This window comes from Budorcas taxicolor, chromosome 21 (genome assembly GCF_023091745.1).
Source record: "Budorcas taxicolor isolate Tak-1 chromosome 21, Takin1.1, whole genome shotgun sequence".
In the NCBI taxonomy this organism is placed as follows: domain Eukaryota; kingdom Metazoa; phylum Chordata; class Mammalia; order Artiodactyla; family Bovidae; genus Budorcas; species Budorcas taxicolor.
Genome location: NC_068930.1, coordinates 71,722,754 through 71,783,701, shown reverse-complemented (window position 1 = coordinate 71,783,701; position 60,948 = coordinate 71,722,754). Strand labels below are relative to the sequence as shown.

Genomic DNA, 60,948 nt, shown 5'->3' with positions numbered 1-60,948 from the left:
AAAGAATTGTGATGATTGTGGGACATCTGGGGTCATCATGCCTGGAGGCAGGGACAGGTTTGTTCTCAACTGGGTCACAGGTGCTTAGAGACCACCACCCAGGGAAATACAAAGTCCGTTCCAGACTCCGCCCTCCTCAACATCCATAGGCAGAGGGTAGAGCAGGGGTCAGAGCAGACATGCTACTATCTATTTAATTCACTGCTCTGATGATAAATTCTTTCTTCACCCCCATGAAGATACTGTTGTCCTCTGTGAGGGCCCGCAGACAGCTTAGGGATTCTCGTGAACTGGCCATTGTGCCAGCATGACTTCCAGACTACCTGGATCTTCCCTCTTGTTATGAAGCCCTGTCATGTTACTTCTTGCATGGGACCTTCTCAGACTAGCTCCCAGGGAGCAGAATCCTTGATTTTTGCTGTCCGGGTACATGCTCCTGCTGCTGCTAAGTCACTTCAGTCGTGTCCGACTCTGTGCGACCCCATAGACGGCCTCCTACCAGGCTCCTATGTCCCTGGGATTCTCCAGGCAAGAGTACTGGAGTGGGGTGCCATCGCCTTCTCCGTCCAGGTACATAGTACATTCACTGAGCTCCAGCTGTATTGGCAGTGCACCAGGCACCTATGCTAAGACCACTAACTGCACCAGCCCGCTGAGGGGGGTGACAGCCGGGCTCAGAGAGAGGCTGTAAGTTGTCCAGCGTTGCTACAGTCCAGAGAAGAGCCATGATCGGACTCCGGAGCTGTGATTTGCCCTCCGACTGTCCAGCGGCGATTGGTCTCTTTTGTTCTGAGTAAGCGGAAGGCATTCTCGTCGCTTTTACCTCCGTGGGGGGCTCAGTTAGAAACCCAGCATAGATCTGTCGAGGGTTTTCCTCCTTTCTGTCTTCCACAGTACTGTATCTTTTCACGATCACTGTGGATGGACTGCTTCTGAGATAGATCATTGACTTCGCAGCCTTCCTAAACACACTATTCTGAAAATTTCAGCTTTTATCAAGGACTCATAGTCCCACTGTCAATTCCTGTGAAGCACTGCAATATTGGGGTGATCTTGGGGGATATGAATATAGGGCCACTTTCCCTGTACTTGCTGGCCCCAGGCTGTTGAAATGTTCTAGTCTCTCATCTGCTGGAGATCACAGATCTAAATCCAGTCCAGGGGTGCGTGTGTATGACCTTCTGTTGGGTGTCCTTGCTACATCCCGACAGTGTGGCTCTCTGTCCTCTCAGCTCTGAGCTGGGAAAACCCACTGTTTAGAACTGTATCCAAAGGTCTATGGAGAGGGCTTCCCTGGTGATTCAGCGGTTAAGAATCTGCCTGACAATACAGGGGACAGGGGTTCCATTCCTGGTCCGGGAAGATCCCACATGCTTCAGGGCAACTAATCCCATGCACCACAACTCCACGGCAACTGAACCCACGCACCTAGAGCCTGCATACCTAGCGTGCTCATATTTATTGTCTCTATTTTGCAGACAGGTACATGGAAACTCAGGAAGGGCAGGAGGCTCACTCAAGTTGCTCTAGGCAGAAAGTAATGCCATCATATTCCACTTCGGTGGCCCTGACACCCTGCTGCCTGAAAAAACAGACAGACAACAAAAGGATGAGGGAGATAAAGGATGAGCGGGTAAATAAAACCCGCTCTCTCCTGGAGCTTCCTATCTGCCCATTCCTTTGGGGTTGCTCTATTAAAGCAAGCAACCCCAGGACTTCCCTGGTGGTCCAGTGGATAAGAATCCGCCTTCCAATGCAGGGGATGCAGATTTGATCCCTGATAGGGAAATGAAGATCCCATGTGCCGGGGCAACTAAGCCTGTGTGTCATAACTGGGGAGCCCACGCTGCCGTGGGCTGAATGAAGGGTCCTGCGTGCCCCAACTGGGACTTGATGCAGCCAAATAAATAAACACATGAATAAATAATATTTAAAAAGTAAGCACCCCCCAAGAAATAAAGATCACCCAAACACAAATCATAACTTTTAAGTGTAAGCTGTGTCTGAGCAAAGATTTCTACTAAGTTTCCTACCTAACCTTGGAGCCCCTGAACCCCCACAAACGCCGTGTTAGCCCTTCACGGGGGCCTTCTATCCTTCCCTCTGCTCTTTCCTCTCTTCCTCTCTTCCACAATGTTAGTTGAGCACCTGTTTTGTACGAAGCAGTGGTTTAAGCAATGACCTTGAACAGAAAAATTTAAAGTCCTCAATGTCATTTACAAGATGTGCAAAAGAACTCATGAATAATATAATTTCAGGACATATAATAACTAAAAAACTGAATCGGGGTAAAGTGGTAGAAACTAGCTCTTTTGGGGTTTTGTTTGTTTTGTTTGGGCCATGCCTGTCAAGCAGCATGCGGGACGGAACCTGTGCCCTCTGCAGTGGAAGCATAGAGTCCCAACCACTGGACACCTGGGAAGTCCCTCCCTCTTTTTTGTTTTGGCTGCGCCAGGTCCCACTTCCGTAACATGCAGGATCTTTACTGGGATATGGGGGAATCTAGCTCCCTGACCAGGCTCCCTACATTGGGAGCGCAGTCTTAGCTACTGGACCACCAGGGAAGTCCCTGGGGCCCCTGAATTTAAGCAGCGAGAAAATGAAAATGAATGGCTGACATGTCCATCCACTCAGAGGAAGGAGCCTGAGTTTGCTCGTGTGGTTAATCCCTCAGCGGACCAGGAGGAAGCAGAAGCCAGGGACCCACCAGGGACAGAGGTGCTAGAGAGGTGGCAGCTCTCCTACCTCTGACCTCCCAGGGGATGCTTGGGGCCTGCCAGGCCTGGGCTCCCTCTGGTGCAAGAAGGGGCATCAGCTGGGTCTGGATAAGCCCCAGCAGGCCATGCCCACCGAGCAGGGCAGTGGGCTCCCTGGGGACCAGCATGGCGTGCCTACATCATCTCCGTGCTGCCCTGGGGTCTCCACATGTCAATTCCCTGTGGGCACTGTAACAGCTGACTGTAGATGATGGATTAAAACGACGCACATTTATTCTTCCACAGTTCTCGAGGCCAGAAGACCCGAATCGAGGTGTTGGCGGGCTACACTCTTTCGAGGGCTCTGGGAAGCATCTGTTCCTGGCCTCTCCCAGCTTCTGGTGGCTGTTGGTCTTCCTTGCCCTGTGGCTGTGTCAGTTCAGTCTCAGTAACACTGGCATCTCCTCTGTGCATCTAATGTCCCACGGCCTTGTCCCAGCTGAGGCCATGCTGAACTGGGCAGCTCCCAGTCTGTCCACCGCTGACTGCAGGTACCTGAGCAGATGGACCTGGCTGAGATCAACCAGACCCACCCAGATCAGCAGAGGCACTCAGCTTACCTGAACACTCTTGAGCTAAATTAATACTTACTATTAAAGAAAAAAAAAAAAAAGGATACTGTGATGGCATTTAGGGCCTACTTGAATAAGCCAGGATAATCAATTTCCCCAATCTCCCCATCTCAAACTCCTTAACAGAATCCCATCCGCAAGACCTTTGGCACACGAGGTAACACTCGTAGGCTCCAGATATCAGACCCAGCATTTTGACGGTCATTACTCATTTACTATACTTGAGTTTAGTGGAACTAACTAACTTGCTCAAGGTCACCAATCTGAAGTGACAAAATGACCGAGAGAGTGTTAAAATGTGTGGACAGTTACTTTATGTTGACTATTTTTGTGGTTTTGAAAGTAAGGAAGGCAATTCTTTACTTGCTGCTAATGGATTTAACTTTGTCTTGAAGTCAGTGCACGAGGGTGTCATAAACGGTCGACTGACCTCCTCTCTGTCCCTCACTGTGGATTCGGTGTCAGGAGCGGACAGAGCTCCGCCCACCTTGCACCTGGTTGGCTGAGTAGCCCTGCCTAAGACCCTTCCTCCATCCCTCACTTCTGTTTCCCTAATCTGCTAGTTGCCACGATTCTGATAGTTCATCATGCTGCTGCTGCTGCCAAATCGCTTCAGTCGTGTCCGACTCTGTGCGACCCCATAGACGGCAGCCCACCAGGCTCCCCCGTCCCTGGGATTCTCCAGGCAAGAACACTGGAGTGGGTTGCCATTTCCTTCTCCAATGCATGAAAGTGAAAAGTGAAAGTGAAGACGCTCAGTAGTGTTCGACTCTCAGCGACCCCATGGACTGCAGCCCACCAGGCTCCTCCGTCCATGGGATTTTCCAGGCAAGAGTGCTGGAGTGGGTTGCCCTTGCCTTCTCTGGATGGCTCATCATATTCCCCAGCAAATGTCAGCTGGCAAAGCAGTTGTCACAGCTGCATTTGGAAAATGTTTGCTGTCAGTACGATTTCCAGGTCAATGACAAGGGCAGGACTGGAGGAATGAAACCTTCAGAAGTCTACCATTTTATCTTGATAAATCCCTGACTTCGCATGGACAGCTCAGGAGCTGGGCATGGTGAGGCAGCTTGGAGCCAGTCAAATTGTTAGAACAAAATTCTCTTTCCGGCGGGTGTGACCTCAGACATGAGCTGTCCAGGGCTGGCCTTCTGAGTCAGCCCCGAGTCCTACCTACACGCCCTCTCTGTGGGGCCTTCAGACTCAAAGCCTCCTTTCACAAGGAGGGCAGGAGCTCGGATGGCTCGGAGTGTGTAATGTGTCCAAGCTCAGATGAATAATAGACGTGCTTGGATATTAATAAGTAGGAACTGGCTTCTGTAGTCAGGGAAACCCCCAAGAGATTCTGTTAAACTCTTGAATCTAGACCTACGGCAGGCAAACAAACATAGGGACAGCAGCCAAACACCAAACTCCCCAAAACACCCCTAAAACCAGAAACCGACACAAACTCACATACACAGGGAAAATGTATAGGTCAGAGAAATCAAGAGAAAACAGTAGAATTGAATGATGATGAAAAGTTTACGCATCAAAACTTGTGGGATACAATGCAAGAGGCATTTAGAGAGAAAACTATAGCCTTATATGGTTCAGTAAGAAAATCAGAGCTAAAAATTAATGAGCTATGTGCTGATACTATGTAGTTAGGAAAAGAACCCAGTATACCCAAAGGAAGTAAAAAGATAATGAAAAGCAGCAATTACTAAAATAGGGAACAAAGATAAAATGAGATCAACAAAACCAAGAAATAGTTCTTTAAAAACAACTAGGAAAAAAGGCAAAATTCTACCCTTGCCTTGTTGCTGCTGCTGCTGCTAAGTCACTTCAGTCGTGTCTGACTCTGTACAACTCCATAGACTGCAGCCCACCAATTCCAGGCTCCGCCACCCGTGGCAAGAGCACTGGAATGGGGTGCCATCGCCTTTTCCACTACCCTGGTTAGCCAAGAATAAAGAAGAGAAAGCATAAACAGTGCATATGAAAAGATAAAGGAGGATGGGCCACAGGTGTTGCATACATTAAAAAATTAAGGGACTAGTATCAACAAACTGTGTCAATAATTTTAAAAATTTATTTTAAAAAAGTTTTGGCTGCGCTGGGTCTTCGTTGCTGTGGATGGGCTTTCTCTAGCTGTAGGGGCGCGGGGGCTTCTCTCTAGTTGTGGTGTGGGGCTCCTCATTGTGGTGGCTTCTCCTGTGGCGGAGCACAGGCTCTAGGGTTCGGGTGCTATAGTTGTGGCCCACAGGCTTAGTTGCACCAGGGCATGTGGGATCTTAGTTCTCGGACCAGGGATTGAACCCGTGTCCCCTATATTGGCAGGTGGACTCTTAACCACTGGACCACTAGGGAAGTCCCTGTGTCAATGATTTTAAAGCTTCAGGTCAGGTCAGGTCAGTCGCTCAGTTGTGTCCGATTCTTTGTGACCACATGAACCGCAGCACGCCAGGCCTCCCTGTCCATCACCAACTCCTGGAGTTCACTCAGACTCGCGTCCATCGAGTCAGTGATGCCATCCAGCCATCTCATCCTCGGCCGTCCCCTCCTCCTGCCCCCAATCCCTCCCAGCATCAGAGTCTTTTCCAATGAGTCAGCTCTTCGCATGAGGTGGCCAAAGTACTGGAGTTTCAGCTTTAGCATCATTCCTTCCAAAGAACACCCAGGACTGAACTCCTTTAGAATGGACTGATTGGATCTCCTTGCAGTCCAAGGGACTCTCAAGAGTCTTCTCCAACACCACAGTTCAAAGGCATCAATTATTTGGCGCTCAGCTTTCTTCACAGTCCAACTCTCATATCCATACATGACTACTGGAAAAACCATAGCCTTGACTAGACAGAGCTTTGTTGGCAAAGTAATGTCTCTGCTTTTGAATATGCTATCTAGGTTGGTCATAACTTTCCTTCCAAGGAGTAAGCGTCTTTTAATTTCATGGCTGCAATCACCATCTGCAGTGATTTTGGAGCCCCCCAAAATTAAGTCTGACACTGTTTCCACGTCTATTTCCCATGAAGTGATGGGACCAGATGCCATGATCTTTGTTTTCTGAATGTTGAGCTTTAAGCCAACTTTTTCACTCTCATTAAGAGGCTTTTTAGTTCCTCTTCACTTTCTGCCATAAAGGTGGTGTCATCTGCATATCTGAGGTTATTGATATTTCTCCCAGCAGTCTCGATTCCAGCTTGTACGTCTTCCAGCCCAGAGTTTCTCATGATGTACTCTGCATATAAGTTAAATAAGCCGGGTGACAATATACAGCCTTGATGTACTCCTTTTCCTATTTGGAACCAGTCTGTTCCATGTCCAGTTTTAACTGTTGCTTCCTGACCTGCATATAGGTTTCTCAAGAGGCAGGTCAGGTGGTCTGGTATTCCCATCTCTTGAAGAATTTTCTAGTTTATTGTGATCCACACAGTCAAAGGCTTTGGCATAGTCAATAAAGCAGAAATAGATGTTTTTCTGGAAGTCTCTTGCTTTTTCCATGATCCAGCGGATGTTGGCAATTTGATCTCTGGTTCCTCTGCCTTTTCTAAATCCAGCTTGAACATCAGGAAGTTCACAGTTCACGTATTGCTGAAGCCTGGCTTGGAGAACTTTGAGCATTACTTTACTAGCACATGAGATGAGTGCAATTATGCAGTAGTTTGAGCATTCTTTGGCATTGCCTTTCTTTGGGATTGGAATGAAAACTGACCTTTTCCAGTCCTGCGGCCACTGCTGAGTTTTCCAAACTTGCTGGCATATTGAGTGCATCACTTTCACAGCATCATCTTTCAGGATTTGAAATAGCTCAACTGGAATTCCATCATCTCCACTAGCTTTGTTCGTAGTGATGCTTTCTAAGGCCCACTTGACTTCACATTCCAGGATGTCTGGCTCTAGGTGAATGATCACACCATCGTGATTATCTTGGTCGTGAAGATCTTTTTTGTACAGTTCTTCTGTGTATTCTTGCCACCTCTTCTTAATATCTTCTGCTTCTGTTAGGTCCATACCATTTCTGTCCTTTATCGAGCCCATCTTTGCATGAAATGTTCCCTTGGTATCTCTAATTTTCTTGAAGAGATCTCTAGTCTTTCCCATTCTGTTGTTTTCCTCTATTTCTTTGCATTGATCACTGAGGAAGGCTTTTTTATCTCTTCTTGCTATTCTTTGGAACTCTGCATTCAGATGGGTATATCTTTCCTTTTCTCCTTGGCTTTTCGCTTCTCTTCTTTTCACAGCTATTTGTAAGGCCTCCCCAGACAGCCATATTGCTTTTTTGCATTTCTTTTCCATGGGGATGGTCTTGATCCCTGTCTCCTGTACAATGTCACGAACCTCAGTCCTTAGTTCATCAGGCACTCTATCTATCAGATCTAGTCCCTTAAATCTATTTCTCACTTCCATTGTATAATCATAAGGGATTTGATTGAGGTCATACCTGAATGGTCTAGCGGTTTTCCCCACTTTCTTCAATTTAAGTCTGAATTTGGCAGTAAGGAGTTCATTTTAAAGCTTATACGGAAGCGATTAATTGTTAGAAAACTGATACATAATAACTACTGAAGAAGAAATAGAAAATGAATAGCTCTATAACTATGAAAGAAATCAAAGCAAGCCCAAAATGTTTTACAGGCAAATTGCACCAAATGATCAAAAGAACACATAATTTCAGTTTCATACAAATTCTTTCAGATGAGAAGAAGAAAGAGTAAAGATCCATGATCGAAGCAAGAATCTCAAGAAGCTTTAAAAGGAACAGTGAACTAAACCCAAGGAAAGTAGAGGAAAGGAAATAACAGAGGAGAAAACAAACAAAAGAAAGAATGAACAAAGCTGCAAGTGTCAGCTCTGGTGAGACTGATCACAGTTAAAGAGGGTAGCAGAGATAACAACATCAAGAGTGAAAAAAGGCATTATTAGGCCTTTTGGCTAAGATCAAGTGGTGGCTCGGACGGAAAGCGTCTGTCTACAATGTGGGAGACCTGTGTTCGATCCCTGGGTCAGGAAGTTCCCTGGAGAAGGAAACGGCAACCCACTCCAGTACTCTTGCCTAGAAAATACCATGGACGGAGGAGCCTAGTGTTCATGGGGTCGCAAAGAGTTGGACACGACTGGGCGACTTCAGTTTCTTTTTTTTTCTTAGATCTCCTTCAAACATTAAAATGCCAATAAGAGGGTACTATGAACAATTTTATAGCAATACATTTACAAATTAGACACTATGGACAAATTTATAGAAAAATACACCTTACCAAATTGGCATGAGAATAAGTGGAAAATCTAAATAGCCTCACAACCAGCAAAGAAGTTATGCTTGCAAGTCAAAACCTTCCTTCCCACAAGGAAAATTTCAGGCTCAAATGACTTAACTAGCTGGTCCTGGCAAACTTCTGTTTGGCTGCACTGTGCTGCTTGTGGGGTCTTAGTTCCCCAACCAGGGATTGAACACGGGCCCTCGGCAGCGAGAGTGTGGAGTCCTAACCACTGGACTGCCAGGAACCCCTCTCCGACCTTTTGAAAAGAAGTAACACGAATCTCACGCAAACTCTTCCAGGGAAAAGAGAGGATATGACATAGCAGAAATTAATGCAAATGAACTGTACTTGAATAAAATAAATTTTATTTTAAAAAAAGAGGAGACATCCAAGCTTTGTTTCTGTCCTTCTCTGCGTGTGTCTCTCTCTCAGAACTCCCTGTCTCGGGACGTCCCTGGCAGTCCAGGGGTTAAGACGGCACTTCCATTGCAGGGGTGCAAATCTGATCCATGGTTGGGGAACTAAGGTCCCACATGCCACGGGGCATGGCCAAAACAAACAAGCAAACAGACGACAGCAGCAGCAACAATAAAAACTGCCTGTCTCTTTCTTACAAGATTACACGTGATGGCATTGTACTGTCCACTCAAGTAACGCAGGATAAACTTTCCCTCTCAAGGTCCTTAAGTTAATCACATCTTTCGCCACATAAAGTGGCATTTCCAGGCTCCAGGGGTTTGACATGCCTTTCTTTTGAGATGCCATTTTCCAACCTAGCACACCATCCTAGTGGGAGTGAAGCTGTATCTTATTGTGGTTTTGATTTGAATTTTCTTGATGGCTAATGGTGCTGAGCATCTTTTCATGGGTTTATTAGCCACCTGTACATTTTCTTCGGAGAAGTGTCTATACAGATCCTTTGCCCAATTTTTAAGTGGTGTATTTGTCTTTATAATTAATAAACTGGGTTATTGAAGTTGATTTGAGTTCTTTATATAGCAGTGACATCAAGGGAGACGATGGAGCAGGAAGCGCCAGGGCTCTGCCTCACCGCCGAGACAACAATTGCACTGGCAGAATCTGCCTGATGTGACTATTTTGGAACTCTGGAGTCGGCTGGAAGGCTTTCAGTTTCCAGGGAAAGCTTAGATGACAAACTCTGGTTAATTCCAGGCAATTTATCTCTTAGCATGAGCAGTAGCGGGTACCCATTTCCCAGTCCCCTCAGCCCATGCCCGTGTAATGCTGGAGTGGTTTCCAGGAGCCAGGGTAGGGAAGTGACAAGGACCCTGCTCTCTGAGTGCCAGGCATCTGTGTGCTGACTGGTTGCTTCTTCTGACCACAAATGTGCAGATAGAGAGGTGGGCAGTCGTCATTGCAGCTCACACCCACTGGCCGAGGTGGCTTCCAGAGACTCTAAAGAGACAATCTGCTGTCCCCAATCTCCTCTTATTGTTTCCTTTTCTCTTTTCGGATGATTAAGGATGGGGACATTTTATTTTGGAGTTTTGTTTTGTTTTTTGTCCATGCCCCATGGGTTGTGAAATCTTAGTTCCCTGACCAGGGATTAAACCTGGGCCCTCAGCAGGGAAAGCAGAGTCCTTACCACTTAACCACAAGGGAATTCCTGAGGATGGGGACATTTGAAAGCAACCACATATACAGGGGAATTTAGAAAGTCACTGCACATGCCCAAGAAAAGACAGTCTCAGAGAGGACCTGAGAAGACCTTAAATTTATATCTCAGGCTGATATCCAGCACAGAGATACCCTGCAACAATTATTTTATTTTTATTTTTTATATTTATTTATTATTTGGCTGTGCTGGGTCTTAGTTGTAGCATATGGGATCTAGTTCCCCGACCAGGGACCAAACCCAGGCCTGCTGCATTGGGAGCCCAGAGTCTTAACCACTGGACCACCAGGGAAGTCCCAACAATTATTTTTAAAAAAGAAAGAAAGGAAAGAAGGAAGGAAACACTGGAGAAGACAGTCTGACTTCAAGAGTTACTTTACAAAATTCAAACATCTAGTTTTCAACAACAACAAATCATAAGACATATGAAGATACAGGAAAGTCTGGCCCATTCAAAGGAAAATATAAATCGATAGAAACTTTGTCTAAGAAGCAGCACATGGTGGACTTGCTAGAAAAGACTTTAAAACAACTGTCTTCAAGATATTCAAAGGACTAAAGGAATATAAGGACAGAAACAAGAAAATAATAATCGAACAAAATGAAAATTTCAGTAGATAGAAAGCATAAAAAGGAACCAAAAGGAAATTCTGTATCTGAGAAGTACAATAAGTGAAATGAAGAATACATTAGAGGATTTCAAAAGTGAATTTGAGCAGGGAGAAAAAAGAATCAGCATATTTGAAGATAGGAAAATGAAAATAACATTGAGTCTGAGGAACGAAAAGAAAAAGACTGAAGAAAAGTAAACAGAACCTAAGGGAGCAAAATATGCACTGTGGGAGTCTCAGAAGGAGAAAGAGAGGGAAATGGGCAGAGAGGTTATTGAAGAATGGCTGAAAACTTCTCGACTCTGATGACAGACATGATTGGAAACACTCAAGAAGACGCTCACCAAGGCGTTACATTCAAAATTTCAAAGCACAAAGACAAAGAGAATCTTGAAAGCAGCAAGAGAAGCAAGGCATAGCATACAGGAATGCCCACTAAGATTTCTCATTAAAAACTTTAGAGGCCTGAAGGCAGCTGGTTGATAGATCCAAAGTGTTGGGGTAAAAGACCAAAACAAAACCCACAGTCAATCAAGAATCCCATATTTAGGAAAACTATCCTTCAGAAATGAAGGCAGGGGGCGCCCCTGGTTGTCCAACGGTTCAGACTCCACACTTCCCGTGCAGTGGGTGCAGGGCCACTCCTTGCTTGGGGAATTAGATCCCACAAGCTTTGGGGCCAAAAAAGTGAGAGCAAATTAAGATATTCCTAGATAAAAGCAATGGCAACCTACTCTGGTACTCTTGCCTGGAAAATCCCATGGATGGAGGAGCCAGTAGGCTGCAGTCCATGGGGTCGCTAAGAGTCGGACACGACTGACCGACTTCACTTTCACTTTTCACTCTCGTGCATTGGAGAAGGAAATGGCAACCCACTCCAGTACTCTTCCCTGGAGAATCCCAGGGACAGCAGAGCCTGGTGGGCTGCCATCTATGGGGTCGCACAGAGTCGGACACGACTGAAGCGACTTAGCAGCAGCAGCAGCAGATAAAAGCTGAGAGTGTTCATCACCACTAGATCAGTCCTCCGAGCCCTTCAGGCTGAAATAAAGACCACTAGACAGTATCTCAAAGTGGTATGAAGAAATAAAGGCCTCTGGTAAAGGCAGACACATAGGCAATTATAAAAACACACACTATTGCTGGAATTTTGGTTCAACTCCACTTTTTACCTTTATATGATTTTAAAAGCTAATGAATAAGAAACAATTATCAGCCTGTTTTTGGACACACAATGCATAAAGATGTAATTTCTAGCAGCAATTATGAAAGGTGTGGTAAAAAAATTTGATAGGATGCTATTGAATTTAAAAAGATATAAATTTGAATTAGCGTTTTTAACCTTTGGGATGCAATCCTAAATATCCCTAATTGTTTTGGGTATTATTGACATCTTAACAGTATTAAGTCTTCCAATCCATGAACACTGGCTGGGTTCTCATTTCTGTCTTCTTTAATTACTTTCAGCAGTGTTTTGTAGTTTTTACTGTACAAGTCTTTCATCTCCTCGGTTAATTCCTACACATTTTATTCTTTTTGATAATATTGTAATTGGAATTGTGCTTTATTTCCTTTTCAGACTGTTGTTAGTATATAGAAATGAAACAGATTTTAGTGTGTTGACTTTGTATTCTGCTACTTTGCCGAATTAATTTATAAGTTCTAATAGTTTGTTTAACTATTGTTTGTTTTGGTGGACTTCTTAGCGTTTTTACTTGCTTAATTGCTCTGGCGAGAACTTCCAATACTATGATGAATAGAGGTGTTGAAAGCAGAGCAGCTATCCTTGCCTGGTTTATGATCCTAGAGGAAAAGTTGTCATTCATTCCCATCAACCTTCCCTGTGGGCTTTTCATTTATATCTTTTATTATGTTAAGGTAGTTTCCTTCTTTTTAAAAAAAGAAGGTTTATTTACTTAAGGTTGTGCTGGGTCTTGGTTGCTGCACCAGGGCTTTCTGCAGTTGCAGTGACCAGGGGCTACTCTCCATTGCGATGTAAGGCTTCTCATCGCGGTGGTTTCTCTTGTTGTGGAATATGGGCTCTAGGTACTTGGGCTTCAGTAGTTGCGACTCATAGGCTTAGTTGTCCTAAGGCATGTGTGATCTTCCCAGACCAGGGACTGAACCTGTTCTTTCATTGTCAGGCGGATTCTTTACCACTGAGCCACCAGGAAAGCCCCCGAGGTAGTTCACTTCTATTCCTACATAGTCGCTTGTTTTTATCATGAAAAAGTGAATTTTACCAAATGCTTTTTATGCATTATGCTTATGCATTATATTTATGCATTAGGTATTGTGTCGATGTTTTCCTTCATTCTGTTAATATGGTATACACTCACCAATTTTTTTGTTGAACCATCATTTCGTTCCAGGAAGAAATCTCACTTAGGCCTGATGTATAATCCTTTTAGGGGCTTCCTGGGAAGCTCAGCTGGTAGATAATCTGCTTGCAAAGCAGGAGACCCCAGTTCGATTCCTGGGTCGGGAAGTTTCCCTGGAGAAGGAATAGGCTACCTACTCCAGTATTCTTGGGTTTCCCTGGTGGCTCAGCTGGTAAAGAATCTGCCTGCAATGCGGGAGGCCTGTGTTCGATCCCTGGGTTGGGAAGATCCCCTGGAAGAGAGCATAGCAACCCACTCCAGTATTTTTGCCTGGAGAATCCCATGGACAGAGGAGACTGGTGGGATACAGTCCATGGGGTCCCAAAGAGTCAGACATGACTGAGTGACTAAGCACATAATCACTTTAATATGTTTCTGAATTAGCATGTTAGTATTTTATTGAGGACTCTAGCTCAATGTTCATAAGGATGATTTTGAGAAGAATTATATTAGTTCTTATTTAAACGTTTGGTTGTGTTAACCAGTAAAGCCATCAGGTCTGGAGCTTTTACTGTTTGGAGATTTAGTATTTCTGATTCAATCTCCTTATTAGTTATAGGTCTATGCAGATTTTTTATTTCTTGGCGATTTAGTCTTGGCAGGCTTTGTGTTTCTTTCATTGTTGTTCAGTTGCTAAATCATGTCCGACTCCTTGTGACCCCATGGACTCCAGCACGCCAGGCTTCTCTGTCCTTCACTCTCTCCCAGAGTTTCTTCAAACTCATGCACTGGGGCTTCCCAGGTGGCACTAGTGGTAAAGAACCCACCTGCCATTGCAGGAGATTAAGAGACTAGGGTGTGATTCCTGGGTTGGGAAGATCCTCTGGAGGCAAGCGAGTCAGTTCACTCCAGCATTCTTGCCGGGAGAATCCCATGGACAGAGGAGCCTGGCGGGCTTCAGCCCATAGGGTTGCACAGAGTTGGACATGACTGAAGTGACTGAGCACAGCAAGCATGTCCAATGAGTCAGTGATGCCCTCCAACCATCTCACTCTTTGTTGCCCTCTTCTCCTCCTGCATCAGGGCCTTTTCCAATGAGTCAGCTCTTTGCTCAGGTGGCCAAAGTTTCGGAGCTTTAGCTTCAGTACGAATCCTTCCAGTGAATATTGAGGGTTAATTTTCTTTAAGATTGACTGGTGTGATCTCCCTGCAGTCCAAGAGACTCTCAAGAGTCTTCTCCAACGCCACAGTTCAAAAATATCAATTCTTTGGTGCTCTGCCTTCCTTATGGTTCAACTCTCACAGCCATACATGACTATTGGAAAAACCGTATCTTTGACTAGGCAAACCTTTGTTGGCAAAGTTATATCTCTGGTTTTTAGTATGCTGTCTAGGTTTGTCATAGCTTTTCTTCCAAGGAGCAAGTGTCTTCTAACTTCATGGCTGCAGTCACTGTCTGCAGTGATTTTGGAGCCCAAGAAAATAAAATCTGCCCATTTCCATCTTTTCCCCATTTATTTGTCATGAAAATGATGGGACTGAATGCCATGATCTTTGGTTTTTGAAAGCTGAGTTTTAAGCCAACTTTTTCACCTTCATCAAGAGGCTCTTTAGTTCCTCTTCAATTTGTATCATTATAGTAGTATTATCTGCATATCTGTTGATATTTCTCCCAGGAATCTTGATTCCAGCTTGTGCTTTATCCAGCCTGGCATTTTGCATGATGTACTCTGGATATAAGTTAAATAAGCAGGATGACAGTATACAGCCTCGACATACTCCTTTCCCAATTTGGAACCAGTTCATTGTTCCATGTCTGGTTCTAACTGTTGCTTCTTGACCTGCTTACAGGATTCTCAGGAGGCAGGTAAGGTGGTCTGATGTTCCCATCTCTTTAAGAATTTCCCACAGGACTGTTTCTAGGAACGTACATTTCATCTAGGTTATCTAGTTTGTTTGTACAGTTATGCATACTGCTGTTATGAACCTTTTTATTTCTATGGATGATAATAATTTCCCCATTTCCGTTTCTGATTTTAGTAATTTGAAAATTCTCTTTTTTCTTACTCATTCCAACTAAAAGTCTATCAGTTTTGTTGATCTTTTAAAAATAGGGAACTTTGGTGCTGGGGGGGATAGTTAGGGAATTTGGGAAGGTCATGTACAGTCTGCTATATTTAAAATGGATAACCAACAAAGACCTATAGTATAACACTTGGAACTCTGCTCAATGTGCCAGCCTGGATGGGACCGCAGTTTTTGGGAGAATGGATACATGTACATGTATACTTGAGTCCCTTCACTCTTCACTTATAACTACCACAATATTGTTCATTGACTATACCCCCAAAACAAAATGTTTTTGGTGTTTAAAAAAAAAAAAACAGAAAAACAGGCAACTCTGGGCTTCATTTATTTTTCTGTTATCTTCCTATTCTCTATTTTCTCTCTGCTCTGGTTTTTATTACTTCCTCCCTTCCATTAACTTTATATTTTGTTTGTACTTTTTCCAGTACCTTAAATTCTAAAGTTAGGTTGTTGATTTGAGATCTTTGTTTTTTTAACGTAAGCACATATAGCTGTAAACCTTCTTAGCGCCGCTTCGCTGTGTCTCTGAGGTTCTGGTATGATGTGTGTGGTTTATTTTTATTTAGGCCACATTGCCCGGGATGCAGGACCTCAGTCCCCTGACCAGGGACCGAACCCCTGCCCACTACAGTGGAAGCATGGAGCCCTCACCACTGGACCACCAGGGAATTCCTCTATTTTAAAAATTATTTCTCTCTAGGCATTTCTTAATTTCCCTAGGTTTCTCTGATCCATCAATTGTGTAAGAGCATTTTAATTTCTACAGCCTTTTTCCTCCTTTTTTCTGCTGTTGGTCTCTAACTTCATTACGGTGAGAAAAGATACTTTGTTGATAGACTTAATCCTATGAACAGAGGAGCCTGGAGGGCTACAGTCTGTGAAGAGTCGGACATAACTTAGCACATATGCAAGACAGTGTCCTAACATACGGTCTCTCCTGAGAATATCCCATGTGCACTTGAGAAAAAGGCATATGCTGTTGTTGGGTATGGCGCTACGTGTGTATTCGTTGCGTCGATTTGGGTTGGGTCTCTCTCTCTGCCTGCTCTGCCCATTGCTGACGGTAGGGTATATGGTCTCCAACTACTACTATAGGCCATCTGTTTCTCACTTCGACTCGGTCAGTTTTTCCTTCATACATTTTGCTGGTCTGTTATTAGGTGTGTAATTGTTCATCTTGTATCGAAACTCTTAACATGCAGTCTCTGTCTCAAACTTTTTTGATTTTAACTCCATTTGGTCTACATTAGCATAGCCACCCCTTATTTCTATTATTATCGTGGAATATCTTTTCCTAATCTTTCAATCTTTTTGTGTTCGAATCTCGTGTCTTTTGTAGATAGCTTGTTGTTGGGTCATGTTTTTATTCACTTATCCGTCCTGCCAATCTCCATCTTTTGATCGGGCGGCTTAATTTGTTTAAAGTATTACTGGTGCGTGGGGACTGCGGGGTCGTGCAGGCTCGGGCACGGCGGAAGTGACTTGGCAGCGGCGGCGGGGGCTTAACTCTGTCCTTGTGCTACTTGTTCTCCTCCCGTGTGTCTCACAGCTTTTTGTTCACTTCCCGCCTGCATCACTAGTGTCTTTTGCATTTGAAAAAAAATGTAATTGCAATTAAATGCTTAAATTTCTTTTGCAGTTTTATTTTCTTGGCCACACTTAACAGCATATGAGATCTTAGATCACTAACCAGGTATCAAAACTGAGCCCTACACTGGAATCACGAAGTCTTAACCACTGGATGCCAGGGAGGCCTTCATTGCCATCTATCTAGAGCTGTTTTCTTCTGTGGTTATCATGGGCACTACATTTAACACCCTTAAGTTGTAACACTCTAACTTGAATTTACACAATTTTCACTAACAGAATCTCTTCTTTATAGCTTTACCCTACCCTCTATCCCTAACCGGTATCTGCTGATATCACAAAGTAACATCTTTATATAGTGTGAAGTTGCTCAGTCGTGTCCGACTCTTTGCGACCCCGTGGACTGTTGCCCACCAGGATCCTCTGTCCATGCAATTCTCCAGCCCAGAATACTGGAGTGGATTGCCATTTCCTTCTCCAGGGGATCTTCCCGACCCAGGGATTGAACCCAGGTCTCCCGCATTGCAGGCAGATGCTTTAACCTCTGAGCCACCAGGGAGGCCACAGTGTAGTGCCCTCAAACATAACAGAAACCAGTTATATTACTAGCTTTTAGAATAATTGTTTTTAATGTATCATTTTCTTAAACCACATATAAAATTATTACAAGTTAACAATGCTAGCTTTTGTAATATTTACCTTTATTGGGATTCTTTGCTTGTCTAGCGTCCTTTAGTTTTACCCTGAAGGAATCTTTCAAGCATTTCTTGCAAGGCCCTCAGCTTTTGTTTATCCAGGAATGTCTCAATTCCTCCCTCCTTTTTGAACAGTTTTGACAGTACTGTATTCTTGGTTGACAGGCTTTTTCTTTCTTTCAGCATTTTAAAAGTAGATCAACTCACTGCCTTCTGGTCTCCGAGATTCCTGATGCAAAATCTGTTTTTGGGGCCCTGTAGGACTTGCTTCTCTCTTAATGCCTTCAAGATCTCTGTACCTTTCAGAAATCTGATGGTCTCTGGCAGCTCTGTTTATCTTACTTGGAACTTAAGTCTCTTGGATGTTTGTGGAGCCTCATTCATTTACTTAGGGACCTTCTCACCCATTATGTCTTCAAATATTCTCGCCCTTGTAGCTCTGTCTCTTCCGAGACTCCCACAACGCGTATGTTACTCTTCATGTTTCACAGGTCACTTAGGTTCTATTTAAAAAATTTTCAGTCAGTAATTTCCATTGGCCTATCTTCAAATTTCCTGACTCTCGTGTGTGCCCAAATGCAGCCTTACATCCCTCTAGTGAATTTCTCATTTTAGCTACTGTACTTTTCAATACGACTCCATAATTTTTCTTGACAGTTTGTTAAGACATCATATTCTCGACTTTCTCCACATCTTTAGCTCTTTGATGTCCCTTGTGTTGTTACCTATATCCTGGCCACCAATCTTTTCTTTCACATCAAATATTACTCAAGTCTCTGGCTCAATCATTCAAGTCTCCCTAGTGGCCCAGAGAACGTCACTAAACTCAGGGACTCCTCCACTCTGCATCCTCTCAGGAAACCGTCACTGACAGTCACTCACAGATGCTAACCGCAACTGTGCAAGGCCACCTCGCGAAAGTAACCTCCAGCAGCTTCCCAAAGGCAAATTGTGCCTCCAGCAGACTGCAAGACCGCCTCAGCAGGACCCATGTCCTGTCCCCTTGCCTCCCACACAGGAAAACTGAAGTGCTGGTCACTCAACGGAAGGGCAGAGTCCATCTCCTGTTAAACTGGTGGGATGAGGTGGCTGGTAAGCAAATGTCCTTTACAGATAAATTAGGTTCCAGTGAAAAGTAACCTGTTCTAGGTATCTCCAAGGACTAGGATTTCTCTGGCTCCAATCACAAATTCCCATTGTGAGGTGGCCTTTGGCAGCAGTGTTTAAAATCCACACACCCCCACCCCTTCACTCCCAGGTACATTTGACTGGAGCTGCCAGTGAAGCTCCTAGTACTGGAAATCAACCTGACAAATGCTGAAGACCAGTGGAGCCCATCAGATTTGAACTGGGAAGTCTGGAAAACTAGGCATTAAGCAGCTTCAGCAGAAGCCCGACTGCCATGAAAAAGCCGAACACAGTTTTGGTGCAGCCCTGCAGGGCCGGAAACTCAAGGGTAGTGGAGGCAGTCAAGAGAAACCTTGAGAAGCAGACAGGTGAGCAGCACCCTGGAAGAAGCGTTCTTTCTTGCCTAGATGCCTAGCTGGTATCGTGTGTCCCCAAGGCTGGACCTGCTATCTTTGGATCTGTGCAAGGCCACGCTTGTGCAATACAACTGTCATAAACCCTTGGGAAACCCGTCTCCCCAACACCATGACTTTGGGTTGTCACCAAATGAACTTGACTACTCATTCCTGCTGATCACATCTGCAACTCCTTTCCTTTGCTCTGTGAAGAATCCAACACTGCAACCACTTGATGGCTGCTCCCAACTTGGAACCCTTTTCTGGGTGCTGCCCTCACCCCAGACAGGAGATCTCTGTCTCGAGGGAAAATTCCATTACTCCTGCACTTCCAGATTCTGCTGCAGGTGGGACTGGGGTTTGGGGTTGTTAATCCTTCCAACCTGACACTATGCCCTTAGAACAGCCAAGTTGCTTGGGGACCCCAGCCTTCCTGAGGCAACGTGCATCCTCGTCTGACCAGTCTACCCTTGAGGCAGTTGCTGGTTTTGTGAGCCATGGGATATAGATATCCACTCCCACGTCTCTCCATTCCCACAGTGGCTTAGCACTCCCGGCAGCAGGATACAAATGCAATTCCATTTCTGCAGCCTGTAGACATTCAGCCCTCCAGGGCTCAGCTTCCAGGTCAATCATGTCCTCTCCTCCAGCATCACCACCACCATGCACTGCATTTAGCTAAGAGGAGCTTCTACTTTTCAGAAGTGCTCCCCTACTTACTTCTACCAGGCAAATTACTCTTTGAAATGCTACCTCTTAAAGACATTTCCTCAAAGTCCCAATCATCTCCTCCCTTCTCCAGCGTTCCACTTCTGTGTGAACTGGGCACAGGGGTCCTGGCGGCTGAGTGGTAAAGAATCCACCGGCCAATGCTAGAGACTTGGGTTCAACCCCTGGTCTGGAAATATGCCACATGGCCATGGAGTAACTAAGACCACGCCTCAGGACTACCGAGCCCACCTGCTGCCAGCTCGGGAGCCTGGGCACCTGGAGCCCACCTGCCACTAGAGAAAGACCACGTGCGGCAATGAAGACCAAGTGTAGCCAAAGTAAGCCTTAGAGTAGGGACAAAGCTGGAGCAAGTGTGAAATGCAGGCCAGTACAGGTAGGGCACGTGAGGCTGTCACTGGAAGCACTGATACTAAAGCTACAGTATTCTGGCCACCTGACGTGAAGGGCTGACTCACTGTAGAAGACCCTCATGGTGGGAATGACTGAAGGTAAAAGAGGGTGGCAGAGAATGAGATGGTTGGATGCCATCACCAATGTCAATGGACATCAATTTGAGCAAACTTGGGAGAGTGAAGCACAGCAAAGCCTGGTGTGCTACAGCCCATAGTGTTGCAGAGCTGGACAGAACATAGCAATTGAACAACAAAGAATTGGCAATCTGATTTCTGAAGACCTCTTTATTTGGCTAGGGCTAGAATACAGAACCCTGAACTTGAGCTCCCAACCTCCTATGAACAAAGGGCTCAAAAGGACAAATTCTGGAGGCTGTGCACTGGTCAGCCTTAACAACTTCAGCAAGTCTTTAAGAAGTGTCATTTGTGGAATGGCCTATACAGAGTACTGGGGATAGAGAAGATGTAAGCATAACTAAATTTAGGAAACACGGAACACAAACCACACGATAGTTAAGGGGCAGAGAGATTCAAGCGCTACGCTGTTCCTGGGACTGAGAGCCCTCTGAAGCTTCGGAATGGTCAGGTAGAGCTGAAATCTGTGCAACCACTGAAACTGACAACGCAGAAACAGGACAAGCCAGCATTTTGGAGCTGCTCTTGGAATACTGGCAGGTAAATACTAGCAATCAGAGTTCCTTGGATAAGGTTTGCCTGGTAACAAAAATTTAAACCTCTAAGAGTTTGGTTTCATTAAAAGTAAAATTTACTTGAAATTTAAGTAGATGCCAGCAGAATCTTGTTTGGGCTTTAACCATGTTATCTAAGCACAAGACACAGGAACCAGACTAGTTGAGTGACCATGGGGTAATACATCTCAGATACCACAAAGATTGAGCTAACTCACAAAATGTAGAAGGCTCATCCACACCAGTACCCTTTTGTTGTTTTTCTCCACTCTTGGGAAGGCCAGCTTTTAAGTTACGTCCAGGTCAAAGGCTTAGTGCATTAAACAGTGGGAAGCAATCCTAACACAGCTGAACGTAGAACACACCGGATTTCAGAGAATACCACTTCTCTCTCAAACCTTTAGGACCCCACATAGCACTTTGCAAGTTCATTACCCTCAGAGAATTTTAGAAACATTCCTTTCTTAACTAAAGAGAAATGCTATACCGTTATTTAACTACATACTTGATCCACCTAAAGTCACTAATCAACTAAGAAATCAGATGAAGGCAGATTTTTTCAGTTTCTAATCAATTTGAGATACAGATTAGGAACAGAAGATCTAAGGAAAGCCCTTATAATTAGCAACATGTGTTTTCTGAGTAGGGACACAACAGCACAAAGAACATCCAACACAAATTTGAAGCAACAGCTACCAAAAGGGAGTTTTCAATTCTCCAACTTTATAAACAAAAATTCAGGTTAATATTAAAGCAGAGACAAAAATAATTTTAACATTGTTTTAATCAAGTAACAGCTGTTTGAAACAGGAAATTTTAAGACAGTTGAATAGAGCAAAGTGAAAGATCACTCTATCAGGATAGCTGCTATGAATAAATTCCTTACTATGTGGATTTGAATCCCATTTTAAGTTTGGCACTAGACTGAACACTGGTCTAAGCCAAAATTTTCTCTTTAGTGTTTTAGAAGCCCTGAACGAAATCCTTCAGATTTAAGGGACGCAGGGGGGACGAGGAAAAGAGGGAAAAAACCCTTCTAGAACAGAACCTCATTAGCTTGATCATGGGTATCCTGAATCCAACTTGGTACTCCTCCAAATTACAGAAAATGGCAAGACATTTAACACCTAGGTAAGATGTGAATTTACAAAAGCCTCTTCTCTTTGGTGTGACAAAGCACATTCCCTCTACATAGACATGACTCTCCTTCAATCTCAACAAAATCTATTAAAAAAAAAAAAAAAGGCAGCTGGAGACCACTTTGTATCTCCCCAGTGAGAATGCCAGTGTTTTTCCTTAAAGTATCAAGCTAACAAGGTTTTATTATACCAGATTGTATAATTTCAATGTGAAAAAAACTTACATACATTTGTTAACATCTTGTAATCTATGAGATGGATCACAAAGAGATGAATAATAAGCCAGTGTTCCAAACAAAATTCACTCCATGCATATGATTCCCACACTCTATTTTCTGGGTAAATTTGTACCTTCAAGACTTCTAAGATGTACTCATAAGCCCTTCTGTCAAGTGAGTTTAGATCAGCAAGTTGGGCAAGCAATTCCCAACGATTTTATTTCCAAATCTAAAGCCCAGGACGGGCTGGGTCAGGCCCTAGTTGCCATCACCAGTCTTCTTGGGTATCTCACTATATTCACTATGAAATAAAAACACACCAAGTCTTACACCAAAATATAGGTTATGACTTAGAAACATGCTTTTAGCTTTTTTTTTTTTTTTAAAACAACACATTTTTGGGGGGTAGTGGCAGGGAGTTTGAGACACAGTTAATAATTATTTTGGCAAGATAGCAACAAAAACCGAAAAAGCTTAAGTTATGTATCCAAATGCAAAAATAAAAAGAACCATAGTATCCAGGGAAAAATTCACACTGAACAAAAGATACAGTATGTCTAAATATTCTGAAACTGTAATTTGAATCAAGAGTAAATGCTGAGAAGTTACGCTCAGTTTTTGCTTGAGATTAATTGCATCTTTTCCTATTTCCCTCAAATAAAACCATAGCTTATTAATATTTAATCACTCCCCCATATTTCCATTTTCTTTCAGTATAAAGCAACAGCTACATACACATAATAAAATGCTTTTATGTTAATGTAATAATTCCCCTGGCTCATCCAACGTGCAATGCATACGACTTCGAGACTACAATTTGGGGCAAGTACAGACTTTTAAAAAACAAACACAATTCAAGTTTCAAAACCTGCTCTTAAATTTATAGACACTCAGGTCACTTTAGCTTCTTAGTAAGATAAAGGTGTTGCACTGTCATTTGATTATCTGTCCACCTTGGCACGGGAAGGATATACATTATCAGATGCCAATTTCAGGGACTAGAGATAAGACTTCGAAAGCACTATGTATTTCCTAATGACTGAGTAAGGTATTTATAAGTTCATGTTCACATTCTGCTAAAGGACCTCTTTAAGTCTCGGCACCTAATATCGAACAGGCTCCAACAATCGTATCAGGTTAAATGATGGTGCAGCATTTTTAAAGGAGCCAATTATTTTAGCTTACTTTAGCCATTCAGAGTCAAAAATCTGAAGAATGACCAAAATCAAATCTTTATTTTTTAGAACTGTATAAATGTGATCCAAATGTGTCCACCACTAATTTTTCAAAAAGAAACATGCTATAAATAAGCAAACTACACCTGTTCACTGATATGTGTATGGACTCCCTAGATGTCTTGCTGGGTTTAAATACAGACCACTCACAGCAACACATTTTTAGTAGAAAAGTGTAGCATGATGTTAAGCCATTTTAGCTTTTGCACATTCATGTTGCACTTCTGGCCAATGATGCAAAAAGATTCTCAGCATTACACTGTTAAGCTAGGCTGCACCCACCCCTTTAAATGGCATCAATATCAATGTCATCATCTTTGTTGTCAGACTTTACAGCTTCAACTTTCGGTACACTGGCAGTCTTTGAATACACCACCTGGTAAAACAGAAGATTTTTCATTGTAAACTTTTATCCCAGTAAAACTGCTCATAAAAACAATAGTGGTCAACAAAGGAGAAAAACTACCTAGAAACAGCCATTTGTTCATGAAAAATTTTGAATTTATGTAAAAACTAAGTGAACACTCTACATTTACAGATCTCTATATACTGAGGTGAAACAAACCCTCCCTTTGAGAACCCACACAGTATTTATTTGAAATCACGATGTCTGGGGGTAGGAGAGATTTCTAGCATCTTTTCTATTAATGTGATTCCCTTCCTAATTACATGTAATTTGCAATTATCCATTATTGGCACTTTGTAATTCTCACTTACCACTAACACGGTATTTAACAATTTCCCCAGTGTTTACCTCAATATTCTCATCTTCATCATCATCTTCACCACCAGAAGATTCTTCCTCTGCTTCCTTCAACCATTTTATAAAAGGTTCCGCTTTAACACGAATCTCTTTGGCAAGTTCCTTTGAGACATATTTCTTAGAGGTCTAAAAAACGTTTAGTAAAACTTTTAGTTCAAACAACTTAACAGTAACTTGAGTTATACGTAATTGTCTATACCCATCCTTTGAGGAGACTGGAACACATATTAATCTCAAACTCTCAACAGATTAAACGTATTCAGCAAAGAGCAAAAGATTTTCTTTGGTCATTACTAGAAGCTACCATGGTGGGGATCACCCTACAGGTTATACCAATCAAGCAAGTAGAGACTAGGTGTTAGAAAACTTTTTCCAAAAAAGCCCCAATCCTAATCTTTAAGAGCTTATCAATATATTCCCCACCTTTTCCGACCAGCTAATGATGACCTCTTCCTCCAAAAGGTCTGCATCATACATCTCCTTCAAGATATGTGGAATCTTGGAAATGAGCTGAGGTTGATGCATTGCAACCACACACTCCAAACCATGAAGAAGGTACCGCTGAGCTTTTTTGTTGTTGTGACAAAACTGCAAATAGATATTCTTGGTGTTAACAAGCTTTCTTAGATGTGACAGCCCTGTAACAGTAAGAAGTCAATGCTTAAAGATTTCTAATTTACTTCACATATACGGGACCACACGTAGCATTTTCCAGATACTCTCATGCTTGTTAAGGTAGGTCAGTTATTTCCATTTTCTCAGGATGACAGAATAAACAGGAGGTTGAAATGCTGTTTTCAAAGTCACACATCTGCAAATCTCACTATGAACACAGAACAATTCGCTTACTCGTAAGAAATGGCGCCTGTATTTCTTAATTTGTTCTCTAATCTTCTCATTAAAAAGAACTTCAGTCAAAACAAGAGGGCCCATGGCTTTTACATCCAGTCTTTCTGCTTCAGCTACAATCTCTTTGTCAGATGAGTCAATAATACCTTCTTCTTTCTTCTTCTGCAAATAAAAGGAAGCAAGTTAAAAAAAAAAAACAAAAGCAGCAATTCAGTGAGATGGACGCACATTTTGCACTGTCCCTGGGGCTTCCCTGGTAGCTCTGATACTGAAGAATCTGCCTGCAATGCAGGAGGACATGGGTTTGATCCCTGGGTTGGGAAGGTCCCCTAGAGAAGCAAACGGTTACCCACTCAGGACTGGACAATTCCAGAGTCTGGAAGGCTGCAGTCCACGGGGTTGCAAAAGAGCTGCACACGACTGAGTGACTAAGCACAGCACCATAGTCACTACTCTGATGAACCTTTCCCTTACTTAAGATTCTAGAACTTCTAAATAATACACACTTGCCAGAAACTGCCTGGAACCACCCTCAAGAAATTTTTGAACAAACAGCTTAAGGTAATAAATAAATATCTAGTAAAAGCTCAAGGCTAGGTAGAAGCTGACTTACTGATCAACACAATGTTTTTACCTTCACAAAATCAAACAGGATATTGACTCGTTCTTCAATAGTCCTTTCCAAATCATCGCTGAGGGTTAAAACCTTTGCGTGGTCACTGATCTCATCCATTCTACGCCTTTGAGCTTCCTCTGTTGTATCCTCCCCCCAGTCGTCATCCTCTTCTTCTTCCTGTTTTTAATAACAAAAATGCTTGGCCAAAGAGACCTTAAAGGTGTAAAAAAAAAAAAAAAAAAAAAAAAAATCCAGATTTCTAGTGAAATTATCACTTTCTCATTAAATTTCTATTTACTTCTAATCAACCAATAAGCACCTGGAACCCAATGTACTGGTACGTTGTTCACAGAAAAGCAGTTTGTTTCTGCACACCTCAACCGAAGGTCACATTTTATACAATTTTAGTGCCCATCGCCCCCCTCAAACCTTGCACTCACCACAGCATGTGGAGGAGGACTGATTTCATTTGGTGGTGGTGGTGGTGGTGTCTCACTGGTGGAAACGGAGCCATTTTCCTTGTCTTTGCCCTTTCTATTTTTCTTTTCCTTTTCTTTTTTTCCTGTGCTACTGTCACTATTCTCTACACGGATAAAAAGGAAAGTTGAGTACCATGAGTTATATTACACCTTATTGCCCACCATTAACATTTAAAACCCTGCCCTCAGAAAACCACAGAAAATGCTACCTATAATTCTAAAAGGGTTCATAAATCAAACTCATCCACTATGTTTCATACGTAGGCAACTGAGTCTAAGAAAGAAAAGCCAGTAAATATCAGAGGTATTAGCTGTTTTAGTAAAATTAAGAGTTGGATGCCATGTAGCGACTGAACAACGAAAAAAAGACCACACAAGTACTTAAAGTTAAAAGTTGGCACTCATGACCCTCTCTTTCCAAGGGTATTCTCAACTATGCTTCAGCCCAAAACTAGAACTGTGTTCAAGTCTATGTAACGGCTAGTCTCACAGAAAAGAGAACACCGGAATAGGTTAGACTTTCTTGCTATAGCAAGCTCAAATTGTGTCAGACAATTTTGATTATCTGCCACAGAGTGTTGCTTGCATGCTCTAAAGCCACTCTGGCCTACTGAACCAAGGCCCTCATGTACAAATGAGTATTCCAGAAGCAATCCATGGGGTTGCAAAGAGTCCGACTCAACTTAGCAACTGAACAATTCCAGAAGTAGATCTTAACTATGACCCCATCACAATTTGTCCACTATTTCATACATCCTAAAACGTCTTAAAAATTGAGGATATGGTTGAGTTTAATGGTAGCCTGTACTCGACCTTTAACAGTACATACAACAGCAGGTTTATCAAACAGCTGACTTTTGAATGTAAGTTGAAACCACACAGTTCCATTTACATGGAGTCCCCTCCCCCCCAATAATTACATACTACAGTACTACACTATTCACTGTTGGTTGGTTGATCCTTGTATACACAGGGCTGACCTTATTGTTATAAGCAAACTTTCACCTGCACAGGTGTTCAAGGGTTAACCTTATTCTATATAGTGGTAAAGACACTTCCACTGTTTTCAACAATCAGTTGCTTTATGTTAAGGTTTTAGAAGTTCATCACAAGCACTTACCAGGTGGGTTTTTGAGAATGAATGTGCAGAGTTTATGATGTGTGTCAAGCATGCCTCGATAGCCACAGGCTTTACAAGAATTACCTATTGTTTGCTTCTTTGGATTGACATGCTGTCAAAAAAGGAAAAATATGTCACCCATTAATACATGATGAAAATTCAAAAACAAAGTGTGAAACTAACCATCAAAAGCCACCTAAACACCAGTTTAACATCAAAAGAATTTTTTTAAACATAAGGTCAGTATGGAAACATCTATAAAATCTGAGGTTTTGCAATTTATGTAAGTCTACTCTGCCTTCTTGGAAACATGATTTGGTGACATCACAGAAATAAATACACTTTTTCTCCTACCGACAAGAACCTCAAAGGCACTCACCAGATCTGTTTCAGGATTCTCACACTCAGGACAGAGAACAAATTTTTTAATGAATCCATCCAACATGTCTTGCAGCTTATTCGCCTCATGAGATCCATTGACAATGTAACGGTCATTCTTAACATCAAACTGGGTCTGTGCTCCCAGCTCACAACCAAAATATTTGGTGGGATCTATTTGGGGGGAAAAAATTTTAATCTATTACAACTCACTCATCTCTGGATGAGTGCTAAGTCACTCAAGTCATGCCCGACTTTTTTTGACCCCATGGACTGTACCCTACAAGGGTCTTCTGTCCATGGGATTTCCTAGGCAAGAATACTACCGTGGGTTGCCATTTCCTACTCTAGGATTCTTTAGCTCCTCACTCTCATTTATAGAATTATCACTCTTTTTAATTTTTATTACTTTTTTTTTACTTATTTTACAATACTGTATTAGTTTTGCGATACATCAACATGAATCTATCAGTTTTTAAATGGACAAGATTAAGAAAATGTTGCCCTGGTAATTTTATATACTAACTAATGCTATCAATCAGTTTTAAATCCAAGTTTCCATTTAACTCAAAAGCTAACTCAATTCAGGCAAGATTTGCAGACCAGAGAGCATCACAATTATGTCAATAAAATGCCTTCTCACATTCCTTTTAAGAGGCATTACTTACACGTTGGAGGCCGATTAAGCGCTTTCGCTACGTCAACCATGTTGACTATAACTGTCTTGATTCCATTTCCTTTGCCCTCAACCTAAAGGAAGTAAAAAGTTTAATTTTGCATTGTCCACACTGGGAGAAGTAACCTTTAATAATCCATGAAAAAAGCTTAGCACTTGTTACTAAAATGAAGATTTAGTATTACCTTGGCAATCAGACGGGGCATCTTGTAGCGATAGAACTGGTCTGACACGCTGCGGTTGACGTTGACAGACATTTTGGCTTATTAGTGACTTTATCAATAAGATGAAGAGATCTTTGATTGCAATTTTTTGGTATCCTCTGTCTGGAGAAGAAGGGATGACATAAACGACTGCAAGAGTTCTCGGTCTCTGACATGAAAAATTTTTCGCCGCTGAGGCTGTAAGCTTCTTGCTTGTATGCTATGTTTCCCCAATACAGGTGCCAGTGGCTGCGCAACAGCTCTGGAAGAGAAAACAAACCAACCCCCACGTTTAACAACTCCTGCAACGAAATCCCTCCCTGTCCGTTCTGTATAATTACGCCTACTTCCCCTACGTTAAAAACATGAGTTTATGTACAAAGAACAGCTACTAGTCTCACGTAACACGGGACACGTGTAGCAACAAAAAGCCTTCATTTTGACGAAGATGTGACTTTTTTTTTGGTCGATGCCTGACTGAAACAGGACAAATTACGCTGCATCAGCTTTTCATCAGACCAGTCATCACGTCGACGGCTTGCTTCCGTGGGTTGGCCGTATTTTAACCGAAGGACCAACCCAGACCTACCCCCACCGCCACCAACCCAGACTGTGGTACCCACAAACTTCTCAGACCCATCAACATCACTTCAAGACGGCAGGCTGTGGAGTTGATCTTCGAGGTCGAAGCCTTTGGCGGCGAGCGCTTACTTCAGAACGGCACTTCCGTTAACTACACCCGCGGGGCACGATCTTGCCCGACTGGCGCGCGCGGAGTGTGGACCCCTTCCCCTTCTCTATGCAAACACCCGGCCACCTTCGCGCCGGCCCCCAGCTGTCAGGGCTGACGCGGCGGCACCCGCAAGGCGGGCGCGGCGCCGGCGGCGACATCGCCAGCTTCCACCGCAGCTCCGCCATGTGCGCCGCCCGGGGCGCCCTCCGCGGACGCAGGGCCGCCGCTCCGCCGGGGGAAGCGAAACCGGCCGAGGGGCGCCGGCCCCGCCCCGCCGCGGCGATGACTCATACATGCAGCAATTAGGCCTGAGTCAGCCCCGGGCGGCGGCGGGGCCGCGCGGCGCGCTCCCGGGAGGCCGCGGCGGGGGCGGAGAGGCGGGGGCGGCGAGGAGGAGGGGACGCGGAGGCCGGCCCCGCCGCCCGCCCGAACTGCGCCACACACTCACACACACGCGCGCGCGCGCTCACAAACACACACTCACGCGCGCGCGCGGGTCACGCGGCGCGCCGCCATCTTGTGCGGCCGCCATCTCCCCACCGGCCCGAGCCCGCCCGCTCGCCGACTCACCGTTTTCGTCAAATAAAGACATAAACCCAACGCTGCTCGCCCGGGACTGGGATGAAGTGAGGCGCGCGAACCCGAGTCCGAGGAGCGGCGGCGGAGGCGGCGGAGGCAGCGCAGCGAGCAGCGGCCGGGCCAGGCGCCGCCGAGCAGCGGGGAGGGGCTGTCCCAGCGACGTCCGGGGTCCACACCCTTCAGCGCCCGGGGCCTGGCGACCTGGCGCGGAGAGACGGCGCAGTGAGCTGCGGGCGTCGGGGCGCCTTCCCCGCCAGCCAGCGGCCCGCGGGGGTCGAGGGGGCGGGGAGGACGGGGGAGGGGGCGCGGGGCTACCGCCCCTCCACCGGACTCACCTCTGGAATGTTCTCGCTCTGACTGAACAACGCCGCCGCCGCGCTCAAGCTACCCTCGGCCCCAGCGCCCGCCCCCCGCGCCAAGCCGCACAGCCCATTGGCTGGCGGTTCGCCCAAGCTCGCTCGTCATTGGCCTGCATGCCGCGTCTGTCGCGTTTTCCCCCGCCCTTTCTGCTTCCTGAGGCTCCACTCGCCGCCTCCGCCCGCCCCCAGCCCCGCGTTCCGGCTTCCTTCTCTCGCTCTCCCTTCCCCCGCTTTTCCCAGAGGCCTTCGCGGTCTCGCGAGAGTGGGCGGGCCTCGGCGGCAGAGGTCCGCCGCTACACTGCGCTTTGTCGGTTTGGGCGCCGGGGAAGATGGCGGTTGGTCCTCCCCCCTCCCCCGCTCGCTGCGTCGCGGCTCCCGAGGCCGCGTTCCCTCAGGTGTTCCCGAGACGGGTGCGGGAACTCTCGGGGCTTCCTCTCTGTCCCTTCTTTTCCGGTGACCCTCGTCCTCCAGTCTTGAGAAAGAAGTTGGTTTTCTTCCACAATTCCCTAGGCCTGGGCAGAGGGCGAAGCTTAGAGGCTCTGCGTCTTTCGTCCCACGTGCCGCCTTTTATCCTCCGAAGGTCAGGTGTGCGTGGTCGCGGCGATCGTGATTCAGCCGTCCGCCTCGCCCCTTCCCCGGCGCCCGCTCTGCAGGCCAAGCTTGACTGGTGTCTGTTGTCCACATGTTTTCTAAAGAGGAAAACACGAAAGTAATTCTTAACCCCTGGACCTCCTGGAAGTGATCTTGGCGTGGGGAATGTCTCCATGTTCTCGTGCTCTACCAACACTGCTCAAAATAAGCCTCGCATCACCTTACCGTTCATGGAATCATTGCCCTCCCCCCTCCCTCCCAGTGTTTCCGAACTGTGACCTCTTTGCTGGGAAAGCAGAGACCAAAGTGGGTGTACTAATGAGGTTCCAGGTCCAGTGTATTCACTTGCAAATGATTACAGTTTACCAGGAGCTTCTCAAATTTTAGTTTTGGTGACTACAGAAACATTCTCATTCTTTCAGATACTTTTATTTTGTGTAAAATTTCGGTTGCGACTGTAAAAATGCAGAGTCCACCTTGAAATGTGGAAACATACTTGATTATAATAGAGTAAGAGCCAAATAACCGAGCGGTTGGAGCAGTGTCCTGGGCAGCTGTGTGGTTTCCCGGATCTGGATGAAGTAGCAGTGTTGCTGAGGACAGGGTGAGTTGGATAAGGGGCCGACCTTTGATTTACACCATTCAAATTTGCAAGGTTAGGATTAAAAAGTGTTGATTTTTAAAATCAAAGTTCAAGATTACTCTTGCAAGGTTTTATAAGCTTTATAAATCATTTAGAACCCGACAGGGTCAGTGGGAAGAATAAATAAAAGGGAGCGAATAAATAAAATGGATGATCCAGAATTGAGAGAAGTGATCTGTCCCTTGCTGCAGGGGCTTTTATTACAATCACACGATGTTAAACCAAATGCATAATGCTTTTATGGATACCAGGATTCCGGTCACACAAACTGGAAAGATAGATCCAGACATGCTTCTCTGGTTCACGCTGAGGCATGACTTAGCAGTATTGAAACTTTGAGTTTTGCATGACTGCACACAAATGACATTATTTTAGAAACTAGTTTATGAGCATGAAACTAGTCTGAGGCTAGAGGCCTGCTTCCTCAAAAAGTTTTTTGATAACAATACAAAGTGATAACTTTTTGGATCATGTTTGATGGCCCTGCATTTAATTTCATTGAAGTTAGTACTAATTTTAATTTTTAGTACATGTGTTATTCATTGTATCTAATCATGGACAATTTTTAAAAATCTCAAACATACCATTTGTTGAATGTTTTTCATAACCTAGAATTTTTTTTCTTTTTTTTTTTTAACCTAGAATTTTCTAAGTCCTTTGAATACACTGTTTCACTTACTTCTTTGCCTCTGAGGAATCTTTATTCCCATTTTACAAATGAGCAAACTGAAGCTTACTGGAAAAAAGCAGCTTGCCCTAGATATATTACTAAGTGGTAGAGCTGGAATCAGATCTCTCTGCTCCCAGGGTCTGTTCTCTTAACCATTATACCACACAGCCTTTCCAGATGAATATAACCATAGAGAAATGTAGGATGTGTAACCCTACTTATGCATGTGTAACCTCATTTAATTCCGTAACATTCACATGAGGAAGTGTTGTTATGCCCATTTTACAGGTGAGCAAAGAGACTCAGGAAGATTAAGGTTCCTCAAGTCACCTGTCTAGTAAATAGTGCAGTGTTTGAACTCCAGCTTGACGCCAAGCTCATTGCACAATTCCATCTCCCGTTTCTGGGTCTCCACCTCATTTGGCTGCATTCTTTCCCCCAACCAGGCGCTCACAGTTTACTAAATAAGGGTACTTGGTGCTATGAAATCCCTGTCGAATGTGTGCCTGAACTATGCATTTCAGGTAATGTCCTGGGCAAACATGATTAGCTACTGAAAAGGTAAATTATTAACTTGGCCTTATGATTGTTTAGTTATTGGTGTATGTGAACCTGTTTGGCATGACTTAAGCAAGACCAAATCTGTGTGCCCTGGGAACCTTGTGCTTCTGAGCTGAGGGCCACTGAAGGGATCAAGGCATTGCCCTCTGTGATGGGCCTCCCTCTAAGACATGCCTCTCTCAGCTCTCTGTACCCTCTAGCATACCCTTAAAGCTGTGCATTCGTAGTGACTTCAGCTCCTGCCTTCCCTCCTTGAGGGTGGGCTGCAGGGTTATGCATTACTCTTTTTCTAGCTCAAGTCTGTAAATGTATGCAGGCAGACGTTCGAAGCTGCTGGAGGAAACAAGGTTACCTGGGGAGCACAGAGGTAGTGCGGGGCGTTGGCTGCGTTGAGGGCTAGCGCCCTAAGCCGTGTTAATCTAACGCACCCGTGTCAGCAAACATTCCTGGATTACTAGGCAGAGAGGATGAAGGCCCTGCCTACCTCTCAGGCCCTGCCAAGGGAGACCACATGTCAACGAGTTGGGGTTAATACCTTCCTGGTGGATACCCAAGTGAAGCTTACCCCGCTCTGTGGATTCACCGACCCTCTGGGCAAGGATGTCTCCCTGCCTTTGTGACTGGCCCCACTCCCACCCCAAACCTCTGGCATTCACGGCACTTCATTCCGGTTGCCTGTTCACTTGTCCCTCTTCTTCCTTAGGGTAAGTAACTTGTGGACAGGACAGTTCTCCTTGAGGAGAAACACGGAATCTGGACTTTGGCTGAGGACTAGGGACCTTCAGTTGGGGAAGAGGACAGGTGCCTTTGAGGGGAAGAGGAGGTATCCAGGCCAGGTGTCACTGGAGACTGATAGTCCGACCAGAGTCTATCCTGTGTCACTTCTGGGAAGAAAAGGAAAAGTGCAAAATGGCATCGAGTCAGTAGATGACGGGGAAATATGGGTGACTTGGAAGGCAGGCCCTGCCCTTGGATTGGTTGTCCCAGTCACACACAACATCTCCGGATGGGACAGTGACCACACTGGTGGCTTCTGGTCACCTCGGGTTCTTTCTTCAGGGAAGCAAGGTGTGTGTGTACTGAACTGGACCTTCTCAGAGATTTCAGTGGCCGTGGGCACAGCACTTGCTCACGGGGTGCCCTGCAGCTGGCTTTCCTGCTGAGACTCTGGGTTCCCATTCTGCTTCCTGACAGCCATTTGCAAACCTTTGTGAGAGAACGTATGTCTTTAAAAAATGTTTATTTTTTGGTCGTACTGGGTCTTAGTTGTGGCATGTAGGATCTAGTTCCTTAACCAGCGATAGAACCTAGACCCCCCTGCATTGGGAGCGCAGTCTTAGTCACTAGACCACCAGAGAAGTTCCAGTGAGAAACATCTTGACACGTTCCCGTTGCTGCCACACACTGCCTCTCTAGCTGGGAGTCAAGTTGGGAACAGTTTATCCACCAGCCAGCCAGTGAGCCCCCTGATTGCTGACAGGCTGTGGCCTACACCTTGGATTCAAGCCCTAGACCCACGCCCAGGGAAGCACATTCTTTGCTGAGTCAGCTGCCACTTGCAGTGGGCTTGACACTTAGGACTGGTTTTTGAGAGCAAACATCTGTGCTTACCTTCTGGGCTCTGTATTTTTTGAAGGATTCTTAAGCTGCTTACCTGTGCATGGCCTGTTTTCCTTAAGACCGTGGTTCCTGAATAAGGGTGAGCTTTAGAATCCTAGGAGAGCTCAGGAAAACAGATCCCTGGGCTCTCCTCAGACTGGCATTTAGTAGGTGTGGGTGGGCCCGGACTTTAGATTTCGACCAGATTCCCAGGTGCTGTGGGAGCTGCTGGCCTCCGGAAACATGTTACCTTAGAGCCACAGGACCATGTGACTTTGGAGTCTGGGTCTCTCTTTTCCCCCACACCAGAGTCCCAGTAGCTTTCTTCTGAGATAGTCCGTGTGCCCTAATTCAGGCAGTCTATCTGTGAATCAAAATGAACAAAACTGATGCCGCATGACAGCACTGCAGCAGTGGTCACCTGGCCTAATGGTGGAGTTATGAGACTGGCTGTCAGAGACTTTGCCTTATGCTGACCATACCCATTAGAGTTAGGCTAACAGTTCTGATGAGGCTGTGTTGCTGCTGAAGCCCTATCGCCTGCGTTCTCTCATTGGCATCCTGACACCTCGGGGTGGTGGCAAGCATGCACGGTACCCTCTCCTCGTGAATGAGAGAGGATTTACCTCGTTCTTGGGATCAGGTGTCCTGGCTCCCAGCTTTAGGGCTTTTCCCACGTGCTAGAGACTACTTACCCTGCTTGGCGCGTCCAGACTGGCACAGTTGGCTTCTCCTTTAGTCGGATTCCAGTGGCTCTAGCGCTGTGTTCTTCAGAGGAGGTGGGATCTATGAGTTGAGAACATTTTCTTTATGCCACTCATTTTTCTTTATTTTTTTTTACTATATGAAAAATTTTAATTCTGTTCAGTAAAAGTCACCCTACGCAAAATGAACAAAGAAAAACAATGGACTTTCGCAGATTTTAATACATGCACACGCAGACAAAAGAGATAGGAAGGGACTAACATTCAAAACATAACAAAGAATCTTCTACAAATCAATAAAAAAAAAACCAAATTGAAAAATGAACTAGAGAATACCAAGAGCAGATTCACAGAAGAAATCTAAATGGTTAATAAAAATAGAAAATAAACAGTCTTACTGAAGTGGAGCACCCACTTTGCCCGTCTGTCAGCAGAATTGTAAAGTCTGGCTTTGTCAGGTGTTGACCAGATCTTGGAAAAGCGCGAACTACTCTTTTTTCAGGGAAGCATTTTTATTAATACTTCTTGAAGATGGTATTAATTGTCTCCGACTACAGCTTGAAAAGTGCAAACGACTATAAACCATCAATAGTTGTATAAATTTAATGAACATTGGAGATTATTCTGGCAATGACTACTGCAGTGCAAAAATTCCACTTCTAGGTCTATATTCTAGAAATATAAGGCAAATGTTCACCGCATCATTGTTTCTAAAATTAAAAATGCTCTAAAATACCCATCGATACAGTGTAGGATAATTGAGGTATATGTACGTAATGAAGTGCTCCATGGCAGTTAATTTACATAATATGAATATGCCTAAACTTCTCAAAAATGGTAGAATAAAAAAATGCAAGTTATTATATATGCACAACATTATATGATAAATGTATAATGTTTAATTTAAATATAACACGGGTATGTAAAGAGTAAAGGTAACATCTATGATTGTGGTAGCCCTTGAGATTAAGAAAAAAGATAACACTATTGTTACATACTAAAGAGTCAACTGAATCTGTATTGTCTGTGTTTCATGACTAATGGAAAAGATCTGGAACAAAGACTACAGGATATTGAAATACATTAGTTCTATATGGGGATACATTGATGTTTAATGTATCATTCTCTGTAGTTTTCAATATTTTAAAAATATTTGATTCTATTGGGCAAGTACTTATTAGGTACCAGTTGCATCCTCAGTGCAGGGCTAAGCAAAGAAAAGTAAAAAGAGAAAAAGAAGGTAGTGATAAAAGAAATTTTCACGTATTGAGCTATGGGAAGTCATTCTGGCTTAGACATGTTAAACTTTGAGTTTTATACTGACTAGAACAGCCTGTATGTGGCCTATCAAACATACATACGTTGTACATCTGCGTTTATTATTAAAGAAAAGGGCATACTGACCAGAAGTAAATAATGTCCTTGTTAAAAATAAAGATTAAATGCCTCCCTTTCGGGGACATCCTCCTTTAATTAGACTCCCTCCCCAGGTGCCAAGGCCACGCTGACTCATTGGGTATGTACCAATTTGATTTTTGAAACCTTGAGGGATTATATTCTTGTGTGATATTCTTTGCTCCAACCAGACATAAAACTGTGCTGAAAACCATATTTCTCCTGAGCAGCTTCTCAGAGTAATCAGAGTAGTCCTCAGTTTGGCTCAAACAAAACACTTTTCTCTACCAATTATAAGTTGTTTATTGATTGTTTTTGTCAAGGTTACTTGGCATAGTTGGCAGGATATCAGAAAAACCCACATAATGTCACCCAGACTCTGCTTTGGACCAGCAGTTGGTACCAAGCCTGCGCCTCTTGCACCCCTGCTTGCTTCTCGATATCCTTCAGGTGATCCTGTAAGTTGTTCCTGGTATCTGGGTTTCGTTGTATTTTTCTTTTTTTTTTTTTTGCTCATGCCGTGCAGCATACACGTGTCCAACTCTTGGCGACCCCATGGACTATAGCCTGCCAGGCTCCTCTGTCCATGGAATTTTCCAGGCAAGAATACTGGAGGGAGTGGCCATTTCCTACTCCAGGGGATTTTCCTGTATTTCGACCTGTATCTCTTGTGTCTCCTGCCATGGCGGGGAGATTCTTCACCACTGAGCCACTGCGGAAGCCCTTAAGACTTGCGCTTTATAACACAATGAATCTAAACAAAAGGGGGAGTGCTTCCTTCATGGTCCAGCGGCCGAGACTCTGCTCCCGATGCAGCGGGCCCGGGTTTGATCCTTGGTCAGGGAACTAGATCTCACATGCTGCCACCAACACCTGGAGCAACCAAATAGGTCAATAAGTATTTTTAAAAGGGGGAAATTGTGTTTCTAAAGCTTAGCAGCAGCTGGGCAGGCAGTCATCCATTGGAACTCTGGCTGGCTTCTACAATTTGTATGGAAAGAATACTTACAAGTACTTTCCTAACCCTAACTAGCCAGGATAAAGCTTTTTTGACATTCCAGAACTGATTTTTGCATGCACGACTAAAGAAAGCTGGCTTGATAAAAACATCTGTTCAAAATTCTGACCCTGAGAGAACAGAAGTACTCCCAGGAGAAAACAAAACTGTAACTCTTACCATGTCCTTGAAATGCAAACACAGCAGCATCGCCTGAGACCACAGCATTAGCTCGATGAGTAGAAGCTAAAACCAAAGGGGGAAAAAAGCGGGGGAGGCTTCTCTTTTAAAAAAATTAATTGATTTTTGGCTGCGTTGGGTCTTCATTGCTGTGTGCCCGCTTTCTCTAGTTGTGCCCAGGGCTCCGCTTCGCAGCGCTGTGTGGGCTCCTCGCTGCGGTGGTTTCCTGTTGCGGAGCGCAGGTGCTCAGGTGCTCAGGTGCGTGGGCTCAGGAGTCGTGGTGCATGGGCTTAGTTGCCCTGTGGCATGTGGAATCTTCCCAGATCAGGGACTGAACCTGTGTCCCCTGCATTCCCAGCAGGGAAGTCCTGAAGACCTTTTAAAATTCAAGTAGGAAAACTGGGAGATCTCCGTGTCTATCTAGATGTATGTATGTCTCTGTGTATGTTATGAATGTGATGTTTCTACCTCTGGATGATATCATCAATATGAATTTGTAAAAGAGCTTTATTTGATTGACTTAAAAGTGACCTCTTATACTGTGCTTAGTTGCTCAGTTGTGTCCAGCTCTCTGCGACCTCATGGGCTGTATGTGGCCTGCCAGGCTCCTCTGTCCATGGGATTTTCCAGGCAAGAGTCCAGGAGTGGGTTGCCATTCCCTTCTCCAGGGGATCTTCCCGACTCAGGGATCAAACCTGGATCTCCTTCATTGCAGGCAGATTCTTTGCCATCTGAGCCACCAGGGAAGGCCAAGCTCTTACATTACTCAGCCATAAAAAACATTAAATAATGCCATCTGCAGCAACAGGGATGGACCTAGAGATTAGCACATTAAGTGAAATAAGTCGGATAAAGACAAATATCATGTAATATCACTTATATGTGGAATCCAGAAAAAACAACACAAATGAACTTATTTACAGGACTGAAATAGATTCATAGACATCGAGAACAAACTTTGATACCAAAGGGGAAACGGGGGAGGGATAACTTAGGAGTTTGGGATTACCAGACACACACTGCTGTATATAAAACAGATAAGCAACAAGGTCCTGTTGTATAGCACATGAAACTATATTCAATATTTTAAAATAAACCATAATGGAAAATAATCTGAAAAGAATATATACTGTATCTATAGCTATATACCTATATCTCTCTGAATATGTATGTATCTTTGAATCACTTTCCTGTATACCGGAAACTAACACAATATTGTAAATCCATAATACTTCAATTTTTTAAAAGTAAGTACTTGCAAATCAGATATTTCTAAATGTAACATAAAAGTAATCCAAATGCTTAAAGGATCATGTGATCCAGGATTAATCAAGATTAATCTTTAATAAATGGAAACAAGTTTAAGTTTTGGGTTTGATTAGTACAGACATGTCTTTAGGGTCATCAGCATTAAGTATAATACCTTTTATTGTACGCCTGGAGGAGGGCACGGCAACCCACTTCAGTATTCTTGCTTGGAGAATTCCATGGCCAGAGGAGCCTGGCAGGCTACAGTCCATAGGGTCTCAAAGATTCGGATACGACTAAAGCGACTTGGCACAAGTTTGCTGAAAGTCAATAAGTTCATGTTATCTATGTCACAAAATTTCTCAGCAAGAAAATTAACTTGGTGTGATGATATTTTCACAAGTAATGAAGTACAGATAAATGAGATAAAAGTTTTAGGTGAACTCTTAAAGAATGATTATGTTTTATGGTATGTCTAAATGCAGTTTCTCCAGATTTTTGGTAATTTGAAACTCCAGAGTTTTGTTAAATTAGGATAGATGATGGGAATTTTTTTTGATATCCAGATCATTTACAATTAAGATAAAAATACCAAAACCTTCATTGCTAAACATGTCTAAATGTATCTATTTTGTTGTCTTACAAGAGAAAAAAACTAAAGATATTCAGGTTTATTAGACACATCTTGTACCACATTAAAGGGAAATTATGCTATGAGGAAAAGGTATGTTTTTAAAGGTTATGGAGTATATTCTTAGGTTTGCTAATCAGGAAATACTGGTATGACAGTCAATTACTTGCTTCCTGATTTTCACTAAAGTTTTTTAAGGTTTAAAAATTATAATCTATGTAAGTAAAGATACTAAAATAATAAAGTAAGCATTTCAGTTATAAAAAAGTAGGCCCTCTAATGTTGACAGAAAATATAAAAAATGAAATATCTTTGTTTAGGAGAAAAAAAGGAGTATAATTTTGTCCTAGAATGAGTTGTTTCTGGATGGGAAAAAAGGACAAATAAATAATGAATACAAGCAGCGATGTAAGGTTATAGAAAAGAAAACTTGAGAATTTTGTATGTGGTCAGAATTGATTAAAATTAGATTGCATTTAATTAGGTAAATAAAATGTGTTATTAAAGGTAAGCTGAAGCAAGACTGGATTTGGTTTTCTCTCTGTTGAGAGAACAAAATTCTCTTGCAGTGCCACTCTTGATAACAGATTGTGTGAATTTCCTTGCCTTTACATGATCTATACTTGCTTTTGAAATCTTCTGTCACTTTGCTTAAGTAAATAAGTATTGTTTCACAGTAACCTATGATCCTATTTGATCAAGTGTTTTGAAGCTTTCTGATATTTTTGACAAACTTCTAGAATATCAAATTCTAATTAAAGTTCTTTTGACCTCCAGCTAACTTTGAGGTGCTTCATAGGGCCCCTGAGTCATCTCAGAAAAATATTAAACTAACTAAGCTTATTTGGTAGATTAAATTATGTAGGAAGCACTGTCAAATAAGATGTAACATTAAGCTTTCTTTATGTTATGTCTATGTAAGTATATGTTTTATAAGTGTTTTAGAAATTACATGAAATTCCTGGAAATCATACATGTTCTGACATAAAATGTTATCTGTCATCAAAATTGAGGCTCCCATTAAAGAACTGAACCCGAGTATTTGGGAAATGCCCTCGCTGACTTTCATGCCAAGGCAACGGCAGCTGACCATAGCAATGATGGCACGTGTAGATAGAGTCCGTCCTGCTTCTACAGAATTAACCCCTCATTGTCAGACTTCTGCCATCCTGAAGTCCTTAGAACAGTCTGCTCCTAAATCAGAGAAATTAGACGGTAAACGACGGCTGTGAGTTGAGCAGTTGGGGCTTTGGGAAACCCAAGGCGGCTGCTTGGCTCCTCCTGGCTCCCTGGCAAACACTGCTTTTCATTTGGTGGGTTAAAGCCTTCCTTTGCTGCAAGGCTAATGCCCTCACAGAGACGAATAAGCTGATAGAAATTGTGTTTTCCACTTAGGGTTATGCTTTCCACAATCTCCAGTGATCCAGGCACCCACTTTATTGGGCAAATCATACTAATCTTGACAAAAGCCTCACAAACTTCTTAAAATGCTCCCTGTGAGTGTGCTCCTCAGTGATCAGGCAGGGTCAACACAGTAATGGAGAAACTGGACTCGAGCGGAACAAAAATTAATTACCTTGGATTAAATGAACTGATAAATATGAAATATAGATAAAATTGTTGTGAATTTTTGTCTGAAATATTACTAAATTTTAATCTTCCAGGTAAGGGAATCTTGCACTTTAAGCTATTTATGACTTACAGCAATTTGGTAAATTGCACATTTGTAAACAGATATGAGGGTTTCCCAGGTAGCTTAGTGGCAAAGAATCTGCCTGAAATGCAGGAGACACAGGTTCGATCCCTGGGTTGGGAAGATTCACTGGAGAAGGAAATGGCAACCCACTCCAGTGTTCTTGCCTGGAAAATCCCATGGACAGAGGAGACGGGTGGTCTACAGCCCATGGGGTCGCAAAAGAATCAGGCATGATTTAGTGACTAAGCAAACACACGCAGATTGGAAGCGTCTGTCTTTTCTCTCTACCTGTTGTTTCGTTGCTAAGCCGTGCACTAGACTTGGTCTCTAGAAAGGGCTGCTGGGTGAACAACCGTGACTGCATCCTGCGTGCTGGGTGCTAAGTCCCTCTGTCGTGTCTGACTCTGCGACGCTGTGGACTGTAGCCCGCCAGGCTGCTCTGCCCATGGGATTCTTCAGGCAAGAATACTTGAGTGGGTTGCTGTGTCCTCAACCAGGAGATCTTCCCGACCCAGGGATCAAACCCAAGTCTCTTGGTCTCCTGCACTGGTGGGTGGGTTCTCTACCACTAGCGCCATCTAGAAAGACTGACTGCCTTCTATTGATGGATTATCTTCTTGCTTCTAGGAATGACTTACAAGAAACTCCCATTGACAATGCTGGTCTGATTTGGTTTACTGATGGGTCCTACTTAAAAGATGAACGAGGATATTACCGAGCTGTAAATATAGTAATGTCCAACGTGGACATAACTGAAAACTCTTGTTTACCAGAAATGAGGTCAGTAAAATCAGCTGAATTAACTGCTTTAATTCAAGCTTGTCAACTAGCTAAAGACCAGATAGCAACTATTTATACTGATAGTTCTTGTACATTTGGAGTGGCCCGTGACTTTGGGATATTACGGCAACAATGAGGTTTTTTACCTCTTTGGGACAACCTGCCAAAAAAAAAAATGGTAAACAAGGGCTTCCCTGGTGGCTCAGTGGTAAAGAATCCGCCCGCCAGTGCAGGGGACATTGTTCGATCTCTGATCTGGGAAGATTGCACTTGCTGCGAGGCAGCTAAGCCCATGCACCACAGCTGTGAGCCGGGGAGCCGCATCTGCTGAGCCCACGGGCCACAGCCACTGAAGCCTGCACGCCCTGGAGCCCGTGCTCTGCAACAAGAAAAGCCACCACAATGAGAAGCCCTCGCACTGCTCCCAGAGAGCAGCCCCACTCGCCACTAGAGAAAAGCCCGCGCTGCAAGGAAGCCCCAGCAGAGCCGTCAATCGATCAATCAATGATGGGAAACAGCTTGCAAAGTTATCAAATCTATACAATTACCAGAAGAGTTACCACCTATTAAAGCCCCAGGACATTTGAAATCGAAGGCTATGGAAGCTAAAGGAAATTAGTTTGCTGGTACTGCCACCAATAGCAAGCAGCTCTAAGTAATCATTCTGTCCAGCGTTGAGAATGTCTACCACTCTCTGTCAACCCTGCTCACTCAGTCAAGGATTTCCTCCTGCAAGCTCAAGAAACTGCCACTGAAGAACAGAAACAGATGTCGTAATAAAAAAGGGGAAATTTTTAACCCTGTCACACAAATACGATTTGGACCTGAGAGGAAACCTATTGTGCCTGCTGGAGCCTAACTGCCACATTCTTTTACTCATTGGGTGCCTGAGAAAATGATTCTGTGGGGAAAACAATATGTTTAGAAGCTTTTTCCCCACAACTGGTTCATAGTGTATTTGCTTGTTGTAATGTATGTCCTACGTATAATCCAGGAAAGTCACTCTGTGGGTCACAGGACCACTTTCCCCTTCCTAAGGGACCCTTTGACGTATGGCAGTTGGATTTTGTCCAGCTGCCGCCGTCTCAAGGAAATAAATATATGTTCATAATGATCTTCGTGTTTTCACACTGGCTTGAAGCTTTTCCATGCAGGAGACCAATGGCTTTAACAATAGGTAAATTGCTATTCAGTTCAGTTCAGTTGAGTCACTCAGTTGTGTCTGACTCTGCGACCCCATGGACTGCAGCATGCCAGGCCTCCCTGTCCATCACGAACTCTTGGAGTTTACCCAATTCATGTCCATTGAGTCAGTGATGACATCTAACCATCTCATCCTCTGTCGTCCCTTTCTCCTCCCACCTTCAGTCTTTCCCACCATCAGGGTCTTTTCAAATGAGTCAGCTCTTCGCATCAGGTGGCCAAAGTATTGGAGTTTCAGCTTCAACATTAGTCCTTCCAATGAACACTCAGGACTGATCTCCTTTAGGATGGACTGGTTGGATCTCCTTGCAGTCCAAGGGACTCTCAAGAGTCTTCTCCAACACCACAGTTCAAAAGCATCAATTCTTCAGCGCTCAGCTTTCTTTATAGTCCAACTCTCACATCCATACATGACTACTGGAAAAACCATAGCCTTGACTAGACGGACCTTTGTTGGCAAAGTAATGTCTCTGCTTTTTAATATGCTGTCATAGGAAAGATAATAATTCCTATCTGGGGAAGTCCTTCTGAATTATACAGTGATTGGGAAACTCATTTTATTGCACAAATAATTAAATCTATATGTGACATTTGACAATTACATGGCATTTCGCTGTGCATATCTTCAGCATTGGTAGAAAGGACTAGTGGCGCTCTCAAAATGCAATTGGCAAAGCTTTTAGAAACGTTTCATCTCTCATGGCTGAAAGCTCCTCTGCTAGTGCCTCTTGACCTTAGATCTATGCCTTTTGGTAAGCATGGGCCATCTCCTTTTGAAAGAATTAACAGGATGGCCTGTGATTAAATGAGGGAGTATATGGACCAACCTCACTCAAAGGAGATATATTACATTATTGTCAGGGCCTTATTAAAACATAAGGAAAATGAAAAATTAGTAGCTAACCCCTTTCACTGTGAGCTCTTGGAAGATGAAATCCTTAAAGATCATGGATTATAATCTGGAGATTTTGTTTATTGGAAAAGACATAAAGATCTGTTGCGGCAACATCAGAAAGGATCTTATCAGTTATTATTTACTAATCCATGTGCTGCCAAACTATTAATAGAAGGCAGAGACTCATGGATTCACATCTCTAATTTTATTTTTTATTTTTTTTCCTTTAGAATTATTCTATTAAATCATAAGTGTACAACAGCTTCTTAACTCTACACACACACTTAAATTTTTTTAAAGGAAAAACATTATGACTTATTACACCATGATCCTGGCTAATAGCTTTTCAAAACTTTGAGAAAAATCTTAAAAAAGGTTTCACATGTCACCTGGAATTTACAAATTTAACATTATCAAAGAAGGAATGCTTCTATACTCTTACAAAGACCACTAGAAAGATCAATTAAAAAGCTAAGAAACTGTCTCAAAGGCTTTTTTTTTTTTTTACAATCCTTCCTCCACAGTAAGGTAATGTTATTAAATAATCCAATCCATTCACAAAATGGCTGTCTGCATCTGCTCTGGTGTCTTCTGCCATATCATGGATATTTATGCATGACTGAGATAAGATTTTCCTTACCGTTATTATTTTGATAACCTGAAGCTGTTCTGTTACCTTTGAGCTCTCATCCTCTCCTATTTATACAGTGAAGCCCATGGCAAATAAGAAGCTCAGTATCTGCTTCTCCCTCCATAACCCCCACTTCCTCCACTGCCTCCTGGACCATAGTTTCCTCCACCATACGGTCCCCCCATGCTCCTGCTACCACCAAAATTTCCACTCTTCATTGGACCATAGTTAGAAGGTTGTTGGTTATAATTTGCAAAGTCATTGTAATTTCCACTCCCGTATTTTCCTCCTCCATAACTGCCATAGCCACCTCCGTAGCCCCCACCCTGGTTGCCATATCCAGGTCCTCCACCGCCATATCCAGGTCCTCCACCACCATATCCTCCTCTTCCTCCTCCATAACCAGGGCTGCCTTCAAAATTGCCACCTCCAGGTCCCCCTCCATACCCATTATACCCATCCCCAAATCCACGGCCGCGTCCATATCCATCAGACCCCCCTCTAAAGTTACTTCCTGGTTCTGGTCCAAAATTTCCACCACCACCACCATGAGAATCTCCAAAACCAAAGTTGCCTCCTCCTCCACTTCTAGAACTTTGGACTTCCTGCATTTCTCGTCTGGACAAAGCCTTTCTTACTTCCGCATTATGACCATTGATAGTATGGAATTTCTGCGACACAATCTTATCCATGGGATCATGGTCATCAAACGTAACAAATCCGAAGCCTCTTTTCTTTCCAGACTGCCTCTCCGTAATTATCTCAATGGTATCAATTTTTCCATATTCCTCAAAGTAATCTCTAAGATGATGTTCCTCAGTATCTTCCTTAATTCCACCAACAAAAAGCTTCTTCACAGTTACATGAGCCCCTGGCTTTCCAGATTCCTGTCTTTCAACAGCACGTTTTGGCTCAACCACTCTCCCGTCAACTGAGTGAGGTCTTGCGGCCACGGCAGCATCAACTTCAGCCATGCAAGAAAAAGTCACAAAGCCAAATCCTAAAAAAAAAACAACCAAAAATCCTCTTGATCTTTTGCTTGCAGGACCCCTCACTACCACACAATCTAAGTTTTCCCCGTTGTTCCTAGTAGTTCCTCAAACTTTCTTCTGTAGTTTCAAAGCTCAAGCCACCAATAATGAGTTTACGGAATTGTTCTTTTCTCTCTCCATCGCGGACTCAGTCGCTTCAGCCCGATTTCCCGCAGCCGAGCGAGATGAGAGCGCTCTCCGCGGAGGAACCGGACTCTCCTGGCGCTGTAGCGAGAACTGCCGCTGCTCGAGAAACACCACCGCGGAGCACCTCCACTCCAGAGGTGCTGCTGCTACTGCCCGCATCTCTAATTCTAAAACCTCCTCTAGAAGACAGCCCTCCTAAACTGTTGGTGGGAATGTAAGCTGGTGCAACTGCTATCAAAAATAGTATGAATTTTCCTTAAAAACCTAAAAACAGAGTTGCCGTATGATCCAGCAATTCCATTCCTGGGTGTATATCTGGACAAAACTCTATTTCCAAAAGACACATGCACCCCTGTTTACAATAGCCAAGACATGGAAGCAGCCTAAGTGTCCATCAGCAGATGAATGGATAAGGAAGATACTATCTATCTATCTATCTATACTGTTACTTCAGTCGTGTCTGTTTGCGACCCTATGGACCATGGCCCTCCAGGCTCCTCTGTCCATGGGATTCTCCAGGCAAGAATACTGGAGTGGGTTGCCTTGCCCTCCTCCTGGAGTTCTTCCCGACCCAGGGATTGAACCCGTGTCTTATGTCTACCTGTTGGGAGGCAGATTCTTTACCACTAGCATATACACACACGCGTTTCTGTTCTGTAAATAAGTTCATTTGTATCATAGTTTAGATTCCACATATAAGTAATACTAAATGATAGTTGTCTTTCTCTTTCTGATTTACTTCACTTAATAAATAATAATCTCTAGGTCCATCCATATTGCTGCAAATGGCATTACTTCCATTTTATGGCTGAATAATTTATATATACTTTATTATTCATATATATTATACAGAATATTATGTGTGTGTTAGTCCCTCAGTTGTGTCTGACTCTCTGCGACCCCATGGACTGCAGCCCACCAGGCTCCTCTGTCCATGGGATTCTCCAGGCAAGAAGACTGCCGTGGGAAGCCAGTCCCTTCTTCAGGGGATCTTCCAACTCAGGGATTGACCGTGGGTCTCCAGCATCATCTTCAGGCAGATTCTTTACTGTCTGAGCCATTAGGGAAGCCTAACATTATATACAATAATATATATTATATTATATTACAATTATATAATTTATATTTATATTTTATAATTTATATAATATAAATATATAACTTATATAATTGTATAATTAATAATTATATTAATATATAATATACAATATATTATATATAATATTATATATCCATATGTAATATGTATATGGATATATATAATATTATTCAGTCATAAAAAATAATGAAATAATGCCATTTGCAGCAATATGGATGGACCTAGAGATAATTAATTAAATGAAGCAAGTCAGAAAGAGAAAGACAAATATCATATAGTATCACTTATATGTGGAATTAAAATATGACACGAATGAACTTATTTACAGAACAGAAACAGACTCACAGACATAGAGAAAACACTCATCGTTGCCAAGGAGGATGGGGAGTTGGGGAGGGATGAACTGGGAGTTTGGGATTAGCAGATGCAAGTGATTCTACATAGAATGGATAAGCAATAAGGTCCTACTGTAGAGCATAGGAACTACAGGCAATATCCTGTAACAAACCATGGTGGAAAAGAGTATGCAAAAGGGAAATATATACATGTATAACTGAATCACTTTGGTGTGCTTCCAAAACTAAGACAACATTGTCTATCAACTATACTTCAGTTTTTAAAAAAGAATCTTGAACCCGCACACACACACACACACACACACACACACACACACAAGGCCTCTCTACCTGCGTGGACTTTGTCCCATATTTCTGACACCTGACTTCAACTAACTACGCTCAAATGACACCCTCATCAGGATAAGAAGACAACGGCAAGCAGCTGACCAGAGAGCCTGGGTCAGCCCTGTAAGATTGATCCTACTGGTTCAACCGAACTGTTAATCAAACATTTGTCTTCCTATCATAATTGATAGTTATTGTTTTACTTCTAGCTATATTTTTGCTCCAATAGTCAGGATGGGAAGAAAATGCTCTAGTAAAGTTGTCATCACGTAGAGTTACTGGGATAAGCCCCTCATAATACCCATCCATGACCGTTCAGATGTTCCTAACATGACCCCTCACCCAGACCAACTGGCCTCTTGACCTTTCAGGTCAAGATTCTTGAATCTTTCAGGTTCAGATTCTCCAATATACTAACATGCCCACCCCTGTCTGATACCATCCTCTGTTCTTAGAGACTGGACATATTTACCCCAGGACACCCTCGCCCTGTTCCTTACTTAATTGAAAAATGTCTTAAAGAGAAAAATGCAAGGAAATTGTGCTAGCAACTCCCTTATATCAAGAGTCTAGTTGACTTTTGGAAAACCTATAAGAGAAGTGATCTATAGTTTAATAAAATTGTGTTGACAGAACTCTCAGTTCATGGGACTATCAATGGGGAGCCCTGGCGGGGATCGCCTGTGCTCCCCAGGTTCTATCTTAACATGTGGTATTGGAACCGACCCAGCTTCCCAAGGATGGGCACACAAATGTATCAACAGCTGACAAACAGAAGGTTTATGTTTACTAGGATGTTAATGTGGTCCACTGGAGAAGGGAATGGCAAGCCACTTCAGTATTCTTGCCTTGAGAACCCCATGAACAGTATGAAAAGGCAAAATGATAGGATACCAAAAGAGGAACTCCCCAGGTCATTAGGTGCCCAATATGCTACTGGAGATCAGTGGAGAAATAACTCCAGAAAGCATGAAGGGATGGAGCCAAAGCAAAAACAATGCCCAGCTGTGGATGTGATTGGTGATAGAAGCAAGGTCCGATGCTGTAAAGAGCAATATTGCATAGGAACCTGGAATGTCAGGTCCATGAGTCAAGGCAAATTGGAAGTGGTCAAACAGGAGATGGCAAGGGTGAACGTCAACATTCTAGGAATCAGCGAACTAAAATGGACTGGAATGGGTGAATTTATCTCAGATGACCATTATATCTACTACTGCAGGCAGGAATCCCTCAGAAGAAATGGAGTCGCCATCATGGTCAACAAAAGAGTCCGAAATGCAGTACTTGGATGTGATCTCAAAAACGACAGAATGATCTCTGTTCGTTTCCAAGGCAAACCATTCAGTATCACAGTTATCCAAGTCTATGCCCCAACCAGTAATGCTGAAGAAACTGAAGTTGAACAGTTCTATGAAGACCTACAAGATCTTTTAGAACTAACACCCAAAAAAGATGTCCTTTTAATTATAGGGGACTGGAATGCAAAAGTAGGAAGTCAAGAAACACCTGGAGTAACAGGCAAATTTAGCCTTGGAATACGGAATGAAGCAGGGCAAAGACTAATAGACTTTTGCCAAGAAAATGCACTGGTCATAGCAAACACCCTCTTCCAACAACACAAGAGAAGACTCTACATGTGGACATCACCAGATGGTCAATGCCGAAATCAGATTGATTATATTCTTTGCAGCCAAAGATGGAGAAGCTCTATACAGTCAACAAAAACAAGACCAGGAGCTGACTGCAGCTCAGATCATGAACTCCTTATTGCCAAATTCAGACTCAAATTGAAGAAAGTAGGGAAAACCACTAGACCATTCAGGTATGACCTAAATCAAATCCCTTATGATTATACAGTGGAAGTGAGAAATAGATTTAAGGGTCTAGATCTGATAGATAGAGTGCCTGATGAACTATGGAACGAGGTTCGTGACACTGTACAGGAGACAGGGATCAAGACCATCCCCATGGAAAAGAAATGCAACAAAGCAATATGGCTGTCTGGGGAGGCCTTACAAATAGCTCTGAAAAGAAGAGAGGCAAAAAGCCGAGGAGAAAAGGAAAGATATAAGCATCTGAATGCAGAGTTCCAAAGAATAGCAAGAAGAGATAAGAAAGCCTTCTTCAGTGATCAATGCAAAGAAATAGAGGAAAACAACAGAATGGGAAAGACTAGAGATCTCTTTGAGAAAATTAGAGATACCAAGGGAACATTTCATGCAAAGATGGGCTCGATAAAGGACAGAAATGGTCTGGACCTAACAGAAGCAGAAGATATTAAGAAAAGGTGGCAAGAATACACAGAAGAACTGTACAAAAAGGATCTTCAGGACCCAGATAAACATGATGATGTGATCACTAATCTAGAGCCAGACATCTTGGAATGTGAAGTCAAGTGGGCCTTAGAAAGCATCGCTATAAACAAAGCTAGTGGAGGTGATGGAATTCCAGTTGAGCTATTTCAAATCGTGAAAGATGATGCTGTGAAAGTGCTACACTCAATATGCCAGCAAGTTTGGAAAACTCAGCAGTGGCCACAGGACTGGAAAAGGTCAGTTTTCATTCCAATCCCAAAGAAAGGCAATGCCAAAGAATGCTCAAACTACCGCACAATTGCACTCATCTCACACGCTAGCAAAGTAATGCTCAAAATTCTCCAAGCCAGACTTCAGGAATACGTGAACTGTGAACTCCCTGATGTTCAAGCTGGTTTTTGAAAAGGCAGAGGAACCAGAGATCAAATTGCCAACATCCACTGGATCATGGAAAAAGCAAGAGAGTTCCAGAAAAACATCTATTTCTGCTTTATTGACTATGCCAAAGCCTTTGACTGTGTGGATCACAATGAACTGTGGAAAATTCTGAAAGAGATGGGAATACCAGACCACCTAACCTGCCTCTTGAGAAATCTGTATGCAGGTCAGGAAGCAACAGTTAGAACTGGACATGGAACAACAGACTGGTTCCAAATAGGAAAAGGAGTACGTCAAGGCTGTATATTGTCACCCTGCTTATTTAACTTATATGCAGAGTACATCATGAGAAACGCTGGGCTGGAAGAAACACAAGCTGGAATCAAGATCGCCGGGAGGAATATCAATAACCTCCTCAGAGGACACCACCCTTATGACAGAAAGTGAAGAGGAACTAAAAAGCCTCTTGACGAAAGTAAAAGAGGAGAGTGAAAAAGTTGGCTTAAAGCTCAACATTCAGAAAACGAAGATCATGGCATCCGGTCCCATCACTCCATGGAAAATAGATGGGGAAACAGTGGAAACAGTGTCAGACTTAATTTTGGGGGGGCTCCCAAATCACTGCAGATGGTGACTGCAGCCATGAAATTAAAAGATGCTTACTCCTTGGAAGAAAAGTTATGACCAACCTAGATAGCATATTCAAAAGCAGAGACGTTACTTTGCCGACTAAGGTCCATCTAGTCAAGGCTATGGTTTTTCCAGTGGTCATGTATGGATGTGAGAGTTGGACTGTGAAGAAGGCTGAGCGCTGAAGAATTGATGCGTTTGAACTGTGGTGTTGGGGAAGACTCTTGAGAGTCCCTTGGACTGCAAGGACATCCAACCAGTCCATTCTGAAGGAGATCAACCCTGAGATTTCTTTGAAAGGAATGATGCTGAAGCTGAAACTCCAGTACTTTGGACACCTCATGCCAAGTGTTGACTCACTGGAAAAGACTCTGATGCTGGGAGGGATTGTGGGCAGGAGGAGAAGGGGAGGACAGAGGATGAGATGGCTGGATGGCATCACGGACTCGACGGACGTGAGTCTCAGTGAACTCCGGGAGATGGTGATGAACAGGGAGGCCTGTCGTGCTGTGATTCATGGGGTTGCAAAGAGTCGGACACGACTGAGCGACTGAACTGAACTGAACTATGTTGCCCCATTTCGTACACATCAGGGATAGATGAACTTCCTTTCTGTCCTCATTACAGAGTCAAGAGGTCCATGTTAGCAAGACACCAAGGTGTGTGCTAAGTCACTTCAGTCATGTCCGACTCTGTGTGACCGTGTGGACTGTAGCCCGCCAGGCTCCTCTGTCCATGGGATTCTCCAGGCAAGAATACTGGAGTGGGCTGCCCTGCCCTCTTCCAGGGGCTCTTCCCAGCCCAGGGACTGAACCTGCGTCATAGGCAGGTAGGTTCTTTACTGCTAGTGCCACCTGGGAAGACCAAGAAACCAAGATACCTGGGGCAAAATGTTTTCGTTCTGAATACAAGAATATATGTAAACAGAGAGATAATTAGAAATCTATCACCTACCATTGGTCAAATAGCTGAAGAGACGGCAAAACACTCTGCAGCACAACAGACATCCTAAATTCCTTACCCAAAGTAGTGTTAGATAATGGGATTGCCTTAGATGGTCTACTGGCTAAACAAGGAGCGCATACTTCTTGTTCTACTTATATCAGTACCTCTGGAGAAGTTGAGACTTGCCTAGAAATAACTTCCCCAAAGGCAAGGTAGTTACAAGACGTAAGGAAAACTGACCCTTAAGTGACCTGTTTAGTTAGCATCCTTCAGGAATAAGCTGTTTTTTCCCCACTCTGCTTTACAAATGATTATTATAATATATGCTATCATTGTTTTCCTGACTATCAAGATACTCATAATACATATCACTGCTTGCATTGTCTACTGCTAAGATCATAAGTATTATGTTTGTGTGACAATTTGATAACAGTTGATAATACATATAGCTTATAACATGCTTCCCCCATCGATGTATAACCATTACGTTCAATTAGTTACCCCCAAATGAGGGATAACTAGGCAACTCTTTTCCTATAAAAAATAAAAATACAAAAAAAAAAAAAAAAAGCAAAGGAAAGAGATTGATCGATGATCAAGGGACATGATAGACCCAAGGCAGGCAGAAATCACCCTGGCATTGAAGGACTAATATACTTTAGGTAATTTCAATTGTTTCCTTATTTTTGGCTGTGCTGGGTCTCCCTGCTGCCGGGATTTTTCTCCGGCGGGGATGCGCGGGCTTGTCGTTGCCGCGGCTGCCCTTGTTGCAGAGCACTGGCTCTAGGACTCCAGGGCTCAGTAGTTTCAGCTCCCAGGCTCTCGAGCACAAGCCCAGCAGCTGTGGCTCACGGGCTTCGCTGCTCTGTGGCTTGCGGGACCTTCCCGGATCAGGGATCGAACCTGCGTCCTGCATTTGCAGGTGGATTCTCCACCAGTGAGCCCCCAAGGAGGCCCTGGAGGACAAACCTTTTGGTCGTCAGTGCTTTCCAGAGAAAGATTTACAATCAAAAAAGGGGAAATGATAACAGAAAATTTCACATATTGATGTACAGGCGAGTCATTCTGGCTTATACTTGAGTTAGCTTGAGTCTCATGCTGACTAGAATAGCCTGCTTGCGGTCTATCAAACATGCATTGTACGTCTGCTTTAATTATTGAAGAAAAGGATGCATTGACCAGAATGAAAGAGTGTCCATGTTAAAAATAAGAATTAAATGCCTCCCTTTCTGGAGCACCAATGCTTGTATTCTTTTCAATGATAAGACTCCCCCTCCCAGGTGCCAAGGCCATACTGACTCGCTGGGTATGTACTGATTTGATTTTTGAAATCTTGAGGGAATGTATTCTTGACTTGTGTGATGTTCTTTGTTCTGGCCAGACATAAAACTGTGCTGGAAACCATGTTTCTCTGGAGCAGCTTCTCAGAGTAATCTGGGAAACTGGCTTCTGGGCTGTAGTCCTCAGTTTGGCTCAAATAAAACCCTTTTCTGTACCTGTGATGAGTTGTTTATTGATTATTTTCCTCGACAGTAGGAAGGGGGAAGGAAGGAGGGACAGACTTATCTGTAGGTCCCTATCTTGGTGCTGTTCCCCAAAGATCTGCAAGACTACGAACGATGCCTCTTTTATGCCAGTGATTTTCATCAGGCAGACGCTGCGTCTCCTGCCTGAGGCTGAGCCAGACGTGAGAGATGTGGCTGAGCCTCTGGAGGTGCTCATACACTCACTTTGTTGTGAACGAATATCTAAGAACTTTGGAGATTTCACCTAAAACCCCAGATTTCTGGTTCTTTGGAAAGTTGGAAGCTTTGGCACGCTGGGACCTATTCCGACGTGGCAGCTTTGCCAGGAACCAACTCTCTGTCATCTGGAGCCTAAGATGTTCGTGGACGAGAGCCCGTGTCACGCGTGTCCATCCGGGTGCGCGTGGACACCCGTGTCTACGTCTGTCCTGTTACTGCCATTGCCTGCCTCACTGTTTTCTTCACTCATCTATTCACGTGTTCATTCATTCAACTGATATATATCCAGCCCTCCGTGTGCCAGTGCTCGGGGATTTAAACACTTAAGGCGTTTTCATTGTATCAGTTTCTTGGCGCTGCTGCACCACAAACTGCCCGGCTTAAATAACCGAGGTTTAGCCTCTCAGAGTTCTGAGGCCAGAGGTGTCGGCAAGGCCGCATCCTCTCTCCAGCTCCTGGGGTGGCCAGCAGGCCTCGAGCGGCAGCTGCAGCACTCCAGTCTCTGCCTCCGTCGCGTGACCTTCCCTCCGAGTGTCTGTCTTCACGTGGCATTTTCCTCTCTGTGTGCCTGTCTCTGGGTCTCTTTTTAGAAGGTCCACAGGCATGGTGGATTAAGGGCACCACCCTCCTTCTCAGTTCAGTGTGACCTCATACATATATTTATTTAGTTTTGGCTGTACTGGGTCTTTTTTGCTGCACAAACTTTTCTCTAGTTGTGGTGAGCAGGGGCCGCTCTTCGTTGCGATGAGCAGGCTTCTCATTGTGGTGGCTTCTCTTTTTGAGAAACACACAGACTCTAGAGCACGATTTCTGGGCTCTAGAGCACAGGTTCAGTAGCTGTGGCCAAGGGTTTAGTTGCTCTGCGGCATGTGAAATCTTCCAAACCAGTATCTCTCATATCAGCAGGCGGATTCTTTCCCTCAGGGCCATCGGAGAAGCCCTGACCTCACCTTGATTACATCTGCAGCAAGCAGCAGCTACAAACAGGGCCTCGCTCAGCTCCATCAGGGTCAGGACTTAACGTCTCTTTCAGGAGGATGCAATTCAACTCACAACAGATATTAAAAACAAAACAAAACAACAACAACTCGGGCTTCCCTGGTGGTCGGTCCAGTGATTAAAATTCTGCCTTGCGATGCAGGGGACTCTGGTTTGATCTCTGGTCTGGGAAGATCCTACAGGCTGTGGGGCAGCTCAAACTGTGCACCACAGTTATGGAAGCTAGGCTCTGGAGCCTGCGAGCTGCAAGTACTGAGCCCACGGGCTCTCGAGTCTATGCTCTGAAACAAGAGAAGCCACCACAAGGAGAAGCCCTGCACTGGTGCTGGAGAGGAGCCCCTGCTCACCGCAAGGAGGGGAAGTCCGAGTGCGGCAAAAACAGCCCAGCACAGCCAAAATAAGTGAATAACAACAATGGAAAAGCCCACCTCAAACAGCCCACAGCCCTTGCTCATCATCCGCTTTGGGAGACAAGACTCCCGGAACGTCAGCAAAGCACCCCAGGGACAACCTGTGTGGGATACGTACACTGACGCGGTTTTGTGCCCTCCGAGGTGGATTGCTGTGACTTTACTTTGCAGGTGAGGAAACTGAGGCAGCGAAAGGTTACACTGTGAAGGTCACCAAGGAAGCAGAGCTCAGTGTGGAAACAGAACAGTGAGTTCCAGCTAGTGGGTGAAGCTCAGCAAACTGCTTTCCTTGCCCATCTGACTTTCCCCCTTGCGATGTGGACATCAGACAGCGTGAAGCTAGCCTGTATCTTGGCCCCCATCATGAAACCTGTGCTTATCTCATTTACAGTCCCTGCTGCTCCAGGGACTTCCCAGGGCGATTGCAGAGGCTGTGTGTGTCATGTATGAAAGGTCCGATTGTTTTCTTGACTGGAAGGGTGATGTCTCTACGTCTACATTTGAACAAAATATAGTCCATATTTAGGGTCAATTTCCTGTGTCTCTGTTGCATTCTCTCGTAGATGGAAGAATCATCCAGAAAACCATAACAAGATGCTCTAAATAACCTTTATTTTGTGGTACTGATCTATCTACGTAAATATAGTTAGTACCAGATGGGACTTTTGCAGTGCAGAATTCTGAACAAGAGAATGGATTCATTTTGAGTTCCCTTGAATTAGATGAGAGATTTTTTCCCCCTGGGTGATCGACTCCCACATTCAATATTCCCAGTGTGACATTTTGTACTGTTATACTTGGTAAGTTAAGCACAGCTATTCTGAGCTTCATGTGCAAGGAGTCTGAGCTCAGAGTTCCTTTTTTAGTTTAGCTCATAAAGGCTGCTTGTATGTTTGGGTATTTCATGCAGAAAGAAGTCTTCTGAGGTAGGTCACTCACATTTCATACTCTCTTGCTAGGTATATACGAAGTTCATGGCTATTTTTAACACACACCTTGGCTACCTTAAAACCAGTGTCAGAATTTAAAGCCATGACTGACTTTTTCAGTTAGCATAATGTCTAAGTGAAAGTTAAGTGAAATAAGCCAGTCACAAAAGGACAAATACTGTGTAAGTCCACTTATATGAGGTTCCTAAAGTAGGCAGATTCAGAGAGACAGAAAGTAGAAGGATATTGCCAGGACCTGAAGGTGGGGAGGGAGTAGTAAGTGTAACCTTAAAAAATATTCATCACCTAAAAGCTGAAACTCCAGTACTTTGGCCACCTCATGCGAAGAGTTGACTCATTGGATAAGACCCTGATGCTGAGAGGGATTGGGGGCAGGAGGAGAAGGGGGCGACAGAGGATGAGATGGCTGGATGGCATCACTGACTCGATGGACGTGAGTTTGAGTGAACTCCGGGAGATGGTGAAGGACAGGGAGGCCTGGCGTGCTGCGATTCATGGGGTTGCAAAGAGTCGGACACGACTGAGCGACTGAACTGAACTGAACTGAAATGAAAAGTTGAGAGTTCTGTTTTATTTGGTGAGAATTTTTAGGACTTCAAGCCTGGGAGATAGCATCTCAAGTAACCCTGAGAGAACTGCTCCAAGGAGGCGAGGGGAGGAAGCAGGTTATACAGAAGCTTTACAATGAAGGGCAGGTGATCTGAGCATCAAAATATCATTGTTAATTAAAGAAAACCAGATATCTCAAGTTAAGGAACTTAGTACTTTTCCATGAATGGGAAAATGGAAGAGTCTGGGCTCACTGAAGTCATTCATTCCGTAGGCATCTCAGCAATCCTGGATCTGCTGCTGCTGCTAAGTCGCTTCAGTCGTGTCCGACTCTGTGCGACCCCAAAGACAGCAGCCCACCAGGCTCCGCCATCCCTGGGATTCTCCAGACAAGAACACTGGAGTGGGTTGCCATTTCCTTCTCCAATGCATGAAAGTGAGAAGTGAAAGTGAAGTCGCTCAGTCGTGTCCGACTCTGTGCGACCCCATGGACTGCAGCCTACCAGGCTCCTCCATCCATGGGAGTTTCCAGGCAAGAGTACTGGAGTGGGTGCCATCGCCTTCTCCAGTCCTGGGTCAGCATTCTGTGTTTTTCACACTCCAAGTTCCCCTGGGCTCACCATAGGGAGTGGCTGCAATCTGATGGCCGTTAGATCACAGGTATTCTCCTTCCCGAGTGTTCTTAGGCTCACACTGGAAGGCTGGAATTGCTGATGACTGTTACATCTTTGTTTACTGATACGGCAAGAACTATTTCCATTCTCAAAAGGTAGTGTTTAATAGGGACAAAGTTTTAGTCGGGAAGATGAAAAAGTCCTGGCGATGGATAGAGGTGATGGCTACACGACAACATATATTATATAATGTCACTGAACAATACACTTAAAAATGGGTAAAATGGTACATTTTATGTTATGTCTATTTTACCACAATAAGGGGGGAATGCCTACAATAAACCAAGTCACTATAAATCCATATAATATATATTTATGTTGTTCAGTCATAAGTCATGTCTGACTCTTTGAGACCCCGTGGACTGCAGCACGCCAGGCTCCTCTGTCCTCCCCTATCTCCCAGAATTTGCTCAAATTCATGTCCGTTGACTCAGGGATGCTATCTGACCACTTCATCCTTTGCTACTGCTCTTCTTTTTTTGCCTTCAATCTTCCCCAACACTGGGGTCTTTTCTAATGAGTCAGCTCTTTGCATCAGGTAGCCAAAGTATTGGAGCTTCAGCATCAGTCCTTCCAATGAGCATCCAGGAGTATCCTTTAGGATTGACTGGTTTGATCTCCTTGCTGCCCAAGGGACTCTCAAGAGTCTTCTCCAGAATCACAATTCAAAAACTTCAATTCGTTGGTTCTCAGACTTCTTTATGGTCCAACTCTCACATCTGTACATGACTACTGGAAAACCATAGCTTTGACTATACTGACCTTTGTTGGCAAAGTGATGTCTCTGCTTTTAAAAATGCTGTCTAGGTTTGTCATAGCTTTTCTTCCAAGGAGCAGGCATCTTTTAATTTCATGGCTGCAGTCACTGTCCACAGTGATTTTGGAGTCCAGGAAAAGAAAATCTGTCATTGCTTCCACTTTTTCCCCTTCTATTTGCCATGGTGCAAATATGGGACCAGGTGCCATAATCTTAGTTTTTTGAATGTTGAGTTTCAAGCCAGCTTTTTCACTGTCCTCTTTCACCCTTATCAACATATATCTAACATATCTATATACATACAAAATATAGAAAACCTCACATTCCCACAATTAAATATGATACATATCATAAATACTGTGAACAATTACAAGTATAGTTTTATAAAATGTCTTCACTGTTTTGTGCTTTTCTATTTTTTTAAGTTAAAAAGTTCCTTGGCAAATGTCAATAATTTTAGCTCTCTGACTTACTGTGTGACTTAGTACAAGTCTTTTTAGCATTCTGAGCTATTATTATCCTGTAACATAGGGACACTAACTCCACAGGGCTACCAAAGAGGGAGGGAGAGGTAAAGACATGAAATAGACTCTGCAACACAAGTGGGAACCAAAGTAAACTGAGATCGCCCCTTACTAGGGTTTACTGTGTGAAGGAATCAGTGTAATTCTGGAAATTTCTTAGTCCCCTAGAGCAAGAGTGGGAGCACAGTGTGAATCAGCTGTGTGCGCTCAGTCGTGGCCGGCGCTTTGCAGCCCCATGGACCGCAGCCCGCCAGGCTCTTTTGTCCATGGGATTTTCCAGGTAAGAATACTGGAGTGAGTTGTCATTCCCTTCTCCAGGTAATCTTCCTGACCCAGGGATCGAACCCTGGTCTTCTGCGTTGCAGGCAGAGTCTTTACCGTCTGAGCCACAGGGAGCAATCTTATATTTTTTCAACGTAGAAAAATTTATTTAATTTCATCTTACTGCCCAGATCAAGTTAGCCCATAGTACAAAATTTTTCTATTTTAATAGTAGCTGCCAGTTCCCAACAAAATCCAATGCTCAACGGTAGGCAAAAATTTTGATATACTTATGTGCCAGTAGCTTTTTAAAATTGCAATTATCTGGGGCTTTCCTGGTGGTTCAGTGGTTAAAATCTGCCTTGCAATGCAGGGGGCGCTGATTCGGTCCCTGGTCAGGGAAGATCCCACACGCTGCAGGGCAACCAAGCCTGTGCGCCACAACCACTGAGCCTGTGTGCCCATGCTCTGCAACAAGAGAAGCCACTTCAATGAGCAGTCCACGCACGGCAGCTGGAGGGTGACCCTGCTCTCCGCTACCAGAGAAAGCCTGTGTGCTGCAATGAAGACCCAGTTCAGCCAGAAATAAACAAATATTTTTTAAAAGCTTAAAGAATTACAGTGATCTGTATCTGGTTGTTTGCATTAAAATGCCAAAAGGAGTTCATTGGTGGACATCTTCACGTCTCTGCTTCTGCTGGCCTTCTGAGAGATTTTAACATGTCTTACAAAAGACAGGTTTTTTTCTGGCTCTTCCGTGATTAACATCTGTCATGAGAATTTGGATTATTCTAAGAAAACTCTGAACCAGCACAAGCTGGCCTGCCTAGAATACAGATGGGCCCTGCAGGTGTGTTGTGCTCCGAGAGGAGTGGGGGGAGGGGAGTGAAATGCCTGAGGGCGTCACGTGCTCTGGGAAGACCAGCACACTCTTCCGCTCCCCCACCAATGACTCTTTGTTTATTTATTTATGGCAGTGTTGGGTCTTAGTTGCACACACGGGATCTTCGCTGGGGCACCTGGGCTTCATTGACCCTTGGTATGTGGGATCTTAGTTCCCCGACCAAGGATCAAACCCAAGTTTGAAACTCCTGCATTGGAAGGTGATTCTCAAGCACTGGACCACCAGGCAAGGTCATGATCTGTCTCACTAAAGCAAGATCACAGCGCTGTGCTGTGAAACTGAGGTTCTCTAGAAGGAGAGTTCCGAGGTCAAGCGTGTCATCTGACCATGTCTGGACAGCCCAACGTGCGGTCATTGGACTTGGCCCCCTGGACAGGGAACAGATTCATTTATTGCTCTGCCTCTGGCTGTGTGGTTCTTCAGCCAGTGTTGGAAGTCGTGTCCTCACGGGAGGGGTGAGCGCCGAGGAGATACAAAGGAGACCCTCATTTAGGAATGGCATTTAAAACCATTCCGGTCCCCTGCAGCCCAGTCAGCATTTATGGAAGCATCCGCACAGTCAGGTGCCGCAGGGGCCCGATACGAATAATCTTCATAAAGCAGTGGCCCACGTCTATTCAGCTCCTGTAGATTCTGAGCAAGGTTCTTTTCAAGGGTTAGAAGTCAGACTCCATGGTGCTAATGGAGCTTTAGCTGCAGGGGGAACTCTGGGGAACTTGTCCCAGTTTGCTCAGGACTTTCTCCGTCTTCCCACTCCTCTCTGTCCCAGCAAACCCCAGCAGTGAGCCACCCTGGGGAGGGCACTCGTTTTATCTAAATTACCTGGTATAGCATCAAGTGGAATAATTAAAAAAAAAAAAGTGGGCCAAAAGCATGATCAAGATCAAGTTCTCTAGGACGCTCACTCTGCAGGTGATGGCCAGGGGTAAAAGCAGTGTAGCAAGGCCAGAAGAGTGTTTGTTTAAATGTGTATTTTTAATTTTTTTAGAGCAGCTTTGGGCTCACGGTAAACTGAGCAGAAAGCACAGAGAGCTCCCCGCTACCACTCGCCTGCCACAGGCTCCCCACAACCCACCCCCCACGCACACCCCACCAGGTGGGACTTCTGTTCCAGTTGATGAACCTCCAACAACACAGAATTAGCACCCGAAGTCCATAGATTGCTTTGGGGTTCACTCTTGGTGGACATTTTATGTGGAAGAGCATCTCAAAGGAAATGGAAGGACGTAGAATGGATCACTAGCCCCTTATCAAGCACACCTGTGCCAGGCGGTCACGCAAGACTCTTTCTAACTGGGTCGTGGTGACAGGTGGTCGAGATGCACTGCTTAGAG

General features: G+C 44.0%; 2 protein-coding genes and 1 non-coding gene across 5 annotated transcripts; all 3 read right to left on the bottom strand.

The window, feature by feature from the left end:
- Positions 1 to 2,966: 2,966 nt before the first annotated feature.
- On the bottom strand, positions 2,967 to 30,295 carry EIF5 (eukaryotic translation initiation factor 5). 3 transcript variants are annotated; one of them, XM_052659437.1, is made up of 13 exons: positions 30,166 to 30,295; positions 29,822 to 30,031; positions 28,501 to 28,780; positions 28,308 to 28,389; positions 27,641 to 27,813; positions 27,262 to 27,373; positions 26,103 to 26,245; positions 25,681 to 25,839; positions 25,047 to 25,208; positions 24,621 to 24,785; positions 24,189 to 24,323; positions 23,717 to 23,810; positions 2,967 to 3,269 (listed from the first exon to the last, which is right to left on the bottom strand). In XM_052659437.1, the coding sequence occupies exons 3-12, from the start codon at positions 28,570 to 28,572 to the stop codon at positions 23,721 to 23,723; spliced, it is 1,293 nt and encodes a 430-aa protein (XP_052515397.1). In that variant the 5' UTR covers positions 28,573 to 28,780; positions 29,822 to 30,031; positions 30,166 to 30,295; the 3' UTR covers positions 2,967 to 3,269; positions 23,717 to 23,720. The 3 variants fall into 3 exon arrangements, with proteins under 3 accessions (XP_052515397.1, XP_052515396.1, XP_052515398.1); XM_052659436.1 differs by lacking the exon at positions 2,967 to 3,269 and having other exon boundaries at positions 22,539 to 23,810; XM_052659438.1 differs by lacking the exon at positions 2,967 to 3,269 and having other exon boundaries at positions 22,539 to 23,810; positions 28,501 to 28,641.
- Positions 26,600 to 26,725, bottom strand: LOC128067129 (small nucleolar RNA SNORA28). The gene has a single exon (XR_008201336.1). It is a non-coding gene; the product is annotated as a small nucleolar RNA SNORA28 (small nucleolar RNA).
- A 14,419-nt stretch (positions 30,296 to 44,714) lies between the features above and the next one.
- LOC128066517 (heterogeneous nuclear ribonucleoproteins A2/B1-like) lies at positions 44,715 to 45,950 on the bottom strand. Its single transcript, XM_052659551.1, is given in 4 exon segments — positions 44,715 to 45,043; positions 45,137 to 45,681; positions 45,683 to 45,777; positions 45,855 to 45,950. Coding segments are annotated over 4 exon segments (1,065 nt in total).
- Between the last annotated feature and the right edge of the window lie 14,998 nt (positions 45,951 to 60,948).

Bases quoted from the DNA above. Each gene is read 5' to 3' on its own strand.
- EIF5 (XM_052659437.1), bottom strand. From the start codon at position 28,572: ATGTCTGTCAACGTCAACCGCAGCGTGTCAGACCAGTTCTATCGCTAC. The intron at 24,786-25,046 runs GTAAGCGAATTG...ATCTATTTGCAG, and splicing joins ACAGGCGCCATTTCTTACGA to TTTTGTCACAACAACAAAAA. The intron at 24,324-24,620 runs GTGGGGAATATA...AACGTTTTTTAG, and splicing joins TCATTAGCTGGTCGGAAAAG to ACCTCTAAGAAATATGTCTC.